The sequence below is a fragment of the Natrix helvetica genome (assembly GCF_964273705.1).
Source record: "Natrix helvetica genome assembly, chromosome: 1".
Classification (NCBI taxonomy): Eukaryota; Metazoa; Chordata; class Lepidosauria; order Squamata; family Natricidae; genus Natrix; species Natrix helvetica.
Window position 1 is genome coordinate 250,345,782 of NC_138548.1, and position 72,089 is coordinate 250,417,870.

Consider the following 72,089-nt stretch of genomic DNA (forward strand, 5'->3'; position numbering starts at 1 on the left):
CTTAGCGATAGATTATGTACTTAGTATGGAGAAAATTCCTGGAGAAATCCTTGGCATTTTACTCTTCTCCCCACACCTCAAATTCTGGTAAGCTATTGGGGGTTAACATAGTAAATCATGCTGCACTCCTGCTCTGATTGGTGTAATTCTGCTTCCATTCTAAGGTTCTAAAAGTTCCTGTCCATTTAATGGGCAGTATTTATTTTGCAGCAAGGGTGTGTGTGTGTCCGTGGTGCTGTCTGGGCTTGCTTGTTTTCTTGCAGACATATTTTAAAGTAGCGACCACATGCAATAGCCACTTTGTCAATTCCCCAACTCTTGCCAGCTACATAGATTGGGAATAGGGCAGACAAACACCATGCCTTAAAAATATTGGTTTGATTCAAAAGGCCCTTTATATGGGTCAAAAGCAACCTTGCGTATGAAAGGGAGGATACTCTGGAGGACTCACTTCTCCTTCCCATCATAGTTGTGCTGTCTGTAAAGATAGCATTGTGTGTATGGAACATTCACAGAACCAGTTTGATACTTAATCCTCTTGCTTTAAAATTATCCATCAAGACTTGACTTCAGAATTTAAGCATACCAATGTTCTAACCTAAATAAATGAATGTCTTTGATGAGATTTTGTCTAATTTATGCACAGGTCCATGATAATCTGCTTTTAACGATTGTCATTTGATAGGCTACTAGATTAAGCTCCGTTTTGTTTTCCAGCTTGCTTCATTGATCTTGTGATGTTAGATGTTGGCACTCAATTCTGTATGTATACAGAAACCTTGGCACAAAATGCCTTGGAGGAGAGTGGTGGCATACAAAACCTACTGCAAATTTCCATGAATCATGTTTGGTTTTCAGGCAGGCACCACCAGTGTTATTCTGCATACATCTTAGGCAATGATGCAGCGAAGGTCAACTTTTTGAGCTAATACTCCACTTTGAACTTCCTGGTTATTTATTTTAAAAGAATATGCAAGTGATGACTATGTAAAAGCAGGGAGAAAGAGAAAAAACATACCCAGTATTATAGATTGATACCAAAGACTAAAAATATAAACAAATGGCACCATTTAAATCCTTGATATCACCCACATTTGGAATGTTATGGGCACTCTCTGTGTCCAATCTCAAAGAGTCCCTGGAGAAAGAAAGAGAAAATGGCAACTCAAACCATCAAGACATTGAAGCAAGTATTTCTGATGGTGTTAGTGGAATCTTAGTTGGGAAGGGAAGAGAAAAAGTAAAAACAGTGATGCAGATCTTATAAATAATATAAAAATATTCATAACTGTCTTTCCTAGATGCCTCCTGAGGAGAGGGTGTAGTGTGGAGTAAATGAAAGGTGGCATACAGATCCCATAACTCAGGGGTGTCCAAACTTGGCAACTTTAAGACTTGTGGACTTCAACTCCCAGAATTCCCCAGTCAGCAGAGCTGGCTGGGGAATTCTGGGAGTTGAAGTCCACAAGTCTTAAAGTTGCCAAGTTTGGACACCCCTGCCATAACTTGTGCCAAATCATGTTACCTTTCAGGAATTCCAAAAAAGAGATCTTGGTAGGAAGGAGCAAGAATAAATTCTTTAGGGTTTTTTTTTAACAGTAAAAGACATTGGCAGCAACTTAAAATAAAAATTAATTTATAACAGCTTTTAAGCATTGCGGCACGTTTCTACTTATGTCCATTCACTGGAAGTCTAAAAAGGCCATTAGGAATCAGCCTTATCGTAGTTTCCCAAGAAATGAAGGTCAACAGTCCACCGTTTCTCTCAAATGACTTCCTTTGGAAAGTCCATTCCTAAAAAGTCAATATTTGTATTTATTTACAAACGTACAGCTTGAACATTGCAAAGCGGGTAAGATGAAACGGAAACAACCGTCACTACATTCACATCAGGTTTTTCTTAGAAGTCAGGCAGAGTACAGAAGTACAGAAGTACAGAAGTCTCAGAGTACTTTTATGATGTCCAATTTGTTTTCTTTTCAAATCTATCTCTGCTTTCGCATATTGGATCCCACACCTTTCTTGATAACTCACAAGAATCCAAATATTTTGGAGACCATATTTTGATTTTTTAAAAATTTGACTATAATAGATAATTGACATTCACTATCTGAAGATTTATCTGCTAGAAGAAATTTTATTGGGATTTTGTTGTTGTTGTTAATACTAGTGCAGGATTTTGGTCCTCATGATAGAGACGGTTGCAGGTTTCTGGGTTGCATTTCCCTCTGGGATGCAGAGGGAAAGTGCAAGTAGTTTTTCCATTTTTGTATGAAGAACAAGCGCCCATGGGGAGTGTGACAGAGGCGGGTTGCTGCCGGTTTGGCCCAGTTCGGCCAAACCGGTAGTGGAATTCAGGCTTGGGTGGCAGAACCAGCAGCGACCAGGGCCTGACACGCCCCCGAACTTGTTCCCTCGCTGCCGCTTGGCTGCCACCATTTTGAATTTTGGTGACTGCGCGTTGGCAGTTTACTGTAAATTGTTCTGTGCATGCATGCAGAATAATTTGCATTGAACAGCTCACACACGCGTACGTTGCGCATGGGTTGCAAACCGGCAGTAACGCCGGCAGCAACCTACCCCTGGAGTGTGATTGGAGAAATTTGCCATACTGGGCAGTGAAGTTTGTATCAGGAGTCCCATTTCTTTGCAGGTTGCCCAATTAGAAAACAGTAATCAGAGAAGCTGTGAGAAGGATAAGAAAGAAATTGATAGCATGCCGAAGGCATGAGAAGGATAGAATGAGGAAGTGAGTGGATGCAAGCTAGAGGGAGAAAAAAATAAAACATCCTATTTGTTAGATTCGGGCAACGAGAGAACAGACTGCGGACACGTAGTGACTTATCAGCTCTTTATTAGTAGTAGTAGTGATCCAGCTTGCTCTGTGGCCAGAGGGTTCCCCTTTTATAGGAATCGGGTACGCCTCTCGACCAATCAGAACGATACCCGTTTCCCGCCATAGCGGCGGACCAGAGAGGAGACCTGCTGCGATATATGCTAATATCTAACACCCCTCCCCTCTTAGACGGCGCATTCCGGTTGGTTACATAGTCCTTAAGATACGTTGGTGTTTGCCTTACACGGGTAGAACGTCGCAGTTCTGGTTGGTCTGGAGTGGTTTCAGGATCGGTTGCTTTCTCTGCTTCGCGTTCGGGGGTCTGCAGACTTTCGTTGCTTTGGCGTTGTTCGGTTTCCCTTTCGACCTCTTGTTCTACCCTGGGCTCGTAGGTTTCGTGGTTCTCTGTGTTGGGACTCTCGAGTGGCTGACTTTGTGCTGGCAGATAGTTTTCATCGTCAGCCCGCAGGTCTGAGTGTGCCAGGCGACCCCGTAGTTGATCGATGTGCTTTTTCCAATTTCGTCCATCTTCAAGCTCTAGCAGATACGATCGTGGACCCGTGATGCCAATGACCCATCCACAATGTTCCCCCTGCATAGTTGTGGGCGTATACTGAATCCCCTATGCTAAAACTCCGAATTTTGCTTGTAGAGTCTGGGGGTGCTGTGGCAGAGTAATTTGGGTGAAGACGGTCCAGGTGAGACTGTAGACTGCGGCCCATGAGTAGTTCAGCGGGGCTCCTACCCATCGTTGCGCTGGGGGTGATATGTTGAATTAGTAGGTAATGGTCAATGCGTGTTTGCCAATCACCTGGACCCATCCTAGCGAGGGCCTCTTTTGCGGATCGCACCATTCTCTCCGCCTGTCCATTTGATGCCGGATGGAATGGCGCGACGAGGGCATGCCGAATTCCCTGACCTGCTAAGTACGTTTCAAATTGCATGGCCGTGAACTGGGGCCCATTATCGGAGACCAGGAGGTCGGGCAGGCCATGAGTGGCGAAAAGTCGCCGTAGAACCTTAATGACTGCCTCTGCCGTGGTTGAAGTCATTAGGACTACTTCTAGCCATTTGGAGTATGCATCCACAACTATAAGGAAAGTCTGACCTTGGACTGGCCCTGCAAAATCAATGTGTATTCGTGACCAGGGTGCTTTAGGCTTCTCCCATTCTGTGGCGGGCGCTTCCGGGGGTGCTGGTCTCGATTCCTGGCATGGATCGCAAGTGGCCACCCATTCCTCTATTTCTTTGTCCATGTTGGGCCACCAAACGTAACTTCTTGCTAACGCCTTCATTCTAATGATCCTCGGATGCCCCACATGTAATGCCTCTAATACATTTCTACGTAACGCATACGGAATAACAACTCGATCCCCCCACAATAAACAACCTTGCAACACTGAAAGCTCATCACGTTTCCCCCAAAATAACTTGAATTCCGGGCCCACGTTTCCCTTCGGCCACCCCCTCCAAACCCAGGTTTGAACTTGCTTTATTATGTTGTCCCTAGCAGAGAATCTGGCAACGTCGCAGGAAGAAACCGGTCCTGAGTACAAACAGTCAATTAACAACACCGGTACCTCGGGAGTGGGGTCTGGCAAGAGATCCGGAAGTGGGCAACGGCTGAGTGCGTCTGCATGTCCTAGAGTGGAGCCCGGTCGATGAATTAGCTTGTATGAGTACGCGGCCAGGAAAATAGTCCACCTGGTCATGCGTGGAGAAAGGGAGACTGGTGTGGGGCGGTTTCCCGCCAAAAGTCCCAACAGCGGTTTATGATCTGTAATCAGTTCAAAATCGTGGCCGTAGAGGTATTCGTGGAAGCGTTTTACTCCAGCTACAGCAGCTAACGCTTCCCTGTCCATCTGGCTGTAATTCCTCTCGGCCGATGAAAGAGTCCTGGAGTAGAAGGCGATGGGTGCTTCGTTCCCGTTTGGCATCCTGTGGCTAAGGACTGCGCCGACTCCAAATGGTGATGCGTCGCAGGTCAATACCAGCGGTAGCGTCTGGCTGTATTGTACTAGCAGCGAGTCAGTGGTGAGCAGGCGCTTTACTGCGGCAAAAGCTGCTGCTTCGGATCGTCCCCATCTCCATGTTGCGTTCCTCTGGAGTAGTCGATGTAATGGCTCAGCAACGGTCGCCTTCTGTCTCAGAAAAACGCTGTAGAAGTTAAGTAGTCCGAGGAAGGCCTGCAACTCGGTCTGATTTCGTGGTGTGGGGGCATCCTGGATCGCTTAATTTTCTTTGAAGTGGGGTGTATTCCCTGACCATCGATTCTATATCCCAGGAATTCTACGCTAGGCACGTTAATTTGGCATTTCTCCTTTTTGAGGCGGAGGCCTTTTTCTCTGATTCTGGCCAAAACAGTTCTGACTCTTTTTAATAGTTGCTCCTCGTTTGCAGCGAACACAAAGATGTCGTCGAAATAGGGGACGACTCCCGGTATCCCTTGCAAAAGCCGTTCCATGACGCTCTGGAACAGACCTGGAGCAATACTCACACCGAATTGTAGCCGGTTGCATTTGAATGCTCCTCTGTGCGTCACTATAGTTTGGGCCTCCGCTGTGGCGCTATCCACGGGCAACTGCTGGTAAGCTTGTGCCATGTCTAATTTAGCAAATATCTTTCCTGGCCCCAACGAGTGCAATAAGTGTTGTACTACTGGCACAGGATATGCGCTTTGTTGTAGCGCGACATTAATTGTGCATTTATAGTCCGCGCAGATGCGGACTGACCCGTCTGGTTTAACTGGGGTCACAATGGGAGTTTCCCAGCGCGCATGATCCACCGGCTCAAGGATTCCTTGCTCTACTAACTTATCGATCTCTTTATCTATTTTTGGGCGGAGTGCAAAAGGCACTCGTCTCGGTTTAAGTCGGATTGGCGCCACTTTGGGGTCTAAATTGAATGAAATTGGTTTACCCACATACTTACCGAGACCGGGGCTGAACACATCCTCGAACTCCTTAAAAATCTGTTCAGCGCTGCTGTTCTCCACGGCGTTGATCCCGGTGACTTCTAACCCCAAGGCTTCAAACCAATCTAGTCCTAGAAGGTTCTGTAACGGAGCGCTGGCGATGGTCACGGGCAGCTGGGCTACGATGTCCTTGAAGCTAATTTGGAACGTGCCTTGGCCCACGATGGGGACTCGGTTCCCCTGGTAGTCTCATAGCAGGATGTCTGGTGCGCGTAGTTGGCTCTTTTTGAGGCTAGGGATAGCCTTTTTCATGGAGGCCCATGAAATGATCGTCAAGGATGATCCTGTGTCAACTTCCAGCTCGCAAGGAGAGCCCTCCAAGAGGACTGTGACTTTCAGCTTTTTAGGCCGCTTGGTGCGGACCTGACTTATTGTGGTGAGATACGTTCGCAATTCCTCTCTCTGGGTCAACTCTATCTCAGCATCTGTATCCTGAAAATACTCTCGTTGAGCGTCTTGGTAGAACGCTCTCTCAGCTCTTTGTGTATAATCTCTCTGGGAATACGCCCTTTCAGCTCTTTGGGAATTGTCTCTCTGGGTAAACACTTGTGGATTTCTCTCTGGGCGCCCCTTTTGATTTCGCCAAGCCCCTGGGTTGGGCTTCTGTTGGCGGTATGTAGGCGGCTGCCGTGAGGCAGGGACTTCGCTCCGGCACACTCGTGCGATGTGCCCAAGTTTGTTGCAGTGTGAACAAACAACGTTCCTGAACCGACAGGTAGACCGGGGGTGATTCCCTCCGCAGCTTGCGCAGGGCGGCAAACGGAATCCGGGTCTCCCCACAGGCCTCATGTGACTGCTCCGCATCAGGTGACTGTCCTCGAACTCGGGATCCTCGTAGTCGGGGTTGGTGTCCTCGTAGTGGACTCTGGTGTGTCTGGGTGCTGGCTGGCTTACGTTGAATCCGCGTTGTATGGATTCCGATGATCTTTCCGCTGACTCGGATGCCCTTGCTTCGTTTAGCGCTATTTGTAGGGTTAAATTTGGGTTTGCCAACAGCCTTTTTTGTAGCGAAATGTCCCTTAACCCACAAACAAATCTTGCCAGGATATGCTCGTCCAGATCCCTGAACTCGCAGTGAGTTGCTGCTTTACGTAGGGCTGCAACATATTGGTTGATTGATTCTCCCGCCTTCTGGTTCCGCGTGTTGAATTCCTGGCGGCAAACGTGGCGGGAAGGTTTTGGCGCGTAATGAGTCTGTAGAGTCTGTTGCAACGCCGTCCATGATACCGCTTGTATCGGAGTAGGCGCGGTGAGGTCTCTGGCCGTGTTGAAGACTTCTCGCCCACAGTAGCCGAGGAAAATGTTTTTCTTTCGGGCATCTGTTATCCCTGTGTATTCGTTCGCTTCGAGAAAACACTCGAAGCGAATCATGAAAGCCTCCCATTCGTCGTTCGTTGGGTCGAATGGAGCGGGTGGAGTGTGCATCACCATCTTCTCTTCGTTTGAATTTGCGCGCTGCGGTGTCCTGAGATGGCTGCCGGAATTTCTGCCGAATTCCTGGGCTGGATCGAATCCTGAAATTCTGAAGTAGCTCTCTTCGTCCTATCTGTCTCCAGATCCCATCCTCGTCGCCAATGTTAGATTCGGGCAACGAGAGAACAGACTGCGGACACGTAGTGACTTATCAGCTCTTTATTAGTAGTAGTAGTGATCCAGCTTGCTCTGTGGCCGGAGGGTTCCCCTTTTATAGGAATTGGGTACGCCTCTCGACCAATCAGAACGATACCTGTTTCCCGCCGTAGCGGCGGACCAGAGAGGAGACCTGCTGCGATATATGCTAATATCTAACACTATTGAATCCTGCGATATTGAATGGAAACAGAGGGATTGGATGGTAAATACGAAAATAGACATGTTAGAAGAACAGTAAAGGCAAAGGATCTTAGATTTGGAAAGCTGGAATGGAATATGTTGGAAAATAGAAGAGGAAAGACTGGAGTGGATTCCTAGTGAAGAAGAAAGGACAGCTACTGCACAAAGAAGAAACACCGTACCATGGTTATATTGATTGGATGTGAGGAACTGAGATAGAGGTCACTGTTGTCCCCTTGCAGCCATAATCATCACCCATGAAGCCATAATGGATAGTACATTAGAAGGGACTTCAAATCATGAACCCCAGACTTTCAGTCTGTGTATAAGTAAAAGGCTCAAAGCATTACAAGGCACCCTTGTGGGGCTGCCACTATAGATTTCACTAGCCTTGCCAGGGCGAGGCAATGGAAGGATTAATTTGGAAACTCTGTAGGACACTGAAGGAGTAAATGCCACTCCGTTATTTTCCCTAGCAGGTCTTAGTAAGGTTTAAGGATTTGCTTGGCGAAAATAGTGGTCTGGGAACATTGCCCTTGAGTGGGAGTTTATGGAAATTTTAATGAATTTGAAGGACATCACGCTTGAGGAAGCTTCTCTGCTGAATGATGCAAAGCAGTGCTCTGGCAATCAAAAATTGCTGATGAGAAGAAACGCCCATTTCAGAAAACGTGATCTACTTATAGGGAGTGACAACTTCATGCGAATCTTGGCTTGCAACATGAACTTCGTAACACAGTACAACTATCTAAACTAAACATGTTTTACAAAATAGTGAAGTTTTGAAATGATTAATTATTAAGGGGGACAAGGAAGTTTCCCTAACTGAAATGTAAAATTTGAGTATTTGTTAATTCTTTAATTTGTTAAAGCTTTTTCTTTAATTGCACTAATAATCAAATGTGATAGAGGTCAGATGGTAGTTATTTACACTAGATAATAAATGTGGTATTTTTTAAGTTTATGAAAATGTTATGTGGAACTATATTGTTTTCTGACCCTGTCTGTATCTGCCTTCAGAAACTGGCCTTTTGAACATGTCACATTCACTTAGTAATTACTAATTACTTATATAACATTTAAATGCTACTGTGACCAGAGATGTTGTCATATTTATTTATCTGTCAAATTTATATAGCTATCCATTTCACAAGTGACTCTGGATGGTACACAAGAAAGTGAAATACAGTGAATTAATAAATATTAATCAATTATTATTAATTAATTATTCAAACAAGACAAAAAAGGAATATTGTGTTTATAATACAGGTGGTCCTCCACTATTTGAGGCAAAAAAAATATAATTAAGTGAGACATTTGTTAAATGAATTTTGCCATATTTTACGACCTTTCTTGCCACAGTTATAAAGTGAATCACTGCAGCTGATAAGTTAGTCACTTGGTTGTTAAGTGAATCTAGCTCCCCCATTGACTTTGCTTGCCAGAAGGTTGCAAAAGGGGATCACATAAGCTTGAGGCACAGCACCAGTCATAAGTAGGAACCAGTTGCCAAGCATCTGAATTTTGATCACATGATCGTGGGGATGCTTCAAAGGCCGTAAGTCACTTTTTTCAGTGCTGTTGTAACTTTGAACGGTCAGTAAATGAACTGTTGTAAGTTGAGGACTACCTGTACTGGAATCATATTAGTATTTTACCAGTGCTCTGGGACCCCAGGCCTGATGGCCCAACCAGATTTGGGAGACCTTCAGATGCATTTATAGCATAGGGAGTCCTTGACATGACCATAATTGAGACTGGAGCTTCCATCGTTAAGTGTCATACTCGATTTATGACTTTTTCCCATGGTCATTAAGCAAATCATAGTCATTAAGTGAATATGGTTCCCCTATTGACTTTTCTTGTTTGAAATCCCCTGGAAAAGACATAAATGGCAATCACCTGACCCCATTGTAAATCATAAATACATGCCAGTTGCCAAGTGATCTGAATTTGATCACATGATTTTAGTGATGGTCTGATTAAGTACAAAGACCAGTCATAGATCACTTTTTTCAGCATCGTAAGTTTGGTCATTAACTGAAGGGTCACAAGTCAAGGGCTACCTGCAAAAAATACTCCTGACAACCATTCACATTGTGTCTTAACGAAGTTCTATCACGTAATTTACAAGTGAAATATCTCTTGGCCTTTGTTGTTTTAGGAGCACAGATCAGTGGCAACCCTGCTTTGTTTTCTTCCTCCTGCTTACTTTTCTGAGTCTCTAATTTACAATGAGCTCATGTTGCATAAACCTTCTGATATTCAACAACCTGACCCACACATTCTTGTAAAGTGTCACGGTTTTGATCAAATACAGCAACTTCCTTTTGAGTGATCTGCTGACAGTTCTTGACTAGTTTATCTATCTTTTCATGTGAAGCTCCTTGGTTACAATCACAGATTGTCCTTTTTATTCTGTATCATACAAAGCAACTCCTCCTGGTTTATCATCTTTACATTTTTTAGCCCAGAGATGCATCGTACAGTACTCACATCAATATAGTCATCACCATAAACAGCCTGCCTATGGTTCAGTAATGAATTTCAATTGGATTCCTTTGACAGTCAAAAATTCAATCACGGCCCTTTGTTTAAAGTGCACGCTTGAGTATTCACTGCAGACTTCCATTTCATGAACAATAGCAATACAACCTTTTCCCACGGCAATTTCATGGCAACTAAAATAAAAGAACAGATGTTATTGAATACGTAAGAAGTTCCAATACATCAGTATTGCCATTTGTTAGTGACCTATACCAGTGGAGGCATTTCTTCTTATTCAAACCTCACACTAAATCCATCTTTATTAATCATAATGCTGCAGCAGTGCTTTATGCTATGGTGATATATAAAAGGAAGTACTTTTTTACCAATGTAATTATTTAACACTTGCGACCATCACAGCATCAAAATCCAGATGCTAGGCAACTGGCATGTATTTATGATGGTTACGGTGTCTTGGGATCATGTGATCACCTTTTGAGACCTGGCAAGGAAACTTTAACAAGAGTTAAAGTGCAGTGGTTAGAGTGCAGTATGCAGGCTACTTCAGCTGACTGCTAGCTCAGTTCAGCAGTTTGAATCTCACCAGGCTCAAGGTTGACTCAGTCTTCAATCCTTCCGAGGTGGGTAAAATGAGGACCCAAGTTGTTGGGGGCAATAGGCTGACTCTGTAAACTGTTTAGAGGGGGCTATAAAAGCACAATGAAGCAGTATATGTCTAAGTGCTATTGCTATTTACGTTGCTAAGTGAGGCAGTTAAGTGAGGTTTGCCCCATTTTACGACTTTCCTTGCCACACTTGTCAAGTAAATCACCACAGTTGTTAAGTTTGTAACACAGTTGTAAAGTGAATCTGGATTCCCCATTAACTTTGCTTGTCAAAAGATCCAAAAAGGTCACCTGAAACCATCATAAATATGAGCCAATTGCCAAATGTCTGAAATTTGATCACCTGACCATGGGGGTGTTGCAATGTCATAAGTGTGAAAAACCATCATGTCACTTTTTCAGTTTCTCTGTAACTTTGGTCAGTAAATGAATCGTTGTAAGTCAAGGACTACCTGTATACGACAGACAGAATGTCTCCACAAGCTGCTCCTAAAGTTATTTCAGAGAAATAGATCAAAGTGGTATCTTTCCTGAGCAAACTTCTCTTGCATTCATATCTGTTAAACTCCTCTATAATCTAGTTTATAAACCAGAACACTTCCAATTATTATTTCTCTTCTTCCTTTGTAGGAAAACATTCAGTACAGCAAACAAACTATCTTTTATCCTTTAATCCATCATCCTTTTAAAGCCTGCAATTATGCAAGTCCTCGTGGACGCCCAATTATTTCCAGGCAGTCCTAAAATGCAATATTCTGTATGAGCTACTTCCACAAAAACTACGTCAAAGTTGCGGAGTTATTTTTTTTTCTCCTTAGAGTCACAGAAGCAGATGATTGAATGACTAAGCAGTGGGTTCCTGGAAAGTTTATTTTTATTATTAAGGTTTGTGAAATAAGCATGGATACTTTTCCCCCCTTATTTGTTTGCTTGGGCTGACAATCCAAATAATCGCTCATCTAAGCAAAGGGCTAAACCTATCCTAACTTCCTTAACCTATCACGTCACCCACTTTGTCAAAAATACAAAGAACACGTGAACCCTTCCTATATAAACCAATATTTCACCCCAACATGAAAAATTATTCCTCCTCTTTAAAGAAGAGGGGGAAAAATTGAGAGAAAACGTAGCATGGAAAAATACATTTTTTTTCCACGCACCCCCGCTCCAGCTTTTGCGCAGAAGCGGGTTTACGGAGAGCATGCGCAGAAAGAGCTCCTTCCCTGCGGTGGGGGTGGGGTTGGCTGCTTAGGCGTTCTTTAGAGTGCGCGGGCGCACAAGCGGCCGGGTGACAGGGCCCCTCCTCCTCCTCCTCTGGTTCGCCACTGGGTAACATCGCCGGCCCGTTGTCGCTCGGCTTCCTCCTCCTCCTCTTTGTCGCCTTCCCGGAACCGGCGGGGGTGGGAGGCAGCAGCACCACTCAGGAGGGGCCCTTTCCATCGCCAGCGGCATCACAAGGACGGGGAGCCGACATGAAGCAGGAGAGCTGCCGGCCTTGGCGATAAAGAAGGTGGGTTTCCGCCTCGCCCACCTGGATGGGCTGATTCTTCCTTCCTCTCCCCCCCCCCCGGCTCTTCCCACCACCTTCTCCTCCCCCCCCGCCTTCCTTCCATCTTGTGCCCTCCTGTCTCTGTCTCCCAGGTGGGACCCCCAGCCCCGCGTCTGCGTTTTGAATGGGGACTTCGCATCTGGCGTCTCTGGGACCTGCTTGGTTGTGGGCGGTTGGGAGCAGTCGGGGAAGGATCCTCGCCCGCTTCTCCTGCCTTGCTTTCCCTTCCGTCCCTCTTCCTTCGCCTCCCACCGGATGGTGGTCTATGGCTGCCTTTATTCGCCTTCTCTGCTCTGACCTTGCCTTGGGAATGTGTGAGCCCCCTACCCACCCCGGGGTCCTTTTGGAGTCCTTTTTCAGACTCCCCCTTTTTCCCATTATTCTTGCACCATTAAACTGGAAGAAGCCTCTGCTCTCTGAATCTGTCCTGGCCCTCCTGCCCAAACCCAATCACCTAAAATCCATCTACTTGGCATCAACAGAACAGAACATGGGGAACTATATAGTCTACCAGATATTGCAGATGGTCAGTTTCATCTTAACAGAATAACAGAGTTGGAAGGGACCTTGGAGGTCTTCTAGTCCAACCCCCTGCTCGGGCAAGAAACATTCTATTATTTCAGACATTGTCCCAATCTCTTCTTACACAGTTCCTCTGTATCCTTATTCTCTGGCTTCTTTCCTGCTGAACTCTACTCACCCTTACCCTGGAATGCACCTCTCTCTTCCCTTTTTTCCTTCTTATAACACAAACTCAAGCAACTTATTTTCACACCCTTGCTTTAGCTCAGAATTCTCATTTTATCCCCCTTTTTAATTCCCTCTCTAAACTGCTTCTGTATGCTTGTTTTCCTTGCTTTGGATTTAGCATTTATTTTCTACCCTGGTCACTGAAATTCTTAGCTGTTTTGCAGCCAGGCATCTCAGCTTGGCATGATGTCTAGCTTCCTTTTCCATGTTAAACTTTTTCCATGCGATATTCACAAGTACTGGGGAGGAGGGCTGAGTCCGGGTGTCCAGCTCAAAATTCATCTTGTCATCTATCTTTGTCAAATTGATGCATAGTAAATAGATTCCATGTTTTATTTGCTTTTTAATAATAGAGGAGCAGTAATAAACAATTGTCTCCTGTGCTATTTTGTAGTTTTGCATAAAAAGTCAGGAACAGTTGCTTTTCAAGAATGAGCTTATGATTTGGTCTGATAGTTCTGCTTAGATATCTGATGATAAATAGTTTGTTTATGGCTGGCTTACAAGTAGTTGATTGTGGTTTTGCTTTGAAAGGAGCTCACTTTTCTTCAGTGTTCTTCTCCTTAGTTTATAGAAGTCTTCATTAGCTTCAGCTTGCCAATGGGTTTAAAGATGTAGTCATTTGGTTAAAGAGAGTTCCCATTGCAGCTGCAGAAAGTGTTCCTTATTAATTTCTCTGATTTTTTTTGTAAATTTGTACCGTGTTTCCCCGAAAATACGACGGGGTCTTATTTTCTTTTTACTTACAAAATATGGCCTTGGGCTTATTATAGGGGAGGGCTTATTGTTTTGGGGTTGCCGGGCGGCTGCTCCCTTACAAATTGGCTCCTGAAGAGCTGGCCACAGCCTCACAGGCGAAGCAATCATGAGGTGACCAAGCTCACGAGCAACCGCCCGACACACCCCCTCTCTAGCTGGGCAGAGCGCCATTCACTGACCTAGGGGGTTATCCCTAAGGCGCCAAGCCACGTGGCGCTCTGCCCACTCCCCAGCTCCCGCAGCTTGGCACATTCGGGCTACCCCCTAAGTCAGTGCAAGGAGCTCTGCCCGGCTGGAGAAGGGGGTTGCGCAAGCGCCTGTTCCATCCCCAGCAGGCATGCCTCCTAGCCTCAACATGTCTAGCTCTCCCTGCAGCAGCAGCGCCGCCGCCGGGCTCCGAGCATAACGTCTTCTCCGGTTACAAACTCCCAAACTCGGCTGTTGAGTCTTCCAGCAGCAGCCGCTCTAGGAGTGCGCTCTGTGTTCTGGGCTGGCTACTGGAAGACTCTCTTACAGAGAGTTCCAGCAGCCAGCCCACAGCTATAAAGCGCACTCCTAGAGCGGCTGCTGCTGGAAGACTCGGCAGCCGAATTTGGGAGTTTGCAACCGGAGAAGACGTTATGCTCAGAGCGGGGCGGCTGCCGCTGCAAGGAGAGCTGGGCCCAGACATCTTGAGGCAAGGGAGAGTTGCCCGGCAACTGCCCCCTCTGGCCAGGCAGAACGCCACTCCCCAACCTAGCAGTATCCCAAAAGCACCAAGCAATGAGAGCACCTTTCTCCCCCCCCCCCCACTCCTGCGGCTTGGCGCCTTCAGGATACCGCTATGTCTGTGAGCAGTGCTCTGCCTGGCTGGAGGGGGTTTTGTCCAGGGGGTTTATTTTTGGGGGTGGGTTTATATTTTTGCCCACGCGAAAAATGTGGCAAGGCTTTAGTTTCAGGACAGGTTGTATTTTCGGGGAAACACGGTATTGTTTTAAAATGTTTGTTTGCCCTTTGAATTAATGTAGGAAGTTAGTTATAATTATATATTCTTTGAAGAACAAATGTATGACTTTCATTCCTGAAAAACCTATATGCCAATACGCAGTAATAATTCAGTTCTGCACATTCCTTAAGGATGGTGTGCTGTGTGATAGTTATTTTTAGTATCTGCTTTCTCTGTGTGTTTATCAACACTGAAACGGATCCATGAAAATGCCTTGAAACACACAACAAAATGTATGGAGGAGAGCTATTGTGTTACATTCTCTTTATTGTGTTCATAGGGTTTTTAAAAATATTTTAATGACTTTAAAATAAACTTCTTTATTAAAATGATTGTTACCAATCTTGAGTCCCAGCAGAGAATGAACCAGAAATTTAATAATTAGTGTCTACTGTTTAAGTCACAAAATTAGCTATTTGGTTTAGAGCAGTGGTTCTCAACCTGTGGGTCGGGACCCCTTTGGGGGTCGAACGACCCTTTCACAGGGGTCGCCTAAGACCATCAGAAAGCACACATTTTCAATGGTCTTAGGAACCGAGACACCAATTTTATGGTTGGGGGTTACCACAACATGAGGAACTGTATTAAAAGGTCGCGGCATTGGGAAGGTTGAGAACCACTGGTTTAGAGAATAGTTCACTTTAAATATCTTTTTTACTAATGTCTTCAAACTTCTACTCAGAATTCCAAGGGGTTATATAAGTATCTTGGTCAGAATCACTTTAAAATTTTTTGACAAACATTAGAGACTAAGAAGAGTCTTAAATATTCCCTCTCCCATCTTATTTAATAATAATCTTGTTCTGATTTTGTAAATAAACCTAATCATTTTATTTCTCAACTGAAATTGAGTCTATGACTATATTAGCATTAATGTAAAAGCATTGCTTGTTTTAGAGTGGATAATAGTAATTTTCTTTTTATTTGAAACAATTGTCTCAAGAGTTCATAGTTTGGATGTCTTCTTAAATACTGAGGGCTATATCTCTTACTATCTAACATCTGTTCTCCTTGTTTGTACAAAACATTATCCTTCTTAATTGCAAGCAGCAAAACTAGCTAAGAAATTACAATTCACTAGCGTCCCATTTACATGAACCGGGAAACTAGTGATTTTCAGTTTTTAAGATCTGTTTGCTTAGATCAGTGGAACAAGAAACTAGGCTGCTAACTACATGATCTACAGTCTTGGTGAGTATTATTGTTTCATCTGCAATATACCTATAATTGTTTTTATTTTATTTTTAGATCTGTATAGCACAAATTATTGGTAACCATGGTGCAGAAATACCAGTCTCCCGTGCGGGTGTATAAACACCCCTTTGAGCTAATTATGGCTGTAAGTATCTGTTTTAGTAATATAATGTATTGACTCTGCTTATTGCTTGATTGATTAATTAAGAAAAGATTAACAAATCTAATTGGCTTTGAATATAGTTACTCTAACGAAGTTGGTGTTTATAACTAGTTCCAGTTATATATATTCAAAATGGCACATTTATTTCTGTTCTTTGACATAAATATATGACTTAAAACAATATCAGGAAAAAGATTGGAATAATATACATGACTATTGAGGACATTGATTAAGTTATGTTATAGAAATGCATTTGTAAGAAAATTAACTTGGTTTGGCATAATATCTTAATTATATTACTTTCGACTGCTTGGCTTTAAACAGATTGCTATCTGCTGATGAAATAAAAAACAGACAGGGTGCTGTAAAATCATAATTTTCTCTAATTATTTGGGAAAGTAATTTTTATTTCCTTTTTATTATGTTGCTGTATTTTTTTAGAATCCAAAGATACGTTCTGCATATTACAGTTTTACATTGTAAAAATATTTGGTGTACAATGGTTAAGTGATGTCTGAAATAGCTATTCTGGAGCATCTAGTTCTGAGATTGTAATATTGTTTGCTGTTTTCTTGCTTTACTTTGGAATGCTTGTCCCTCCTCTCTGGTAGGAGAGGGGGGGGGGAAATTCTTGTATCCTTTAAAAAAAATTTGCTCCGAAACCAGCAATATTATTGGCAGAATTGTTGTAGGAAGAAAAGCACATCTGAAGGCGTTGGCAATAGCAAATAGGCACAATGTGCTATGTAAAACAGCTGCTTTGTGCTAAGAAATACTGATAAAATAATATAAGTATTTGATGTGTTATATGTTAAATGCTTTTTAATATATTATTGGCTACAGAACCTTCAAAATTATATTTTAGCAACAGAAAGAAGAACTTAAAGATGTTATTAAAATACTGTGTGTAGATTAACTTGGATCTTCACTCAGAATTGATTTTATTATTAATCTATTATTGAGAGGGGACTAGTACTGCTGGCCTTACAGTTATTCAAAGCATCCCTCACCATTTGCCATATTGGAGGATCTCATTAGGCCCTGCAATGGCTTTCTCATGTTGTCCTCAAGCATGCCCTCCCCAAACCAACAGAATTTAATCAGTTCAATTTTGACTCTCAGCGCTCAGTTTTTCTTGAGGACCGGGGTGGCCAGAAACCCTTTTAAACTTTTGTTGTTGTTGTATCTTGTGAATTTCTCCTATTTACATGATCAGCTTCCTATGAACAAAAAATAAATGACAGTATTTCAATGTTCTTGGACTCATGGTTTTTAAAAACTTAACCAGATCTCAATTTCTGTATTTTTTAGCCATTTTCACAATCATTACTATACTATCCTTACAAAAGCTATTCAGAAAACAAATACAGTAGATTTGCTAACCAGTCAAAAAGACAATCTAGAGGGACAACAGCTGAAAAATTACATTCAACACGTACTAGCAGCAGATATTATTATCTATGCTTCCTGGACATTTATTGCTACCTCTTTATTCTGTCTTTTATCACAACTGCTTCTTCCTGCATCCTATCCACTGTTGTTTTCTCAGTGCAGGACCTTAAATGTAATACACTTTTGTTGCTTTAGGGTGGCCATCCCTGAGGTAGTCCAGGGATTATTTGTGTTTGCAAGGCACTGTTTTTTGATGTCCTCTAACTGCTTGACTAATTCTAGAATTATGTAGTAATTCTAGGGACTGTTACGCTAAATAACTCTTTGGCACCATCGCCTTCCACTATGGCCACTAACTCAACCATGAGATGTTTGATTTGATTAACTTTGAATTGAATTGAACACTTTATTTGGCCAAGTGTGATTAGTCACACAATGAGTTTGTCTCTAGTACATATCTAGTGCTAGAGTTTGTCTCTACTACAGATTTGCCCTCCAAGAGATTCTCATTGAAATACTCAAGTATATCACTATCAAAAAGTTGAACATTGGGTCAAATGTAGTGAAATGATATTTCTGTGACAAGTGTAAAGTCATACATTTGGCTGGAAAAATAAGGTGCAGGACAGGAGAAATCTGGTTTAGGGAGCATTGCATGTGAGAAGTTTCTAGGAATACTAGTGGACTTTTAGATGAACACAAACTACCCAATATGATGCAGTGGATAAAAAAGGGTTCCATACAGATGACAGAAGAGGATAGTTTTGTTGTAATCTATACGAGTTAGACCAGGGTTGTCAAACTCGCGTCATCATGTGAAGTATTGGGACCTTTTCCCCCTTCGCTAAACTGGGTGGGGGCGAGGCCAGCATGTGATGCATCCAGCCTGCGAGCGATGAGTTAGACCATATTTAAAGTACTATATTCAGTTCTGAGTATAATGTGAAAGGAAAATGAAACAGATGGAACACAAGTTATGGTGATAAGGATTCTGAAAACCAAGACCTACCGTATATAAATTACCTAAAAGACCTGGGCATGTTTAGCTTTCAAAAAAATAATAAAAGGAAGAAAAAAAAACCAAGGAGCTACATAATAACAATCTACAGATATTGAAAAGACTATCATGTGGGAGAGGTATCTATTCTCTATTGAAACCAAGAGCAGGACAAGGACTAGTGGACTAAATTAAAAGAAAGATTTAAACCCTGGGGGGGGGGGGGGCGAAATTCTTGACAATAAAGGTTGCTTTTCCTTGCAGTGAAACCTTTAAAACCTCAATTTGAAAGTGGAGCTTTATGCTGGAAGTGGTTTAGTGGATTCTTGTATTAACGATGGGCCAAGATTAGATGATGTTCCATCCAGCTCCTATATTCAATGATTCTGTATAAACTACAGTCTCTCTTGTTTCTGGTACGATTTGTCTCTGCATGCAAATGGACTGTGTTGTATTCTTCATTACTAGCAACTGTTCAATAACCTTTCTGTTATCTCAAATACATATCCTTCAGGGATTGCTCTGATCAGTGGTTTTGTTACATTTCCACAGTACATATGAATAGAACTCAGAAAAAGACACTATGTGTATCAAAGGAATTAATTCAACACTTTCCTGAGTGTTGAAATGTCCCCCTCCCCAAACCCAACAGTTTGCAGATGGCTTTAAAACTTTGTAAGAATATCTTCATTCATAGTTTTTGTGCGCCAAATGTCATACGCTAATGGCGAAATAGATTTTTCAAAGATGTTTAAGTAGTTTTTTATACAAATAATGCAATGGGGCTTTTTTTAGTCTTGGAATATAAAGCATACAGAGTTCTGCTTAGTGGATACATCTGGGGAAATACTTTTTTTTTTTATTTAAAGCATCCAACAAAAACGGATAAAATAATTCTGTAAAATATATCTAGGACTTCTAAATATTGAATTGTGGGATCCTTGAGATCTGTTCTAAAACTATGTATTAACTCCATTTTGGATATTAAAACTTTAAAGCATCTTAATCCATACCTAAGGATTTATAGTCAGAATTGGTCGGGAATAAGTATATAAGTAAGCATGAAACAGGAAAAAAAATATGAAAAGAATAAAATTTATCTGAACTGTTATTTTTAATAAAGCATATATATTTAGTAAAATGGAATTTCAGAAAAAAATGCATTTAATTTTGATGAGTTACAAGTTGGCAATATTAATTGTGTTGATTTTGATTTCTAGCATTGTTAAATACACCCAGAGCAGAAAAAAGTAGACCAGGATTAATCATAATTATTATTTGCAACTGAAAATAGCAATAGCACTTAGACTTATATACTGCTTCATAGTGCTTTTACAGCCCTCTCTAAGTGGTTTACAGAGGCAGCCTACTGCCCAAAAAATCTGGGTCCTCATTTTACTGACCTCGGAAAGATGGAAGGCTGAGTCAACCTTGAGCCAAACAAGATCGAACTGCAGCTAGCAGTCAGCTGAAGTAGCCTGCAGTGCTGCATTCTAACTACTACTTGATATTTACTTGTCAATGATTGCTTAAAGTATATTGGTCTGTGATTAAACAAACATTTTCTTTCTTTCTTAGACAAGTGAAGTCTTCACTTGACTGCTGTAGCCTGAAATATATAGATCATAGTTATTGTTGCCTTAAGTTATAGCTTAGATATTTTTATGTTTGAAGCATTCTAATTGAAATTCTTATTTAATATTCCTTCACTTGCAGTTTCAGGCACAATCTGGAATGGAATAAGAAGTTGAATCCCATTAATTGAAAGTGCTTAGACTTAAATGCCTATAGATCATAATCAACTGTGTGATTCTAAAAATGATTCATTCATTCATTCATTCATTCATTTAGTTTATATAGCTGGCCAACTAGCACATGAATGGCTAACAGATTAAAAGCATCAGACAAAAATATCAGAGTAAAAACTAAAAAATATTAGCCACCCTTTTATAATTATCTCTGTATGTATCATTAGATGAGCCCCTTAAAGTAGGGCCATGTAATGCCTAAGGCAACGATGGCGAACCTTCTTTGGCTTGTGTGCCACATGTGTGGGGAGCGCAGGGGGGTCGTGTGCAGGCGTGCCGCACCCATAATGCAATGTACATCCCCCAGTGCGCATGCGCGCACAACAGGAGCTTCCCCCCATTTTACATGCTTTTTTCGCCCTTCCCAGGCTCCAGAGGCTTTATAGGAGCCTGGGGAGGGCGAAAAGTGCCTCCCCCGTCCCCCCAGAGGCCCTCCGGAGGCTTCAGGGATCGTCCGGAGGCTTCCCTGAAGCCTTCGGAACGCTTAAAATGACCCTCCGAACAAACCGAAAGTGACTTCCGGTTTGCTCAGAGAGTCGTTTTGAGTGCTCCGAAGGCGTCAGGAAAGCCTCCGGACGGTCCCTGAAGCCTCCGGGGGGGGCTCTTTTCGCCCTCCCCAGGCGCCTATAAAGCCTCTGGAGCCTGGGGAGGGCGAAAAATGGCTTTTTAAAATGGTGAACTCAGCTGGCCAGCGCGCGCATGTGCGCTGGCCAGCTGACATGGCAGTGCCTCGCGTGCCCTGACAAATGGCTCCGCATGCCATGTGTGGCACACGTGCCATAGGTTCGCCATCACTGGCCTAAGGGAAAAACCAAATTTGTGACATCTTGCAGAAAGTGGCAGGCTTGGAGGCTCCTGGATTGTGTGTTGGGTCCTTAATGAATTGGGTTAAGTTCATTGTAGCCATAAACGCACAAAGCCACTGACTCCACACCCAGTGAAGGTAATTTGAAGTCCCTCATGACTGTAAGCCTTAGGAACCTCACCAACAACCCAGCCTCAAGCTCTAGCATTTCAGCCGTGAAAGTCACTATGTTAGAGGAAGGCTGGCATAGCAGCAGCAATCCCATCTGGTCCAAGAAGGCTTTGCACATATGATTTCCCTTCTGCTATCTGTAGAGCAGTACCTTTGTACAAAAATGTACAAAACCATTCTACTTCTCCTGCACAAGGTTGTGGCTTGAAAGCCAATGGATAGTTCCCCTACAACTACCCAGCAATGTGGGCCACTGAAGGATCCGGTGATAGAATATTTGGGCAGAATTAGTTTTAAGTATCAAGACTGCCTTTTCAAGAGCTTCCTGCCCCGTTATACCACTTCCGCTGCCCATCACTTCCATGATATTATTGTCTACTCCTTTGTTCCTGGCACATCTCTCCATCTTCTGGAATCCCTCTCCCAGGTCAAAGTACCCCAGATAACACTCAGTTGAGACAGCCATCTTAACCAGTTGGCTGATCTGGTTCTCCAACTATCTTGTCCCAGTCACTCAGCAATAACAACCCCCCCCCCCAAGACACAGACATACCTGTACCACATTCCTGGTTCATGGGATAGCTGAAGGTATAAGCAACAAGATCTTCACTGCCATCTCTCTTCGGAAGGAGAGTAAACCTCTCTATCTTAGCCACTTCCAGTCCATCAGCACCATCTGTCAAAATCGACTGAGCTGTTTGAAAGTTTGTTTTCTCCTGCAAACAAAATTAGAAGAAACTGCCTCTGATGATACCCCACTGAAAGTCATCCCCAACTCATAAGTCTATAATGCTGTCTGAACTCTTATTATATATATATATATATATATATATATATATATATATATATATATATATATATATATATATATATATATATATATATATATATATATATATATATATATATATATATATATATATATATATATATATATATATATATATATATATATATATATATATATATATATATATATATATATATATATATATATATATATATATATATATATATATATATATATATTTAAAAGGAGGTCATTGTGGCATTGTACTCAAGGCTTAAACTGTAATTTAACTTTTAACTGGTTTATTTTTTTTTAAGTGTCTGTGGATGCATCTATGCATTATCATTAACTATGTCAAAATGTTTTAATATGCAGACAAGGAAAGGAACTTAGACGGGTTTTTATTCCTCCTGGGTTTAGTGCTGATATTTAGTATTCTGTAGGCCTTCCAATTAAGACATGTATACAACTGATGGTAGTAAATTGGTTTAATTGTTTTTTATGAATTTGAACTGTTTGTTAATTTGTCCTGAATGTCAAGTGGAAAAACAGGCAGGATAGCAATTAATTTATACATGCATATTATGCTGAAAGGAGGCCATAGTAACCAAGCCTTTAGTGAGGGGAAATATTCACCTATGCTTCCTGGCAATTATATTGTCATTATTCAATTCCAGAATAGAGCCTCAGGTCTTAAATGTCTCTCTGGTGACGTTTATGAATAATGTAGTGCCCTTGTGTAGTGAATTTTTCTACTAAATACAAGTAACTTTGCAATATTGCAATGTCTTGTCTATTGTTAAAACATCTTTCATCTAGCTATTCCAATAGATAAAAGAGAAAGCAGACAAAAAGCTGGATGCTCTTTTGTCTACAACAGGAGTGTCAAACTGGTGGCCCATGGGCCAGATGTGTCACCTGTAAGCCATGCCCACCCCAGCTCTGCGAATGGGAATAACATCGCGAAATGTCACATGACGGCAATGTGATGCAGCGAGTTTGACACCCATGATCTACAATATCTTCGTGTTCCACCTTTTGATATCTATTTCTTTCAGGCAGCTACTGCAAAATTCATACTTGTAGTTGTAGCCATTTGAGTGCCCCCCCCCCCCCCGCAGACATGTCCTCATGATTCAAGCACTTTGCAACCAATTCGCAGTTACAACGTTGCAGCATCCCACAGCCATGTGATTGCCATTTGCAGCCTTCATTACTGGTTTCTGGAATAAGGTTATAAATGTCTCATCAAGACTTACTGGTCCCAAATACTACCTGCATTATGTAAGCAACATCTTCAATTAATGCCCAATTCATGATGATTTACATGGAACACTTTAATACAACTTTCTTAGCAATAAGGTGGAAATATTTTCTCATTGCTTTCTCTTTTTCAGCTTCCTAATCTAACCTGGGCTTTCTGGATGGTTCCCCATCCAAATATTAAGCAGGGTTCATTTTATTAGATGTATAGATCTGTTAAAATAATTAATGAACTGAAAGAAGAGAGCATTTATTTCTCAGATCATGGAACTGACGTAGGAATCTATTCCCATTGAATTTGTTCTTCTGTACATTTTAGAGCTTCTTTATTTTTGCCATCTTGCAGGGCACTTTTGTTCTAATTTGTTAAAATGTCATGTCACTGATTAATATTCATTAAGCCATAATTTGAAGATCTCTAAGCAGTAGTACAATAAAGAAATATTACCTTATAGTAATTGAATGTAGGAAACGTAGTAACATTTACATTCTTTGATTAATGGATGAAAATATCCTGGGAAATAATGGGAGCGGCAATTAACTGTATGGGTTATGAGTTTATGGGATATCAGCTGTGTTACAAAGATGTCTTCATCTGCAGCTGTGGGTAAAACATTTTTAGAAGAATTAACAGTATTGATGTGGCACACCTATTAGGACTAACATGTTTGACCGCCTCCTGCTAGAAAATATTCACCATCATATCAAATGTGAAAAGGAGAAATGTTTCATACAAGGAAGCAACTGAGAGTTTTGAGAATCCAAATCCCAAATCTCAGAACTTTCACATAGATTGTAAGCAGGTTATAGAAGCAGATGAATTAATGAGGCAACCATTTTCAAGCTGTCTTAAACATCATGGCCCTTCTTGATGCAAATTGTGATTTGACTGCAACAACAGGCAGAGGTGTTATCATGCTCTTGCTGTAGTAATACTGGAGTATATGTGAGCCCTGAATGATTAAAAGGATCTGTTTGCCATATTCTTAAATTTCCTGAATCTCGCAAGACGGGAATAAGTGTCAGAGCATTTAGAGATGTTTGAGCCACAATATCACAATAAGTAATGAGCTTCCTGGTGGAATTATTTTCTTTTCCAAAACGTATTGTGTTTCTCTATGTGATAGGAAATGTGAGTGACATCAATCTTGGACTAACTTCAAGAACGTATGTAGCTCTGCTAGTACATTTTCTTCCTTCAGTCCCAAGAGTGAATTTTGAATTGTTCATTTAGTATGTTTTATTTTATTACTTACATAGTTTTGCTTGACAATCTTGAAGTTAGATTGTCTAGTTTAGAGTACTATTTGTGTTTTGGTTATACATTTCTCAAGTTTGTAAAATGTTCCTTTTTGTTGAAAGGAGTAGAACGGAGTGTGAATGGTCCCCCCCCCCCCCCCGATTTTTTTCATTTGTTAATACAGTACTTCCAGGCTTTTGGAATGGGTTACCCAAAGAATGGTAGCATGAGAAGATATTTATGCACATTTCATAAGGAAATATGTGTGAAGTATTCAGCATTGGTTTATTTTTACATGAATCTCTTTAGTTAATTTTGTTACCAGCCTCTTACAGGAAATGCCATATATTTTGATGTCTTAAGCCAGTCTACTTCACCAAAAATATTTAAGAATATTTTCTAACAAAATTTCTTTGTAAGCCATTATGCAGTTTTCGATTGGCCATTTATAACTTAGTTATCTGCACAAGACTCCTGTTGTGATGATGCTGTATGAGAGGAGTCCAATTTAACTTTTAATGTTCTTATCCATACTGCAACCAAGATTATATGCAATTTTGAATTGGATTCAAGGTGTGAACTACTCTTATGATGATGCATTTTGCTACTAGGAGCTACAATCATGATTTTCTAGTAGTTTTAAGTGGTTGCCAACAGTATAAACGACAGATACTTGTATGCTCTTGAACAAGATCTGAAAACCTTGTCTTAAAAATAGCAGTTATTTGTAATCAATATTGTAGGCAAAACATAACAATAACACAACAGTGGATCAATTGATAATTTGAATTGTGAGGAAGAAAAGTTGAGGGAGGGAAAAGACGTCTAGGATTAATTAAGATTGGTTTTTCTAAGTAGTAGCTGTAATAAAGACAAGATACTTATCTTCCTGAATCATGAATGGTGCTCTGTTCACATTGGAGGCATAAGTTAGATCAGTGGTTCTCAAACTCTTCTTCACCCTGAATCCCCTTTGAAAAAAATTTGCGGCCTCGGACCATGACCAACGGACCCTCCAAGATGTAATTCAAGGTTTAAATCATTTTCAAGTCTTCATGGACCACCTGTAATGACGTTGCAGGTTGAGAACAACTGAGATAATTAGGTGAAGGGATAGACATTATTGTAATGAGGCAAGTGTGGAACTAGTCAATATGCTTCCAGAGTCAAAAGAGTTAATTTCTGCATTTAGTGGAGTGCTTAATTTATAAAACAGGAATTTAACTTATCTAGAAGGAAGAAAAGCTATCAAGGAGGAAGATATATTTTTATTTAAAAATAGCATTATATTTTAGATTGCCAAACCCTTTTGATACACTTCTGATAATGTCAGTATGCCCATAATATTTGTATATTTCTAATATGATTACTGTGGTTCATAGAATATGATATGGAAATGGTACAACCATATCCCTGGGCGTTTTATAGGATTTCTGCTATTCATTTGTCAGAGGAAATTCTTGGTAACTTTAAACTGGTCTGCATAATTAATGGATACAACCTTTTGTGGCCAAGAAGTACAATATTGATATATTAATTGTCTTGGAGTACCTATATTGTCAAATAAAAATAATTGACACTACTCTCCTGTGAGTGGCACTTAGCAATATTTATATGTGTTCAAGCTCCCATGTGGTTTCTGGGCAGACATCTGTTTTAAAGGAGAGAGCAGGTGGCTTTCATATCCTGTAGTATTTTTAGAAAGCTGTAGCGCCAGCATAACGGAAGAGAGCACCATTAACACTATCTTTTTGATCGCTTTAACATTTCCCAATATAGCATCGATTTTATAAAACTGATCTTTGAAATACTCCTCTCATGCTGACATTAGCACTGCTTTGGCTGTTAGCACACTGTTTAGGTTGCTCTGGCTGTGTGATGGATAATCACTTATTCTTTTAATACATCTAGAGCAGTGGTCGGCAAGCCGCGGCTCGCGAGCCACATGCGGCTCTTTACACACTTTAATGTGGCTCTTCTGTGTGCCGGGCGCCCGCTCCCCTCCCTCCTCTAGGGCACTTCAAAACAAGCGCCTCTTTCCCTTTTTTCTTTTCGACCCACAATGATTAGGGAGGATCCTGAAGTCAGGCGGGGACGAGAAGCGAGGAGGCAGAAAAAGAAACGGAGGCTAAGGAGCTTCCCCCCGCCTCCTCCCAGCAAAAATCTAACCGGGGAGCCAGGCGGGCAGTAGCAAATTAGCCGATCACGCGGCGTGATCGGCTAATTTGCTACTGCCCGCCCGGCTCCCCGGTTAGATTTTTGCGGGGGGGGGGGAGAAGCTCCTTGCCTCCGTCTCTTTTTCTCCCTCCTCGCTTCTTGGGGCTCCACCAATGGGGGAGCAAGGCTCGCCCAGCGCCAGGCTTTGGGCTAACACAGAGGTCTGCAAAGGTGGCTGTTTTAAGACTGGTGAACTTCAATTCTAAGAATTCTGGGAGTTGAAGTCCACCAGTCTTAAGAGCCAATTTTGCAGATCCCTGCCTGGGCTAATATGATTGATGCCCTTGGTAGACTTCAATTCTCAGAATTCTGGGAGTTGAAGTCCACAAGTCTTCAAGCTGTCAGGTTTGAAGACCCCTTGGGGTTTTTTTCCTAAAGGGTTAGGGATGCAAGGATCTTGTAACTTGACAGCTTTAAGACTTGCGTGCTTCAAATGCCAGAGTTTATTGAAACTAAAAACAGTGTACCATCCTATGTATTTTCGGTTTTAAAAGTGTGGCTCTCAAAATAAATTTCAATCGTGGTTTTGGCGAGATTTGGCTCGGTTGAAAAAAAAGGTTGCCCACCACTGATCTAGAGTAATTTATGCAGGCACACTTTGGGATATCACTAGAATCTTATATAAAATCTTTAAAATTAATGCAAATGTATCATGAAATGTCACAGGGAAGGAAACTGAATGCTTAAATCTCTGGCTGAAAAAAATAGCTTATTGCAAATCTTGTGGTTGCTAAGCAACTGCATACTTATGGTTTGAGTTAAGATTTGTAAGCTGGTATGTGGGAAATAATATCTGAAGGCTTTGTTCAGTTGCAGCTGATGCCAGACTTTGTCATACACATAATGCCAGAAAACTGTTCTTGGAAAATAAAATGCCACTGCAGCTGGCTTCACGCAACTCTGTTGAAGATGCATACGTGCTGAGCATTTTAAAATTAAATTAAAAGTACCTGCCTAGTTATCTTCTTTATGAAAGCATTCGAAACATGGCTGGTTGCACAGGGTATTAACACACTGCATTTTTAAAGGTTTAATAACAATGAAGGTTAAACCTACCTATAAAAGACCTACATTGCAGAATTTGGTGTTAAGCAAACAGACACCTTCAAATGTTGTCCATCCATCCATCCATCCATCCATCATCAAATTTAGATGACTGCCCCAACTCCCTAAGTCAGCCCAAAAAGATACTATGGTTGATGGTATCGAAAGCCACCAAGAAGTCAAAAAAAAAAAAAAAAAAAGCAAGGATAGATGCACTTGGTGGGGCAGATTTTGTGAATTTGGGATGAATTTTTACATTAGTTTTTGTTTTCCTGCGCAGGGTGTATATTTTGGGGAGGGTATAAGGGATGTTCAAGATTCTCAGTTACTATAATAGCTGAAATCAGTTAAACAAAAAACCTAGGTGTCTACAGTTTCTTTCATGGGTCAGATGTTTCTGAATTTATTTCTCAGTTTCCCTATTATTTCTAAGCCATTAGCAAAAATGGCTACTTCAGATTTATGTTGAATTCTAAAACCACATACTACTATTCATATATTCCACCTTGGAGGTACCTTTCTAATCTTTAGCACTAGAGGTGGATTTCTAAAGTTTGATTCACTATTGTGCCTGAATGGATTCTTAGAATTCATATTTATGTACACCATATTTTCTTAGGGTGTTAAATCTACATTCAAGGTAAAAGACTGTGTTCCTTCACACTGAAACTAAAATGTTTAGAGGCAGAAAAGGAAATAACCTTTTATTAATGTCCAGCTTTCTGTCAGAAGAAAAGAATATTAGTTTGATAATTTTCGTACAGTGGAGGAATAACTTCAAAAGGCTATAAAAAACTGAGTCCCTGGCCGACTTTTATAGGTTTTCAGGGGATGCGAAGATTTGCCAGGAATCTTACAATTTTATTCACAGCAGAAAAGCTCCTGAATGCCCCCTGAGAGATGGAGAAATTACAAATTCATAGCCTAGGAATAAGTGAATGTGTTGGAAAGTATCTGGATAATTTGATACAATAAATTGAAAACTTTTTCCCCTGAAAATAGTGATATAAGTTATGCTGGAATATCTTAAAGTTTACTCTGAAACTGGATTGAATCATGATCTTACAATTATCAGCATATCATGTCAATATTAACAACTCAAGTTTATGCCCCTATAGTAAATAAAAATGAGGGCATAATAGAGAAATTCTAAGAAGTTAAAAGCATGATACAATTAATACATGCATATGCACAGACAGATCATCTTAATGGGTGGTTTCAGTGTCAAATGTGTGGGAATCGGTAAATGCAAGGATCTCATACAAGAATCTGATTTGATACAAGAAAGTGGTTTATGAATGAATATGCTCACACAAACCCTCTCATACACCCTCCCCAACTTCTCTCATATAACCTTTTGCATCCAACCCATACCTCACCCTCGTTCCCCCCCACCCCTGTAGCATGCCTCACGCACATCTGGCAGCAGCCACTTGCCAGCCTGGAACTTGCAACTTTTATCAGCTTCCCCAGTAACTTTGACTGCAGGAAGCTGTCTTACCTAATAACCATGTTAATGATGGCAACCAGGACTGCAGGGATTGCTGTCACTGAGGTCCCAATTGTCGTCATAAGTGGAGGACTACTCCACTAAGTATGTACTTTGGCATGAATACAGGCTGGGAAATGGTCCCAGATCTCAGTTGAATTTGTATAGATATGCTTGGGGACAACCAGTATGGAAAGAATGAGCTTTTGGTATCTTTATTAGGCTTGGCGGAAGTAATTTGGAAAGACGAAAGATGCTCCTCCAGTGCCACACACTGCTCTTGTTAGATATCATATTTTTCGGAGCATAAGATGTACCTTTTTCCCTCAAAAAAGATGCTGAAAATCTGAGTGCGTCTTATACACTGAAAACAGCATTTTTTGCCTCCCAAAACCCTGCCCCCCCTTGCAAAATGGTCGTGCAGAGCCTGTGAAAGGCTTTCAGAGAGCTCCTGGGGGCCGAGGAAGGCAGAAATGAGTGAAAAACTGGTGGTTTTTGCTCAATTTTGCCCCCCTCCCCCTGGAGTACTCTATAAGCCTCCTAAAGGCTATGCATGCAATTTTTTTTGGCAAAAATTAGGCCCGTTTTTGCTCATGTTCAGGGGTCCCAACCCCCCAGGGAGCACTCTGCAAGCCCCCTAAAGGCTATTCATGCCTTTTTGGGAGGGGAAACTGGCCCATTTTTGCGAAAAACGGGGCATTTTGGGGAAGTTTGCAGAGTGCAAAAACTTTTAAAAATTTGCCTCTTCAAAACCTTGGTGCTTCTTATACTCCGGTGTGTCTTATACTCTGAAAAATACAGTATGTGAGAAATACAAGCTAGCATTTTAGTGTATAATAGAATTCAGCCATATATTAAAATGAAGAGGACATCTGTGATTAGTTAACAAGTATGTGAAATGCTGCCTTGAGAGTCTTGTGACAGAGGTTGATGTTTATATTCTCCTTTTCTTACAGGCGTATGAGAAAAGGTTTCCCACTTGCCCTCTCATCCCCATGTTTGTAGGCAGTGATATCGCGAGTGAATTCAAGAGTGACGACCGGGCAATCCATGTGACTGAAAGACGTTGTAAATTGGATGTGGATGCTCCACGGCTCCTGAAAAAGGTAACACCTCGTCAGGTTCTTTGTCCAAATCACCGTCTCTTGGGCTGCTTCTTAAATTCATCTCTGTTCTCCTTCTCAGATTGCAGGGGTAGATTATATTTACTTTGTCCAAAAGAACTCCTTGAATAGAAGAGACCGCACTTTACACATAGAGGCCTACAACGAAACTTTCTCAAACAGAGTTGTCATTAATGAAAAATGCTCATATACGGTGAGTAAGGGTAGGCTTCAATTTTACATTACGGTCTTTCTAAGAACTGGGCATTTCTAGCTAAGCATTCTTCGTTATTTATGGTTTCAATTATTTATGGTTCTGTTTTTCCTGTCTAGGGTGCCAAGGGCACAAAATTAGAAACAATTAAAAGCACAGTTAACCCAAATAGCATTGTTATTGATTTGACTTTGCAGACTTATTTGAAGAGATGTTCTTGCTTACTTTTCTGAAAGCATAGTGATGAGAACGTAGTTCCTGAGTGGAGTTTAGGAACAAGAAGAATACACCCAACACATTTTCCTGATCACTTTAAAACAAGTTGTGATGTAAATGGTTCTGTGATACTCAGAATGTGTCATTTTGGTTGGCAATTCTCATTTGAGGAAAACACAATTCACAAGATTTGAATTTGTAGGTTTTCTCCAAATTATTGGATCCAATAATTTACATTCAAAGAAATTATTGGCTCCACAATTTTTAAGATTTAAGAGAAGAATATTTTTCAAACAACATATTTAGTAAAAGAATTCCGTAGGTACACAAATATTAGGCTTATTGGGCATTCTTTAATGTTGGTGAGAAAAAAGTTGTAAGTGAAGAAAAGGAAAATGCACTGTCCAATTCTTAACAAATAATTGCCCTGTGCTACTGGATTAAGGTTTTCTTACACCTTGTGGCTATTTTTATTTCTTAAATCTCCAGGTGCACCCAGACAATGAAGACTGGACATGTTTTGAGCAGTCTGCAAGTCTTGATATTAAATCTTTCTTTGGCTTTGAAAGCACAGTAGAAAAGATTGCTATGAAGCAATACACTAGCAATATTAAAAAGGTAATCTTTTAAGTTTTATATGCAAATAATGCTGTGGTTTCCTGAAGGCTGGGAACAATTTTCAGCTCCTTACTGATCTTGTATGACTTCATAGTCTGTGTTTGCTCCCATCTTCTATTAGAGGCATGTTTTACTCTATTATATTGGCAAGAGAGGAACTTGCGTATGGCGGACTCTGGTCATCCAGAAGTATCATCATCAGTTCCTACTGTTTGATCTTGTCAGAGATAATTGTCCAATAACAGGAATGAATGAATACAAAAATATTGGCGATCATGTTCTGCTGAAATATAAACCAATTTAGAAGAAGTTGGTCCTTCAACACTAAGCCACTAAAAATAGTATTCTTTACGATTTATATTTAGAAGGATTGAAGTTACCCATGACCTGGAATGATCTTCAGGATTCAAAAGATAGTTATGTCTGTTTTTGAACAAAAAGATCTAGAGGACATATTTTTCATTTCTTCTTTTTGTATTGAAAGTCATGGGAATATAATTGTTTTTCTCGTCTTGAGTTCCTACTTGAGGCTTTGTAATGCTGAACTGAAGTCTCCAACATAACACGAAGTTCCTGCAATTGCAGCAGATTTCTTTTTCTTCAATCAGGAACTAATTATGTGGGTTCTTCTTTCTCTGTCTGTCTGCCTGTCTCTCTCTCTCTCACGCACACACACCAGCCATGTGTGCCTACAATGCATTGATTTAAGGACTGTCTTGTTTTGAAAGGGCAAAGAGATAATAGAGTACTACTTGAAGCAGCTAGAAGAAGAAGGTGTAACATTTATTCCTCGTTGGACTCCCCCTGCTAAGTTTGCATTTGAACACGGCACAGCTCACTTTAGACGGTCGCTATCCCCTCCAGTCAACATACCAGAAACTGCTGTCAAAGAAGGACTGAACACCAAGGAAATCAACACGTGCAACAATGCATCAGAACTTGCGGCTGGAACCCCTGATGGTATGTGGTTTCTCCCATCCTCTTTTATAACTATTTTATGATTGTCATCATAATCTCAGCTGGATTTTAAGGATACAAGGAAAAAAATCAAATTAATTAATTTATCCAGGACAAAAAATGCAAGCGAGCAGTTGTACAGTTATATCTTTTTTCAAGAATATCAAGTAGATACATAGTTGTGGGATTTTTTTTAATCAACTTGGGATTCTGATGGTAGGTGTTGAAGGTAGTTAGCAGTGCAGAGGTTACAAGGAACTGTAGAACTGTTGAAAATATCTATCAGAACTACTACCGGCTAACTTATGTAAATAATTGAACATTTCAAACAGTTTGGTTTGCAAATGAGGGTTTCCACTGGAAGTATGGACAATGAAAATAATTTTATTTACATTTTCCAGACAAATTGGATGCAGATTATATCAAGAGGTATCTGGGCGACTTGACCCCACTTCAGGAAAGCTGCCTCATCAGACTTCGGCAGTGGCTCCAGGAAACACACAAAGGCAAAGTAAGAGGATGTGTCTCTCTTTTGCTTCCTGTCCATCCAAAAAGTGCATGATGTACAAGAATGTCAGTGTCGAGAGGAAGGAAAACAAAGTGCAAAATTGTTTATGTATTTATTTATAGAGTAGAAAATTCTAATCTTTAGTTTCCCATGGTGCAGAATTTAGATTCCTAAATCTATTTCAGAACTGGTGATTCTCCCTTCTCCAAGACCACCTCCTTGTGATGTTTTTATGATCTTCTAGTACTACGGTAGAAAAATTCCTGGACTATGTTCTTATATTTCCTGTCCAACCTTCTCCATTCTGCTGCAAGGCATCTTTTCGTCCGTGGATTTCTAGGTTCCCCCCCCCCTAAATAAGGACATACAAAACATTCTGTTCATGAACTGTTGTGTATGGATCAATTTCAAATGATTTGTGCAAGACCAAAACTTAACATTTTTTTTAGGATGAACCTAAAACGTGTTCTCTTTTGGTGTGGGGCAGAAATTAGACAACATTATTGGCAGAGGGTTAGAGAAGGTTGGGAGGGGAAGGACCAAATGGGCTGTTAACACTATAAATTTAAGCATTGCAATTTGAGTGGATCTCTGCCCACCCTAACCTCTATAACTGTGATGGCTAACATAGGTGGCACGTGGAGCCATTTGTTAGAGCACGGAAGGTGTTGCCCTGTCAGCTCCAGTGTGCATATACGCACTTGCCAGCTGACTGTCCTTCATTTTTGGGAAGCCTCCTAAAGGCGAAAAACAGCCCTACAAGCAAACCTAAAATCCCTTCCCAAGCTTCCGGGTTGCCTGTAGTGTTATTTTTCACCCTCTGGAGGGCTTCCGGGGGCGGGGGGGGGGTTCACCCTCCCCAGGCTCCTAGAAAGCCTCTGGAGCCTGGGGAGGGTGAAAAAAAGGTCCATCGTGGGCCGAAGGTAGGGGTCGCGCACATAGAATTAGGGGGGTGGGCAGGCCCGCGCACAACCCTCCTGCGCTCCCCCCGCTTTTGCCACGCGATGGGAAAAAGGTTTAACCATCACTGCCCTATAATATCCCAACCCTGACAGTGTTGTGTTTGAATTTAAAAGCAGCAGCATGTCGTTCCTGTTAAAGGGAGAGGGGTAAGAGAGCCACTGGGGAATTTTTTAGCATACGTCAGCCATAGAGCACATCAGGAACCGACTGTTAGAAAAGGCTAGTTAGACTGAACAAAAATTATGCCATATTTATATTATCATTTATTAACTCCAGTTACTTGGTTTTTCCTTCTTCGATGCTATGCTTTATCAAATAATTATTTAAGTTATAGGATAGACTCTTACTGTATTATTACTAAAATATATAGGCATTGTTCAAGGCACGAGGCTGAAGAGCAGGAGACCACTGAGTTCAAGTGCCATCTTAGCCATGAAAGTCATCTTGGGCTAGTCACACTATCTCACAGAGTTATTGTTATGGGGAAAATAGGAGGAGGTGTGTTAGATATGTTTGTCACCATGAGTTTTTTTTGTAAATATAGTCAAGGTGGGTTATAAATAAATATTACTTTGTATGTAAGCTTGAGGGACGCGGTGGCACAGTGGCTCTCAACTTTCCCAATGCGGCGACCCTTTAATACAGTTCCTCATGTTGTGGTGACCCCCAACCATAAAATTGGTGTCTCGGTTCCTAAGACCATCGAAAATATGTGTTTTCCTTTGGTCTTAGGCGACCCCTGTGAAAGGGTCGTTCGACCCCCAAAGGGGTCCCGACCCACAGTTTGAGAACCACTGGGCTAAGATGCTGAGCTTGTCGATCAGAAAGGTCGGCAGTTCGATGGTTCAAATCCCTAGCGCTGCGTAATGGAATGAGTTCCCGTTACTTGTCCCAACTTCTGCTAACCTAGCAGTTCGAAAGCATGTAAAAATGCAAGTAGAAAAATAGGAACCATCTTTGGTGGGAAGGTAACAGCATTCCATGCGCCTTTGGCTTTTAGTCATGCTGGCCACATGACCAAGGAGACGTCTTCAGACAGCACTGGCTCTTCAGCTTTGAAACGGAGATGAGCACCACCCCCTAGAGTGGGGAACAACTAGCACATATGTGTGAGGGGAGCCTTTACCTTTTTTATGTAGTCTTGATTTGATTTTATATGTGTGTAATATCACAGTTTACTTCTGTTCTCTATATTCCTCATCAAAGCTTTTAGGTGTTCTCCAAATATTCTTTTAAATTTCTTGTCTGATTGTTCTATTTTTCTGTGGAATTAATGAATGAAAGAAATGGCAGCTTTCTTATGGAGAAGGGATAGGGCTTAAGTACAGAAAGGGACTATGACGTTATTATATATACTTTTGAAAATTCTTATTGATTGCTACATTTATAGATCCCCAAAGATGAACACATCTTAAGATTCTTGCGTGCCAGAGATTTCAACATTGATAAGGCCAGAGAAATCATGTGCCAGTCTTTAACATGGCGCAAACAGCATCAGGTGGACTACATCCTGGAGACCTGGAACCCTCCTCAAGTACTGCAGGATTATTATGCAGGTGGTTGGCACCATCATGACAAAGGTACAGTAACAGCAATGCAAACGTTTTATAGGGGGAAGTCTTGGGTCTTCTGAAATGCTGTCAGCGTGGTCTGCTAAAGAGCGTCAAATGAGACTTGCTTAAAGTACGTAAAACTGATTGTCAAAGTGTTTACGATACTTTTTTGGAGTAGAAGGTAACACATAAAGATAAAGGTATCTAGGCAGTGGAAGGCATCCAATTAGAAAGTGAGAAGTCTTGGCTTTATTCATTTGGCATGTAAGCTCTTTCGGTTGTTGCCAACTCTTAAGTGGTAAATGCAAGGTAATATAAAATATACATAGACAATAGATACATAAATATACATAGACAAAATAGACAAAACAGACAATATAAAAAATACATTAACAATCTGCAACTTCAGATTTCTGCTGGGTTTTCAATCATGCACCATTTGGGAATTTAATGAACACAGCCTATAGCAGTGGCTGGCCAAAATGCTGCCTTGGGATCAAATCAAATTGTACCTTTGAAGGCCATTCAAACCTGGTCCAGAGTTCAGCTGCATAGGCTGTAATGGGTATCTCATGTTACTGCCATGTGTCATCGCTGTTTTACAATCTGTATTAGTTGCCAGTTGATGTCTGGATGTCATTCAAGATGCTGGCCATGACTTCTATAGCCTTTCTGGGCATAGGGTCTGGTTATTTGAGGGACTGCATGTTCCCAGTAGTTTCTGCCCATTCACTATGATCCGGCAGAGTGGGTACGCTCCAGGTTCCTTCAGTTAATTGAAGCATACATTCTCTGGAACAGCATCCCCATACTATGTCTATGGAAGTTACCAGTCGTCCGGGTCATGGTTGTCCAAAAGGTGCTGTCCAAATTGGACTTTGATTTTCCATGAAGACATTTTGCTTCTCATCCAAGAAGCTTCTTCAATTCTGCGGTGAACTGAAAAGCTTCGTGGATGAGAAACAAAACATCTTCAAGAAAAAACAAAGTCCAGTTGCCTTTTGAAAAAAGCACCTTTGGGTTCCCCATATTATGATTCCTGTCCTTCCAGAAGCCTCTGAAAATCCTCTGTTCCCAGGCTTCGGGTTGGGGACTCCCTGCTGATTGGTGGGTGGGGGGTATATTATTTTTATGTGGCTTTGTTTGGGCACTAATTTATTTTCCTTTATATCATGATTAGTTTTAAAATGTTAAGCCACGCAAAATCATTTTGGAATCAAGGGGCCTCAAATTCTAACAAAAATAAATACCCATTGGGAAGGTGTCCTGGCACGACTGTGAAGAGTCACTATAGTTAGGCCAGTATCTTCTAACTTTCATTGATAACATCTCAGTCTGTCTTTGACTCATGGTTGTCCTGTTCATCTAGGGGGAAATAATCTTTATCATAATGGGGTTTTTTTTTTCATTCCCATTGGCTCTTCTGATTATAATACTTACAATAATACAATAAAGTTGATGAGTGATATGTAAGTGGGCGGCCATAGAAATTGAAATAATGAAATAAAAAGGAAAATAATATTAAGAATGTTTTCAAGCCAGCAGTTCCTATATAGGCAATCCTTAACTTATGACCAGAATTGGCTTTCTGGCAGAGAAGATTGCAAACGGTGATCACATGATCATGGGTAAATTGGTAACCAGTTGTAAATGCAAGCTAGTTGCCAAGCATCCAAAATGCAGTCATGTGACCATGGGGGCGGTATGACATTTTATAGTGGCTGGAAGTGCTGTATGAGCTGTAAAGCGCCCTTTCTGAGGCCCTCATAACTTTGAACAGCTATTAAACAAGGGGTCAAAAGTCATTGGCCATTTATTTAATGACAGTTAAATCTTTATCATCATCTTTATTTCTGTATCATCTTTATTTATGCAGCCTAAATGTTTGTTGGAAATTAGATTAATAAGCAAGTATTGATCATTCCAGTTTATACAGAATCCAATACAGAAGGCTTCTAACCATTTCTTGGTTTATCAGAAGATAACTTGGATGTCACCATTATTATTCTTTTGCTTCAGATGGACGTCCGCTGTATGTGTTGAGGCTAGGCCAGATGGATACCAAAGGTTTGGTGCGAGCTCTTGGAGAAGAAGCCCTGCTTCGCTATGTAAGTGCCTCAGATACAATTTGCAGATGATTTCTCTAGGGAATGTTACATCCCCATTTCACTTACCCTGTATCAATTAGCATAACTGGATGTTCCTCACTTAGGTTTCTCCTATTAACCATGTCCAAAATATCTGCAGGGTATTGTCAGCTGGGAAAAGTTACATTACAGCGGGGAGCACTCTAGAACGCCATTGACAATCTGTTCATTTTGATATCTCTTTTAGTAGAATAGCAACATGCTTTTTCTGTCTGTTGTGCAAAGAACAAACATATGGGCAGCTTTTTGCTCTTGAGGTATGGCATCTCTCACTATTGGCCAGCTAAGCTGGGGCTACTACAGATTACTCACTTCTGAATAGGAGAATGAAGTGTTAATCCTCAGATATCAGGACAGAGCCTCCCTGCCTCTGAATATAAGTAAGAGAGAAGTTGTTTTTCCAATTTCATAAAAATTACCACTTTTTCCAAGATCCGGCCTTCAAAGTGCCAAGCTCTCAATGAGATAACAAATGCTAATATTTCTTCCCAAAATTGACTTAACATATATAGTAATTTGAAATCCAAACAAAGCTGTAGATGAACAAGACCAGATTGTATGAACTTTCACATTTCTTACGTCATCAGCATAAATCATATTAATTTCTTTTTAAACATTCTTTGAAGGGCTCAGTAAATATAAAGTAATGCCTTTTGATATATGCAATTCATTTTTAAATTGTAAGAGGTATAATTTTACATTTTAAAATGTATGCACATATTGATTCCTCAAAACTAGATATTCAAATTACTTCATAGTTCAGATACTACGCACAAAAAATGCTGACTTTCATTTTATTTTATTTTTAAATTTCTTAACAAAAATCAAAATTGAACCCAAAGTAACTCTGTGTCTGAAATTTTATACATGGTCATTTTAAAGCAACGTAATTCAACATTCCCATCTTTCTTTTTTTAATTAATGTGCAGGTTTTATCTATAAATGAAGAAGGACTGAGGAGGTGTAAAGAAAATACAAAAGTATTTGGAAGGCCTATTAGGTAAAGAAACTTTCTTGAAGTCCCATGAGTCTGTTTCACTAAACTTACATGTTTATGCTAATTGAAATGAAGTTTTGCTGTACAGTGTTTTGATCAAGTCCTAGATTAACAAATGGAACACTTCGGCACAATTCCAGTAGTCATGTATGTAATATGACACAGATAGCCAGACTTGATTCTGCAAGATTCTGGCATCCCACCCTCTCTGCTGAAGTTTAATCATTAAACAATAGTGTCAGATACTTCAGAATAAAAGCTAAGAATAGATCCAGATAAATGCAGGTGGGAATGGGAAGTGATGGTAATCCCCAAAGCAGTAAGAAAATAGATACCATCTACTGTAGCTCAACTAATTATATTGAACCAGTGTGAAGAGAAGGCTGTTTGGGAATTCCATATATACAATATTTTAAAACCAGGATGGATGAAAAAAAATGGGATGGGCTGTAAACAAATCAATAAAAATATTGAAAGGCCAAAAAGGTGGATCAGTGAAATTGGGAATGCTTGCTTTTCATGAGTGAACAATGCAATTAAAGACAAAAATTGAAAGAGTTGGAAGGATTGAAGGAATTATAAGCATCTGGATTTGAAAGAGGGGGGGAGGGTAAATTCTCTTTCTCTCTCACTAACAAATATTTCAGGTATTACGGTTATGATTTAAAACTTTTCGACCTACCAGAATTTTAAGTGAGGAGTAAAAACATCTGATATAGTATGGTATATTTGCATTATGTCACAATCAAATAATTGCTTGATTGATTTAAGTTGAACATGCTGATTATGTTTCATTTTGGGAAAACACAGCTCTTGGACTTGCTTGGTGGATCTGGAGGGCTTGAACATGCGCCACCTATGGAGACCTGGTGTCAAGGCCTTGCTGAGGATCATTGAGGTGGTAGAAGCTAATTATCCAGAAACGCTAGGACGTCTTCTAATTCTCCGAGCTCCCAGAGTGTTTCCAGTCCTTTGGACACTGGTAGGTTCTTAAGTTGGTTCTCTGGGAATTGGTGTTTTGTAAATTGGGGTCAGTGTGTACTTTGGAATAGGCAAGATTGGAAAGCTTGATATTTATAGTTGCTTGATTTTTGGAGCCATAAGTAGAAATCCAGCTAGAGCATAGACCTAAGTGGCCATTGGAATAATGTGTTTCTCTTGAGTTCATCTGATGTCTTGGGAATGTTACTACTTTAGTATTTTGTTTGTAGGTTAGCCCTTTCATTGATGACAACACTCGAAAGAAATTCCTGATTTATGCTGGCAATGATTACCAGGGTCCTGGTGGGCTGTTGGATTACATTGACAAAGAAATTATTCCCGATTTTCTTGGTGGAGAATGTATGGTAGGTAGAAAAGTCACTTTGTTTGACAATCAAGCTCAATGACCTGTAATAATTTGTTCTCTGTGCTAGTGCAAAACCCAGGATTAGGCCTGTGCAAAGAGTCCTAGATTCATTTCAAAGAAGCCATTTGAGACACAATTCTCTAGAAGCCATAAGTGGCACAATTTGCTGAAGGGATCATCCCATTCAACTTAGCAAAGCAATTTGGGTGGGTTTGAATCCCTTTGGATTCAAGTGAAGTCAAGTGTTTCTAGGCTGGGACATTTTGGAATTTCTCAAAGGCTTTTGTGGAAGCCACCCAGCTTAACGGTCCTTTGGCACACACCTCTGCTCTGGGGCCCTTCAGCACGTATTGTAGGCAGTCTCATAGCTTTTACTCGAGTTAATTAACCCCAAGGGACTTCATATGGAGAAGACTCTTCTCAGTGTTTTTCCAGATCACTCCCAAAGGTTTTCTGGGCCTCCAGCAAGATTCATGTTTTTGTGCCACTAAGTCCCTTTAATGAATCAAGGAATTGGGATGAGGAAAGCAGCATGAGAAAATGCATTCTTGTGTAATGCTTTCCTCTGTCAGGTACTAGGAATCAGGGAGGGCCAAGTGACACAACAAGAATTTTTCTGAAGAGAATTTTTTCTCTCTCAGCTGTTGGCAAGCACTGGGACAGTTGAGTGGTGTGAAACATTCTTTGCCATGCCACTTGTTTTTCTGAGGTGCTGTCTAGAAAGGGCTTCAGGTTAGCCTGGAGCTGTTTACTCTTGGAGACAACTTCAGGATGGCTGCCTACAAAGTCTGTTGTCACATTGTCCACACAACCTCAAAACCTCACACTCAGTGCTTCAAGAAAATGTTTTGCTTTGTTTTAATATAGTCCCCATCTTATTTACATGAATAAAAAAATCAATCAATCAATCAAAATCACAATAAATCAAAAGTGTAAAAGCATAGGAGAGTGGCAATTACCACTCACAGATAATATAGCCATCTACACATTTGGATACCCCCACATCTGCAGGATCCCCAGACCCTATGATAGAACCATGCCATTTATCTTTAAAATATATGCTGTAATATATACCATTGATAATAATGAATCCTGCCATGTACAGTATTCATTTGTGTATAACAACATAAATGCTGTTCTTTTACTGCTGAAAAGCTAGTTTTTGAATTCATCTTGTCTTACAGTGAAGACAGTTTCAGACCAATTAACCCTCAGTCTGTCCCTCACCCGTGTCTGTCTTGAGAAGTATGTTGTGAGGGCAGACATAAACTACAGTGAGAAAAATGGGGTCATTTCCAGTCACACACAGTGGTTTTATTCATTAATCTGTTTACCTCTCACTATTTCAAGTTGGCTGTGGAATGTTCTTTCTGAGATGTTTTCAGTTGGAGCAGAAACAGATCCATTTTACTAACTCTTTTCTCTCCACACTTTATTTAAATTTCTTTAGTGTGAAGTTCCAGAAGGTGGGCTGGTTCCCAAATCTTTGTACCGGACAGCAGAAGAACTGGAAAACGAAGACATAAAATTGTGGACAGAAACTATTTATCAGTCTGCAAGTATCTTCAAAGGAGCTCCCCATGAGGTGAATCATTTATTTTTCTCCTTTCCCTGTAGTGTTTGCTAAAAATAATCTTCAAATAGAAGTCAATTCCTCATGGCTTCATGAATAAGTCCAAGTTGTTTTCTTAGAAATGTTAAGGAAATGGTTTACCATGGATATTTTCAGGCACTTTTTTTAACTTCCTAGTCTAGCCCCTAGTTTTTCTGTTTTCGGGTAGGCTGTCCCCTGAGTACTAACCAGGTTCAGCTTTCCTTAGGGCCTACTATCTAGCTGGGCAGCCTATGGCAAAGATAATCAAACAGGTATGTGGAGAGGATTTTTGGAAGCAATTTTTATTTTGAGAACTAATTCAAGTGATATTCTTGATTTCAAAACTGAAATGCTACGGGTGAAACTCGAAAAATTAGAGTATCGTGCAAATGTTCATTTATCTCAGTCATGCAACTTAAAAGGTGAAACTAATATATGAGATAGACTCATTACATGCACAGCAAGATAGTTCAAGCCGTGATTTGTCATAATTGTGATGATTATGGCTTACAGCTCATGAAAACCCCAAATCCACAATCTCAGAAAATTAGAATATTGTGAAAAGGTGCAATATTCTAGGCTCAAAGTGTCCCACTCTAATCAGCTAATTAAGCCATAACACCTGCAAAGGGTTCGTGTGACACAATTAATGGATGTTGTAGCTAGATGAATTCTTCAACTTGATTTCTGATAGATGGTACTGTAACTGTGGACAGACTTAACCATAGTTTCCATTGGAAACTCTGACCATCCTAAACCAAGCCAAGTCTAAAAACACCAGGGAATTTCAAGAAGCCTGGCACTCTGATAAATTAGCCACCAATAGACACATAGACATAAACAATATCTACATACTATGCAAAAGAGATAATTAACAAGCGATAATTAATTTAAAAAAGGGAACAAAAAGACCCAAGCACACTCCACCAGCACTCAGATAAGCATAGTTTAGCTCCAAGATTAACATCAGACCAACAATCAAATAAACAATAGCCCAGTCAAGGAATGTCAAATAAGCTAACAGTTGACCGCCCAACCATTCCCTATCAATACTGACAGAGCAAGCTGCTAGAATAGAAACAGAGCAAACCCCACTCCTTACAGCACTGATGATGTTACCTAGTTTGAGTAATGAAACGTTTGCAAAAGAACAAGCTCAGCACCAAGGACCCTTCATTTCAACCCTTAGCTACAAATATTCTCCTTTATTGGTACTGATACAAAGAGCAGGCTTCAAACCAGACACGGCACAATTCTTATTGAGAGAAGACTGAGAGGGGAGCCTTGGCCGGTAGAGATATCTGCCATGACTTGAGTTTCTAATATATCCACTTGCTCTTCTTTTCAGATTTACATTCAGATTGTGGAAGCTGCCTCTGTGATCACCTGGGATTTTGACGTTTGTAAAGGTGATATTGTTTTCAACATCTATCACTCCAAGAGAGCCCCTCAGCCTCCCAAAAAAGACTCTTTGGTAGGGGCACATAGTATTACCTCCCCTGGTGGCAATAATGTACAGTTGATAGATAAAGCCTGGCAGCTGGGGCGAGACTACAGTATGGTGGAATCACCGCTCATCTGCAAGGAAGGGGAAAGCGTGCAGGTGAGAACACGTCTCTAAACACAAGCTCCATTTTGATTCCTAGCTAAATGCTTTTAGGATTTATCAGGACAGGCTTTTTAATGCAAGCACGTTCTGAATACCCAAGACAGCATTCTTGTGTTGCTTCTTTGTGATTATGTCATTAGCCAGTCTTAATACAATTCCTCATGTATCATTGTAGCAGTGTGAAATCCTTAGAAAGTGAGGACTTGGTGTGTTTTCGCATCCAGAATGGGTTCCCTTAATATGGCTATAGGAGGAGAAGAGATCTTAAGTCCTTCTCAAGAGTCTTAAGTCCTTCTCAAATAGTTTGAGTTTGGTTTCTCCTACTAAACCTATTTTGCCTTCTGCTTCACACTAGAACATTTGGCCAATGACTCATTTCAGTGTTCTGTAAGCTAGGATGCTAATTCAACATTCAAATTAGAGGTCCTCACCAACTCAACCTTAAAGGAATTGCTCTTTCAGGGCAAGGGGAGAGTGATATTTTAATCAGACATGCACTTCACAAATCAATTGTAAAACAATAAGGAAACTCTGCGGGGGGATGCGCCTTTCAATCTTCTATCCCTCCTTAAAATTTTGCAACCTTCTTCTGGGATATAGCTGTTTTTTAAGGGAAATATCCACATTTTGGAATCCCTGAAAATTACTTCTCTGCATTTTAAAAGGGTGATATACAAATCATAGGATAGTAACAAATTAGTATGTTCAAAACCATGTATAACTCTATCTGCAGGATGGGGGGGCTACCTAATTCATTACAACTTTGTGATTCTATATGCACTGGTCTAAATATTGAGTCTTACCATCAAGTCAAGATGTGGTACTAGGTATTACGTATGCCGTACTTGCCAATTAATCCTTATTTTTATATATATATATATATATATCAATAACCATAAACTCAAGAAAACTGAATTGTGCTTAATGGAACTATGTTTCTTACGTTCTTACGTTTTTGCCTGCCAGCTTCTCTGAATTGATCAAGTCAGCTGAGCATGAAAGGAAGAGTCAACCTACAACTGCCGATTGATGAAGTGCGCTACATTATATCCAAATGGATGGTTATTAGCCCTGATTTTCCTCTGCTCTTGCTTTTTAAGGGGTCTCATGTGACCAGATGGCCTGGCTTCTACATTCTCCAGTGGAAGTTCCACAGTATGCCTGCCTGCGCTACCACCAGCCTGCCTCGTGTTGATGACGTACTGGCATCCCTACAAGTCTCATCTCACAAGTGCAAAGTGATGTACTACACAGAAGTCATTGGGTCAGAAGATTTCAGGTAAAGTTAACTGTAATGTTGCAAATGCCAGCCTTTAAAAATATATATGAGAAAATGTCTTCTGGCTTGCTAAGCCTTTAATGCAAGCAGTCAAAAACTACCCAGAGTAGTACAGGAACCGTAGCATTTCCATAACCTGGGTTTTCTAGAGACTTTAGAGTCATCAAGATGATACTTAAAGGTACTATGCCTGTGAGCTTTCAGACCCCACTTTTGGTTAAAAGCAATTCATCTGTTGTTTATGGCCCCTCTCTCTTATCTCCATTCTTCACATTGCTGGACTCCATAGCAAAAATGCATATTTTAAACTTTTCTTGCCTTGGTTGATTGGTTTCACAAAAAAATAGCATTTTATACGAAGTTGGAAAATGATTTTGACTGTTTTTGTCTTATAGGACAAATCGATCATCTCTAGGGGTAGCTAATATATTATTCACTGCCCTCTAAACAATAAGTACACTTGACTAATATTAACAAACATTGGTTTGATAGAGACAAAGGAAAAAAGTTAGATCGTCTTTTAGATGAGAGATAAGGGGCAAATTGTTATCATTAAAACTTATGTGCAGGTCTCAAAAACTACAATAATCATGGACTATGTAAATGGCTTTACTGATCTTTTTTAACATTTAAAAGATCAAACATTGCATGGTTCCAAAAAAATTTCTTAGACTGGCAAGTTGCATCAAACAATGGCAACCTTTGCTTATTGATTTGAAGAGAAAGAAAATAGCAAGCCAAATATTTTTATAAATGAATTTATGACAAATCTCTTTTTGATGCTATTCACTATAAAATGAGTGCAGGTATTGGTATTTTGTCTCTTCAAATCAGTTTGGTTTTTGGTTATAAGTGGTAATTGTACATGTGAACATTTTTTAGTATATAAAATCCATACGATTCCTTAAATTGACTCAGATTAATCATTTGTAATCTGAATCAATTTAAGGATTTTTTTCTGGATTCTATACACTACATATTTATTTGTTAGAGAAAACTTATTTTTTCTTAGTTTATTGAATAAGAAGTTGGAATTGGAAGATAATTACTCTTTTCTTCATTGTTAGTAGGGGGTCAGTCACTGCAGATGGTTCCTGAAGAACAATTTATTTTCTTACTGTAGGTTCTTAAACAAGATATTATGGAATAGTTTTTTTTCCCCCAGTGGTGTTAGCTATAAAGATACATGGCAACCTAGCACCTTTTATTCTTACAAAAAAAATCTGGCTGATTATTGTAATAGTTGGAAGTTGGTTTGGGAAGTATACATGGATGATTCGTTCTGGTTCCTTGGCTAACTGACTATATAAACCAGCCCTTCTCCAACTGCTGTATGCCATATGGTTCCTCAGGTTGGCCAGGAAGTTGTAGAAGCTAAAACTAATGGAAAAAAACCTCCATGATCCGTACTTATACATTCAGCCTATCACTGCCAATTCCATTTGGCATCTCTCCCCCCGCCCCCGCCCCCCTATTGCTTTTGCATACAGCTCATGAAGGTGTCCTATGCTTACCTTGAGCCCATCTTTCCACAGGGGATCGATGAGCAGCCTTGAATCAAGTCACAGTGGATTTTCTCAGCTCAGTGCTGCTACAACTTCCTCCGGGCAGTCTCAGTCCAGCTCCATGATTTCCAGGTAGTGCCGCTGCCTACGAAAGCCAGTTGATGAGACGGCTGGACCCTTGTCTATGGCAGTCCTCTGCAATACAGCATCCTCATCATCAGTGACACTTGCAAAAACAAACACACAAATGGAAGGTCTTTTTATAGATAGTAAAAGTAGCTGTGTGCATTTAAATATTCTGGTTTTGTTTTGAATTGGAACCGAAAGAGTGTGTCTAATCTTAATAGCCATAGTTTTTTATACATACGCTTGCACAGATCTTCACTTGGAAATGTAAAGGGCTGTTTTGCAAAGGAAGAATCAATCAGTGGTTGTATGGCTGAGAATTTATTTAACTTCCTGTTGATATATTTGTAATGCATTAGAAGTCTGTCCCAAAGCTTTTGCCAGTGAGATTTTCGCAAAGTTTAAGTACACCTCTACCCCCCCCACCCCTCTTCTGCTTCTGCTCTCCTGAGCCTTTCCTCCGTTACAGCCCAGCATTAAGGAAGGCCTAAGGAGTGCAGTGCAGTAGCTGGGTGCCTGACATTTCGTGAAAAGCCAGCTGGTGAACTGGCTGAACCCTTTTCCCTATCTTTTCTCAGCGAGAGGTGCTGCCCTGACAGAGGGAGGCAGCTATTTTAACATGAGTTCATTCTGCTAGCTCACATGGTTATGGACAGACTCCTCTTTTTTAGGGCATTGAAAGACATTAAGCTAGAACGTACACTTCTGAGCATCGAAGGTGGGAAGGAAGAGGGCAGAGCAGGCTCTCCTCAACTCAACCCAAAGGCTGGCCCTCCTTTGAGTCCTCAGGTTTGTTTCTCCCGGAGATGCACATGATTGCACCTCATTTGCTTCTTTTCATCCTCGACAAATATCTTTTGAAGAGTGGCATCTTTTCTGCCAAGAGCTTCCTGGAGAAGTGGCTACATCGGTCCTTTCCTTCCTGTGCTCTTCTCCACTGGTCTGCTCTATGAATGCCCAAGTGAAATCTTAGGCGTTACTGCAGCACAGACGGGGTGTTTACCCTCCTAACAGAGCACAGCCTGCTGTGGCAATAATTCATTGCAGACACATCCACATGTTTCCCTATTGGTAAATTTGCTAAAGGTTATTTAAACTCTCCAGCACTTGCTTCATTAGTATTTGAAGCATGCCTTTTGGAAGCCTTGAAACCTAAAACAGCCAGCTGCCAGACTAGTCTTGCTGATGCAAATGAGTACAATTCTACAAGAATTGCAAATCTGTTTGCGTAGCCAACAATAGCTGCTGAAATAGTATCTGTTGGATTCATTCATTCCCATTTAAAGCTCTAGTTACTCCCCCCCCCCCCCCACACACACCTCTGGTGTATAATTACAGCCTTGCTTAGAGAGGATTGTGTGCTTACTCTGTGCTTACATATCTTGTAGAATGTTAACATACGCTCTGGTTCAGAAAAAAGGAAAGTAATGATGAATGCAACCTGCAAACGTATTAATTAGAAAGCTAAAGGAATTTTGTTTTTAAGGTCAGAGTGTTTATATGCTAATTCAAAGGACTTGCCATATGAATTGTAAAATTAAAACCGGTGAGTGCTCGAAAGTATTAATCTAGATGACCATTCTGGATACTCGTTAAATGGAGTTGAAAGAGTATAGATTTGTTCCACAGACCCACACATGCTGTATTTCATGCAGCCGCTGCTTCTTTTGTGATTGTTCCTTAACTACTAAGAGCATTAGTATGGTAATTAACTTCAGTAGCAGTTTTAATTGTTGTTATGTAATCACGAACATGGTTCCCAGCCTCAGAAACATTGTGCCATGTTCATCCTCTTGTAATTAGTGTCCACCTTGCCTGGTTGCAAAATGGTACATTCTTCCCTCTCCAAAAACAGAGGCTCTCTATGAAAGATTTTGCTGGCAGCTGTGAAGATGTTTCATTCAATGGCTGCTATCAGCCCATGGATGTCTGATTTTGCAGAATGTTTAACAATTGGACCTCTGTTTTCTATCTTAAGATGTCTGTTTGCTCAGCAATGTCCCTTGGAGGGGCAACACATTGGACTTTGGGAGGAGAGTGCATTTCAGAGCTCAAAGCACACACACACTTGGAGTGGAAGAGTTGTTATTCCTCATAAAAAGCATGACATCCCACCTATGGCCCGATTAGCTCTTTGCTCTTCTCCTTGGTGTGTGATCTTACTATTATTCTGTCTCTGTTCTGCCAGAACTGGTAATCCTTCCTCCTGTTAACTTAATTTAGCAACTTTCTCCCCACCTTCTTGCCGTTCCTGAACTTCATATTGATTTCTGTAAATGTTTTCTAAACATATTACCTCAATCTTGGTAATAAGGTAACAGTCTTTTAAATTTTTTTTTATTTGTATCAGTAATAAATGTGATATGGGAAAAATGTCTGAATCCATTTCTTCTCAGCATGCTTCAGAAGTGGCGATTTTCTACAAGATACAACAAGAGTGCTGTGTGTAGTTGTATGGTTGTGTGGCTATTTCATTAAATGATTTTTATGTGCTGTATGAATCTCCCATAGGGTCCCCTTGTCACTGGTGTCACCACAGATTCCACAGGCACCCATTGCCCACCCAAAAGATACTTCTGAAGACCTCATTGAAATGTAATTGATACCGATCAAACTGGAGCTCACCAAACTATTTCTAATGGTTCCAGTCAGTTCTAATGTACAGTCAGACCTTGCAGATTTCTGGAGGAAAGTTTTATTGGCAGATGAGCCAAAAACGAAAGTCTTCAGGCTGTGGTGTTTGGGCTGGTAGAAACTCATAATTAGAACCTTGTATTAACTATCAAACATGAAGGCAGTATTGTTGTTTGGGAATCTTTTCCTACCGCAGGACCCAAATGGCTTTCCACCCCTTAAGGAAGCTTCAATATTGCTTTATAACAAACATTTACAAAAATATCCATCCACCTTCCTGTCAGCTGAAGCTGATCTTCCAGTGGGACGTGCAGAAGAACGACAATTCCAAACGTGAAAGCAAGTCTACAGGTTTCAGTGTTTTCCACAGCTGAGTTCATATCTTAACCAGAAATGATGTAGCCGAACCTGACATGAACTGTTCATGCTAAAAAAAAAAATCCTAAGATATTTCTGAGCTGAAGGTGTGAGACATGGGTCACTAATTATAACAGCATTTGGTTCAGTTATGGTAGTTGGAAAGAGCAGAGACATTTACGGAATTTAACTGGATGATTGCTTTCTCACCCAAGCATATTGTGACCTTTCTTTAATGGAATAAATGAAACAAGGATCAAAATTGGATAGCGCTGGTACTTTTGGACTCCCTTTATAACCGATATGAAGCTTTGATAGCATTTGGTATCAAAGAAAAGCAACCATTCAGAACGGAAACAAGGCAAATACTTCACAGAAATTGTACATACGTTGTACACTTAGGCTATAATCTTCCATATTCTTACAGGGTAACCCTATTTAAATTTGATGGCATTGACCTCCGAATAAGTAGGCTGTTCTACCAGATTCCCTTAGGGTTTTTTTGTTTTGTTTTATTGAGTGGTGGTAGCGTAGTGGCTAAAATGTAGCATTGCAGGCTAATTCTGCTGACCGCCAGCAGTTTGATTCTCACTGGCTCAAGGTTGACTCGGCCTTCCATCCTTCTGAGGTGGGTAAAATGAAGATTGTTGGGGGCAATGTGCTAACTCTCGAGTGCTTAGAACGGGCTGTAAAAGCACTGCACAGAGCTATTAATTGTGGTGGAGCAGATGATAAACACTCCTTTCAAATCGTCATCTTGCTAAATGAAGAGACTCTGAAATTATAAAATTATACTGTGAACATTGTGTGTGTGTTTGTGTGTGTGTGTATATATATATGTGTGTGTGTGTGTGTTTTCGTAGATTTTCACGGGTGTAGGTATGCTGGTCTTGTTGTATTCGGGTCTTTTCCCATGTAAGATTGATATTGTCTTGGCAATGTTTCGGCAAGGTCTCACTCGCCGTCTTCAGGCTGGAAACTCCAGCGCTGGTCATACTTTTAACACGATAATGTAGACTACATAAGTACTATTTACATGTTTTTCTACTATTTTATGTTCTTATCCATCTCCTTTCAATAACCTGCAGAAGAATAGCAATAGCACTTAGACTTACGTACAGCTCCATCGTGCTTTACGTCACTCTCTAGGGATTTTACATTATCAACATATTGCCCCGAACAATCTGGGTTCTCATTTTTATCAACTTCGGAAAGATGGAAGACTGAGTCAACACTGAGCCCTGTCAGAATCGAACAGTGGTCAGAGTTAGCCTATAGTTGCTACATTATTAGAATGTAGTTACTACATTCTAAGCCCTGTGCCATCAGGCCTCAGAATTGGAATGTCAATAAGAGGACTTTGAGCATTTGAACTAATATTTTAAATAAATAGATGTGGGTTTGTTTGTTTTTTCATTTTTGATGCCTTCATGTCAGTTGACTTGCGTCATTCTTAGCAAGATTTTGTAAGTGGTTTACCACTGTCTGCTCCCTAGGGCTGAATGAGAATGAGTGACTCAAACTCATTCAGCTGTCTTTGTGTCTAAGGTGGGACTAGAGCTCACAGTCTCTTGGTTTGTATGGTGCCTTTTGCCACTACACCAAACTGGCTAAATACTTACATTTTGTCCTTTCTAAAGGGATATAATGTGACCACAGGATTAACACACTCTCTTTGATTTGCCATATTGCATTTGTAAACAATCCTACCTATGTATTTTATAAAGTTGTTGATAAGAAATCTAACATGGTATCATAAAGATAGATGAAAGCTTTTGGGGAGGAGGTTTGCAGTCAGAGAAACTGCTTCGATGGAGAGAGATGCAATTTCTTACAGAGAAATCTCTAGAAATGTACAGAAGGCAAGCCTAAATTTGCCATTTTAAAAAGCATTCTCTTTCCCTTTTCTGAATATTTCTTTCCTAGTCTTGTGATTCAATAATATGAATATTTGACTATAAAACCACCCTGGGGAAAGCAATTTGCTTGTCTTATGACTCCAATCGGTTTTCCTGAAGTCTGGATGTATACACCTATGAGACTTCTTCAGACCGTTACTGACTCAATAATATTACTGATACAGATGGTGCAGCATCAGGAATGCCCACTAGATGATGCAAGTAATCTTTAGCAACTGACTGCTGCTCCTATTCTCCAGGTGAATATCTACCTGGAGGAAAGAGGAGAATGAGTTTCACCTTGACTGGCTGGCTGACTTCATGATCCGTTTCCGTAAGGCTGCATCTGGTCCATGAACTATTCTCTATTTTGCATTTTAGTCTTATTAAGCAAGCTTCAACCTGGTAGAAAAATAATAATACAGTTCTCTGTATGCCTGAAAAACTGCCCTTTTATCAAAATTAGCGGCAAGTGCCCATGGTGCATCCCTGGCTAGAGGTGGCTGAATTTTGCCAAATGCATCACCCCCTCACATTTGCAGACTAAGTGTACAATCAGGGAAATTTAAAAGAGCAAAAAAAGGCTTTGAATAAAACCAATCCACACACATTCTTCATGTACGTTACCCCTTAGCTGTCTTCTGGGTCTGTGGATGTGGCATGAAGATCCTTTGAGTGAACAGCCTGCCTCCATTTCACGATTTGTGAATACATATTTGTGAACTTGGGATTGTAGTTTCCACACTTCTGAGATAGGCATTCGCCATCTGATAACTTCCACACAAACTCTGCAAACTGGAATACGTAGACATGCAATACACAACTTGGTTCAGAGTCCAATCTCTGAAATTTCTACAGCTGCTCCTATAAGTATTCACTGCAAGACTGGAAAGTTTCATCCCTTCATCTCATTATTGATGTTTGTTAGGCGTGGGGCCAGTGGTGGGTTTCCCATTTTTTTTTACTATCGGTTCCCTCACTTGCTCACTCGTGCAACGCTTCTGTCTGGGTGGGTGGGCGGAGCCTCCCACTGCCGCCATTACTGGTTCATTAGATCCAGGCCCAACTGGCAGAAACCGGCCCCTCTGTGGGGCTTAGTGCTTCATGGTCAAATCTGGCACATTTGGCAGATGTGCTAATTTTAACACAAAAATCTTATTTTAAAACCGTTCGTGTTAAAAAAGAATAGTCTTTTCAAAATAATCATTATGTCTTTGAAAGTCCTAGCCTCTTCCATGTGTGGTACAGGGAGGTCATTCTGCAAATATAATACTTTAGCTTCTATGTATGAAGAGCAAGATGGCTGAGTTGGTCATAGTTACCTTTTATGAATGTATGGTGAAATTTAAATATGAAGTAAGTATAATGCATTGTTTTGATTGGAAGAATATGGCTTTAAAAGGGGTGAATTCAAATTCAGCCCACTAAATGTCAAATTATGCAAATCATCTCATTCATCATCAGATTGTTTCCTTAAACCCCCACCTCAAAAAGTTAATTCTGTAGTAGGCAGCACAGACAACATAAGTACATTTTGTATAATGTGAATCTTGCATGGAATAAATATACTGTAATAGTGTATGCCCACTCACTCCAGTGTATCAGTGAAATGGTGGCACTAAAATTTAATAAATAAACTAGGAAAAGCTCAGTGGGAAAGCACAGGACATTGTTTAACCAGTAACATTTCATTGTGAGTTTCAGGGTTGAGGGGTAGTCTTGCCTGGAATTGTAAAGAGCTTCCCCTAGTTAGTAGTTGATTCACAATACCAGATTGGATGAACCAAAGATCTGTCTCCATATCAGACAACTTTGTATCTTAAGGAAACATTCATTGACTTGTTTAACCTTTTCTGGAACAGAAAGAACTTAATTATGTTTTTCAATCCCTTTCTCAACCACTGTATCTTTTAAAACTAGAACTATAGCTGGTATTTTCAACAGGATGCACACTCACAGCTGGCCTATATACAGTGCATCGTGGCCCCGGATGTTTAGAGCATCTGTAGAAAACCTATGAAATAATTCCAAAATCTATAAACATTACCAAGAAAGAGAAGGTCACGGCAGCCACATCTTTCTTCTCAACCTAAGCCAAGTCCTGATAATGCCCAAGAGAAGCAAGTGGCTCAAGATGCATCGATCTCATGCTCCTATGAACATCGGGATGGATGTTGGCTGTGTGTGCTTGGTTGACCTTGACTGGAAATGAACAGATGCATTCAGTTGGTTCAACAATTCAAGCTCACACAGCTAGGAGATTAGGAGACAGTCTGGTGGATTCTGGATGAGTTCATAAGATGAAAAAAAGAAGTATCGCTCACATGCCTTTAGGTCTCCAAAACCTCATTGCAATTTTCAGTTGGGAAAAAAGAGCCAAAATTAACCAGGAGACTTTTGAGAGTTTTGAGAGAAGCTGAAGTATGTAACATAATCAGTCACTACCTTATCACAGTTAATGTTACAACAATAATCATAATAATTATCCAAGGATACAGATTATATTGAAAGATTACCATGATTTAAAATATGGACAGTGCCCCATATCAGCACCCTACCCTGAATGGCTCCTATACCTGCCATCTCTGTGAATAATTCAAATGTTGTTTAAACCCCAATGCTTTTAAAAGAAAAACTACTGAAATGCATTTGCAAGACTTGATCAGAAGACAGAAGAACACAATTATAAATATTTTTCACAGTTGTTCTACAAAGCAGATGATGACTCCTTTCTCAGTTTAATTTAGTGCAGGCAGTTTCTCCTCCTTATCCCCCCCCCCATCCCAAGTATTATAGTGAAACAGCCGTAGATTGTTTTAGCTGTGTATTTGGACACTGCAGACACCCATTGCAAACAAAACATTTTCATTTTTTGAAAAAAAATGCAATGTGAGTTGTTCAGTGGTTTTTTTTTTTTTTTTGCATGGCCACACTGCTCCAGTTTCCATTCTTTCTCATCTAACTTAAATGCTGAGCTTGCTAGGATGCAGCTAAACTGCCACAGACCATAGTTTCTACTTTGAACTTAGTTATACTCACCTCCCTAAAGCCTTCATTCCATTGTTGGAGGTCAAAGAAGTTACTCCTTGCAATGACTGAAGAAGATCAATATTAAGTGTAAAAGAAATGGTACCAAAATCCATTTCTTCCAGAGAACCATTGATTGCCAACACCAGGAAGGTATAAAAGTACAAAGACTCCATCTTCCTCTGAATTTATGTGTAAGGATAATTAAATGCCTTCCCTTGATCTGAATGTTATATGTTTAGAGCTATAAAATTTTGTCCTGTAGGACCAGCCAGCGTAATAAAACAGCATGCTATCCCACAGTAATAGAAGTTGATAATAGACATTGTAACTGAAATTAATAATCTCACAGAGTATGACAGAATACATTTTGGGCTGTTCTTAGCCTACTCTTTTTTTAAAAAAAGAAGAAGAAAGAAATGCATTTACAAAAGTTACAAGGCCATCCTAGGTGACTGCTATGATAGAAAACTCAGTCATTGGAGACCCCAAGGCATCCACCATTCCACTGGAGAATTTTGCAGAAAGGTTGGTAGAAATCTATTTGCAGCTCTTCTCTTCTAAATTTAAAGGATAGAAACTGGGCTTGGGTAGTCTAGTGAAGAGAAGGACCAGGGGAGACATGCTAGCAGTATTCCAATACTTGGGGGGCTGTCACAGAGAGGAAGGGGTGAAGCTATTTTTCAAAGCACCTGAAGGCCAGACAAGAAATAATGGATGGAAACTGATCAAGGAGAGATTCAACCTAGAAATAGGGATAACAATCAACCAATGGAACAGCTTCTCTTCAGAAGTTGTTGGAGCTTCATTATTGGAAGCTTTCAAGAAGAGACTGGTCTGCCATCTATCGGAAATGATGTAGGGTCTACTGCTTGGGTGGGGGATTGAACTAGATGAACTACAAGGTCCCTTCCCTGTTATTTTGTTATTTTCAGATGTAGATCCATGCCACCTCCAAGCATAGCCCCAGGTTCAACTTCAGCATGTTTCCTTCTAATTACTGTACTTCTATCCTTAGAACAGTGTTTTTCAACCTTTTTTGGGAAAAGGCACACTTGTTTCATGAAAAAAATCACGAGGCACACCACCATTAGAAAATGTTAAAAAATTTAACTCTGTGCCTATATTGACTATATATAAAGTAATTCTCTTGAATAGGAATCAAATAAACACAAAGAAAGTATTTTATAATTACTTTATTATGAAATAGTAAGTAAACAGAAATATGAAAAATTATAAAATACTTTATTCAGTGCGCAACCTGGGCCTGTTTGGCTGAACACAAAGCTGATATTCTGGCTGGAATCGAAGAAAGACACACACATAGCTCTTCGTCAACAGCTCTCAGTCTCTCTCTGTATTTAGTTTTTATAGTCCACCAAGGGCATCAATCATATTAGCCCAGGGATCTGCAAAATTGGCTCTTAAGACTGGTGGACTTCAACTCCCAGAATTCTGAGAATTGAAGTCCACCAGTCTTAAAACAGCCACCTTTGCAGACCTCTGTGTTAGCCCAAAGCCTGGCGCTGGGCGGGCCTTGCTCCCCCATTGGTGGAGCCCCAAGAAGCGAGGAGGGAGAAAAAGAGACGGAGGCAAGGAGCGTCTCCCCCCCCCCCACAAAAATCTTATCAGGGAGCTGGCGGGCAGTAGCAAATTAGCTGATCACGCGGCGTGATCGGCTAATTTGCTACTGCCCGCCCGGCTCCCCGGTTAGATTTTTGCTGGGAGGAGGTGGGGGGAAGCTCCTTAGCCTCCGTTTCTCGCTTCTCGTCCCCGCCAGGCGGATCTGATCGGAACGCCCGTGTGCAAGAGGGGAGCCCTTACTTTTATTATTACTTTTATATTTACTCCGTCTCCACCTGCTCCGGTCCTCCTGGTTTGTTTGTTTTTTAATCTTTCGAATTTTTCAATTTTTCCCACGGCACACCAGGCAACATCTCGCGGCACACTAGTGTGCCGCGGAACAGTGGTTGAAAAACACTGCCTTAGAATATAATAGGGGGTAGAGGATAAGAGAGGGCCACAATGGCTTCTATTGGTTCAGGAAGAGGTTTTTTTCCATTAGATTCCTCTCTCTCTGTTGGAGTTACCTATTCTGTCAAATGATGAAGTATGAAAAATCTTCTGACCCCTGAAATGACCTTCAAGAGATTGCAACCTTTCAATTTAGTCTTGGCTACCTGGATGTAAGCCCACAGAACAAGTAGTTCTGTATTAACTGATTTGGTTACTGAGAATAAGAGTTCTCATTTATTCTACCCCAACAGATGAAACCTGCATTTTGCTTAGCTCCTAAACGCTGATTGTAAATAAATCTGCAAAACACCATGTTTTGACATTGGAGAGCACTATATAAAACTACATAAAAAAGAAAGCAAAGGAATAGAGATATAAGAGAAAAGTCATCTTGGATTGTTTTGACAATGGGAAATTCTCTCTTTTATGTGCAATAATGATTACAAACTTCAACTTTTGGTTGAAATGTTTCAAAAACTGATAGCAAGTAGTATTCATATAGAAGACCTCCCAAAGGACTTCAGTCCAAAACTAATTCTGGAATCTGCATAGTAGCAATAAGGGGATTTATTTATTTATTCATATGCCTTCTTTATTATTTTTACAAATAACTCAAAGTGGCAAACATATCCAACACACCTTCCTCCTCCTATTTTTTCCACAACAACAACAACCCTATGAGGTAAGTAGAGCTGAGAGAGAATGACTGGCAAAAAGTCACCCAGCTGACTTTCATGGCTAAGGCAGAACTTGAACTCACCACCTCCTGTTTTCTAGCCTGGAATCTTAACCATTAGACCAAACTGGCTCTAATAACCCATCTGATAAGGGGATGACTCCCAGGTGGTATTGCATCGTAAGAGCAAGAGAGCACTGCAGTTTTTGGAGTTTTCCAATTGCAATCAAACAAAAAGCACTTCCATTAGAGACATTAATCACATGAGCAGTCCAGGGAAGTGTCAGTCCACGTCTGTTGCCGTCTGAGGGAAGAGGAAGCAACAGATGGAGCTCCCTGCCCTGGAGGTTGGACTCGCTCCGCTCCTTCAGATCCATTATGCAGGAACCACACCTGGTCAAGCACAGAGCCCAGCACCACCATCACGTGAGGTGATATTTTAGAGCTTTTGTGGTTTCCAGGGAAAGCAAGAGAAAGGCAATATTTAAACAAGGTAAGTTACAAAAGGAAAGGAGTGCAGAAACAAGGCTCCCCCCCCCCATTTCCTCTTCTATCTAGTAGGCCATAAGATAAAGGCTGCTAAAGTATTTGACCTCCTACGCCAGTGGTGGGCAACCTTTTTTTTCAACTGAGCCAAATCTCACCAAAACCATGATTGAAATTTACTTTGAGAGCCACATTTTTAAAACCGAAAATACATAGGATGGTACACTGTTTTTAGTTTCAATAAGTTTTTATTGAGAATATTCTGCATGCAAGTATCCACATAGGTCGGGAGGATACAAATAACACAACTAATAAAACAAACTTTAGAACGATATTATTTATCGATAATGTTAAATTCCGTAAAATTTGCCTTACAATGTAGAGAAAATTACATCCTGACATTGACTGACAAAGTCACAACCACTAATGTGAACATTGGCCTTGCATTTCCTTGGATAGTTTGAGTAAGTCAGGTTTGTATGTTGTTGTTTTTCATTTCATCTCTCTCTCCCACTTTCTTTTTTTTTTCTCTCTCTCTCTCTCTCTCTCGCTCTTTGTCTCTCTCTCCCTCCCTCCCCCATCTCTGTCACTCTGTGTGTGTGTGTGTGTGTGTCTGTCTCTCACTCACTCTGTGTGTGTGTCTGTCTGTCTCTGTCTCTCCCTCTGTCTCTCTCCCCTCCCTTTCTCTCTCTCTGTCACTCTGTGTATGTGGGTGTGTCTGTCTCTCACTCATTCACTTAATCACTCACTCTGTGTGTGTCTCTCTGTCTGTCTATCTTTCTCTCCCTCCCTCCCCCTCTCTGTCTCTCTGTGTGTGTGTGTGTGTGTGTGTCTGTCTGTCTGTCTGTCTGTCTGTCAGTCTCTCTCTGATTCCCTCCCTCACTCCCTCTCTCTGTTCCTCTCTCTGTCTGTCTTTCTCACTCACTCACACACACACACACACACACACTGTGGTCACCTTGTTGAGTGTTCCAATCACATTTGAAACACTCAACAACTGGCCTGCATTTATGGTATTTTGCAGCATTCTGCAGTCATAGGACCAAAATTGGTTGTCACTCGCCCGGGCTTTTGCAGAAGCTTCCCTCCGAAGCCCGAGAGGAGGGAGGGGAGCGGGCACCCGGCACACAGAAGAGCCGCATTAAAGGGTGTAAAGAGCCACATGTGGCTCCCGAGCCGCGGGTTGCCCACCACTGTCCTACGCCATGTGTAAATTGAATACCAATTATTAGCTTTAAGAGTAGCCTCAGACGTTTATTATCCCTTCCTGGGCCCCCAACTCAGTCTTTCCCATTCTGTTTCACAATTTCAGATTTTTAATAACACCTTGTTATAAAAGCATTATTGAATTCTCTGTTCTGTGAAAGATCAAACAGAGGCTAGCAATCCCCTAGAAAGCCTAGCTTTAAAGGAGCCCGTTTAAAGTTAAAATATTAAGATGATTGCTTTGGAAAAGAAACCTGTACAATTCAGAGTGGGTAACGGAGTTCAGTTCTTACAATTTAATATTTTGATTTAATTATTTGAGAAGATCTATCTGGGGAGAGCAGAACGACAGAAGCAACCTGGCCAAAAGAGGAGCACAATTATCAATGAACAAACAAACCCCGCCTCTTCCCACTCCTTCTAATGGTCTTGGAATTAATATTATCCAATGAAATGATTGACCAGACAGAATAGAAGTTCTGAAGTTTAAACATACCGTGTTTCCCTGAATACAAGACAGGGTCTTATTTTCTTTGATCTCCGAAATAAGCGCTTGGCCTTATTTTTGGGGAGGTTTTATTATTTTTGAGGTACAGGAGGCGGCAAGCGTGATCATCTCATGATGGCTGTTGTGTTGCAATATTTTTGGGGAGGGCTTATTTTCGGGGGAGGGCTTATTTTCAGAGAAATAGGGTATGTAATAGTCTATTTAATGGTGCAATGCATTTTAACCACAACTGAAAAATCAGAAATTAATATCAGTGCTTATATATACTCAGAAACCTTTTAAAAGAAAATTTGGCACCACCCTACAAAAGATTTTCTGCTATCTTCACATTCTTTTGCCATCTCTATTAGGGCCAATGAAGAACATAGAGACTGTGTTTGATACAGGGAGTTGTAGCTAGCTACCCTTTCCTTATGGCCTAAGCAGAAATATATGCCTCCATCATTTATAACTCTACTTTGGTATAGAAGAATATTCAACCTTGAAAATTTTCATAGAAATAGCCTAAACAGAAATTCAGCCCCCTTTTTTACTGCTTGTGATGTATGGAACTTACAAAACTATGAAATAACCTACCAGTAGTTAAATATATGTTTATTACGCTAGTGAAAGAAGGGAAAAGAAACTCCTAGGGGTGGCTGTCCTTTTTATTTGTTCAGGATATCATCTCCAAAGTAGCAGTAAAGTCCTCCTTTAAATAAAGAGATTAATTTAGGTGATAGCAGCAAGTAATTCATATGAATAATATTCTCAGGTTTCAGCTTTATATACAAACACAGGAGTTAGTAACTTTGCAGTGTCTTAATGCAGCTTTGAAACACTTACGTATACACAGTTTACTCAAAACAAAACATTCCCTAAGTGTAATAGTTTCAAATAACTACTTATTAATATGCTGGTATTGTGGGGTAACATACCACTGATCTAGCAACATTACATTCCAAGTGGATTTATATAGAAATGAATTGCGTAAATCTGGGTTCTGAAGCAAGATGTGGAGATCACACCACCCCCATAACATAAGAACTATGTTCTCTGAGTTTCAGTCTCTCCCCACTGACATGTGTTCTGCCAGTAGTTACAATTTGGGATGATATTCAGCAGCCTTATAAGGCTCTCAATAAGGATGATCAAAATAACATGTTAAATGCTTCGACTGATGTTATTATTCCATGGTGTAAAATTCATTGGAAGCGTGAAACTGCTGCAGTTATGGAGACAATATTAACCTGTTGATATTGGATTAAGTTGTTGGAATCCTAAGATTATCTGAACCCAGCCCTTTTTAAAAAAATAAATCCATGCTCTTTTAAGCCATTTCTCTCCCCACTTTCTATCCTAATCTTCAAACTGATCCAGGGGTGGGTTCCTGCCAGTTCTAACCTCTTCTATAGAAGAGGTTCCACAAATCTACAGTGCCGTTTAGAACCAGTTCCAGCTCCCTCCCCCCGTCCGTCCTCACATCATCAAGATGAAGAGCGAGAGGAGGAATTCTGGGATTGAAGTCCACAAGTCTTTAAGCTGTCAAGTTTGAACACTTCTGGGGTTTTTTTCCTAAAGGGTTAGGGGTCCAAGGGTCTTGTAACTTGACAGTTTTAAGATTTGCATGCTTCAAATGCCAGAGTTCCTGAGCCAACATTTTGGTTGCTAAGCAAGAGTGTTGTTAAGTGAGTTTCGCCACATTTTACAAGTTGGCCACACCCACCCAGTCACATGGCCAGCAAGCCACTCCCACAAATCAGGCCACACCTAAAGAAGAGATTCTAAAAATTTTTGAAACCCACCACTGAACTGATCCCTGATATAGCCCAGGCATTCTCTCTATCTCTTCCTCCCTCCGTCCCTGAATGACTCTCTAGTAATCTTGCCAACCAAAGGCAAGAGTTGGCTTGCCACCTGTTAACTGTTTCATGTCCCTAAAGAGAGGGGCCATTCTTTTCCCTGAGATGATCCAGGTTTGTGAATTTGTATTTGTATTTATTAGTTTGTCAAACATTTACAAGATAACAGGTATAAGTATAAACATGGACATGAACACAGGAAATGAATACAAAAAAATGGGGATAGTAGGACAGGGACGGTAGGCACGCTGGTACGCTTATGAATGCCCCCTTTATGGGCCTCTTAGGAATGGGGTGAGGAGGTCCACGGTAGACAATTTAAGGTTGAAGCTGCGGGGATTTGAGGATGTAACAACGGAGTCAGGTAGAGCATTTCAGGCATTGACCACTCTGTTGCTGAAGTTGTATTTTCTGCAATCGAGTTTGGAGCGGTTTACCTTGAATTTGTATCTATTGTTTGCCTTTGTGTTATTGAAGCTGAAGAAATCGTTGACAGGTAAGATATTGTAGCAGACAATTTTGTCTACTGTGTTTAGATCATACCGCAGCCGGTGCAGTTCCAGATTGTCCAAGCCCAAATTTTCAAGTCAATTGTACAGCTTATCTTATTCCAGTAGTTCAGTGGGGGCAATGAGGGGGGACAGCAAGCAAAAACTTACATAATCATATGATAAACTTCTGCATGTGGGAAAGGCTGAAAAGAAGAATGACTTAAGAACGAATTCTCATATTTTCTGACAGTTCTCACAGTTGTGGGTGGTTTATTCCTGTACTTTCAACAGAGCAGCCACTCCTTCCTGCTTTTGTATTTGATTATGTGGCATCAAGTCAGTGTCACTCTTAGCAACTACATAGACAGATTTTTTTTCCATGACAAATTATCCCTAAACTGCTGCTCTTTACTTTCACTTTTCCCAGCACTAGAGTCTTCTCCAGAGAGCTAAGTCTTCACATAATGTTTTTGAGCTGTCCACGGTATTCTCAGGCGTCTTCTCCAGCACCAAAGCCCGAAGAGTATCACTACTCTTTCTACCTTGCTTCTTCAAAATCCAATTTTCACTTTTACAGAGGGTCCCAAGAAAAACCATTGCTTTCAAGATTCCAATCTTCGTAGCTTTAGACATAATGTGGCATCTGAATATGTTCCCCAAGATCTTCATTGCCACCAGTCTGTGGCATATTTCTTAACAGGTGGTTCTATATTTACTAGGAGGAAATGGCCACTAAATGATTGAGAGTGGCACTGATAAGGGTGTTTGGGGGTTGTTGTTTTTTTGCATGTGTTAATGGCACCTAAAAAAATAAACAGAGAATTTGTCCAATTAACAATAATACTGGGCATTTTGTGATCGCTTTGTAAAATATTTCTGTAGAGAGTTTGAACCGAGTGAGTTTTTCATCATTCTGCCTCAGAAAAAGCCCTCAGCAGACTATAATTGCCCAGGCGTTTTCCCATGGACAGCCATCTATCTCTGAAATATGTTCTTTTCATACTGTGTTTATAGCATTTAAATATGAAGCCACTTTTAAATGCTTTAAAAATGAGCTTGCCTGTAGGCTTCTCCATAAAGCATTTAAATGGTTCAGTGATCATACTCTCCCTCCTCTATACAGAGGGAGAAAAATGAAATTATATGTTGGGACAATTAAGACATTTAGGTTAAAATTCTAAATTAGGCCTTTGATACTAATGGGAAAGGGTCCAAAGGAAAATGGATGGGGGAAAATATTTAAGCAGCAACTCAACAAAAAGGGGCACCTGTTCAACCTTATTTGGGCTCAATAATGGACAATATTTGTAACTCAGGGTTGAAATGAGAACTGCTAGTCACTGATGATGTTACCTAGTTTGGGTAATGAAATGTCTGCAAGAAAACAATCAAACTTAGAGTGTTCCAAGGACCTTGGTTTTCCCAGTTGCAATGTATGGCTGTGAAAGTTGGACCATAAGAAAGGCTGAGCACCAAAGAATTGAGGCCTTTGAACTGTGGTGCTGGAGAAGACTCCTGAGAGTCCCTTGGACTGCAAGGCAATCAAACCAGTCAGTCCTAGAGGAGATCAACCCTGACTGCTCTTTAGAAGGCCAGATCCTGAAGATGAAACTCAAGTACTTTGGCCATCTAATGAGAAAAAAAGGTCTGAATGGAGAAGAGCTTAATGCTGGGAAAGATTGAGGGCAAAAGAAGAAGGGGATGAGAGAGAATGAGGTGGCTGGTTGGAGTCACTGAAGCAGTAGGTGTGAGCTTAAATGGACTCCAGGGGATGGTAGAGGACAGAAAGGCCTGGAGGAACATTGTCCATGGGGTTGCGATAGGTCGGACATGACTTTGCAACTAACAACAAGAAGGATCTCTTCTTTGGGCGCCAGAACTAAATAGGTTTCATCCTGTTTAGGATTTGAATGGGAAACTGTTATATAATTCTGGAGCTGAAAAAAACATATTGGGATGAAAGTAGTGCCAAACTATTTGTTGTCAAAATAGTCTTGTGAATTTGTCTCTTAAATCACAGGACATGGTAACTTCTAAACAAAGTCTCTCTCTTTTGTTATTGTTATGATAATCATAATGTAACAGCTGTAGCCTCAGATCTCATCTTTGTACCTGCTTTCCCTTCTGGCTCTCTTAAAGTCACCACTCCTTCTGCACCTGGAAAATATTACATTGGGGAAGGAAGCTAGCATTAGGGAATTAGCTGTGTTTGATAAATGTAGATGGGGCTAACTGCTCCTCGTACTGACAAGGATGATCTTAAGACCACCAGAAATGGTCACCTCAGGAAACAGAACACCCATCGGGCCTATTGCCATTGAAATGCTGAGCATGGTTTTCTGGTTGCTATGGTGACACATTAAGTGCCTGTATTTAGCCAATAACTTTAATATCCAAGATGAAGGCTCTTGGTGGAGAGCTGTCATTACTACCTTGGACGCAGGAAGCCAGCATTTGCATCATCTGATAATAAGCTATAAAAACTTGAATTAGGGAATGGCAACCCTGGATGTTAATTGCTCCGTGTTAGCAACACAGCTATTTATCAATAACCACTTAAGAGCACAGCTTTCGGTTTAACTCAGACTATAGCTAATTGCCCCCTGTCTAAATGAGACTGCAAAACAAGAACAGCTTGTTATGGGAGGGCTGAGCAGAAACCAACATGAGAATTTGCATCTGCAATAAGGAAGGGAGAAAAGCTTCCCCCAATTTCAGACATTTTAGTTCCAAAGGTCTAAAGAGAGAGGCAAAAATCAAACTCTAGGTCAGAAATGAAAATGTTAGCAAACACAGCTTCCTGGGATGCAATAAAAAAAGAGAAGGAAATCACACTTGCCCCAAAATCCTTCTCTGCATAATACTTTCTTTAATGATTCTATTCCACAATTTCTTTGATACTAGTGTAACTCTTGTCCTGCAGTGAATTGTCCTGCAGCCAGTTGAAGATGGCAAGTTGGCCGTGGCGAGTTGGCGCAGCAAATTGTCCTAGACCCATCTAGACTGCCAGAATTGCTAGGGTAGCAGGGATGTCTCTCATCCTGATTGTTTCTGAGCTCTAGATTTGGGATGATTAGGGAGTAACTGTTCTACCCTCAAAATTATTATAATTGCTGTTTTCTCTGAACACAATGAAGCCTTCCCAATCAAACAGATTTCTTATCATTCCTCTGTATTACACATAATGTTAAGAATATATGTTACGGTGAAAGACCGAAATCTGGTGAATGTCGACATTCACCGGTGAAAGACCGAATATTTCATTACATTGTTTTGCATTCGGACCTTCACCGGTGAATGTCGACATTCACATAGTCGCTTGGTGTATGTCCGAAAATACCCTTATCCTCTCGACACCCTTACCCTAATCCCCTTACCCTAATACCTCGGCTCCTCGCTTCCTTTTAAGCGTCTTCTATTCGCGGAGTTTTTTTTTTTAAACCTGCGATCCTTAAGAAGACGCTTAAAAGGAAGCGAGGAGCCGAGGTATTAGGGTAAGGGGATTAGGGTAAGGGTGTCGAGAGGATAAGGGTATTTTCGGACATACACCAAGCGACTGTGTGAATGTCGACATTCACCGGTGAAGGTCCGAATGTAAAACAATGTAATGAAATATTCGGTCTTTCACCGGTGAATGTCGACATTCACCAGATTTCGGTCTTTCACCGTAACATATATAAACCATAAACAAAATATGTATCTTTTTATCCTCATAATCATCTTAAGCCACTTTCCTTGAAAAGGGTATTAATTCCATTCACAAAAGCCTTATGGGATAGCCAGCTTTTCCCTGCCTGTCAGCAGACAAATCACCAGACCATGAAATCAACTCCACAAGAAGGCTAAAACTATGTTCATTGAGATTGGGCTATAACAGGATCTTGCAAGTCTCATTGTTCTGTATCCCCCACCTCCCTCTTACAGTTCAACGAATTAGGAAGGAGTCGGCCTGAGCCTCTTCTGAACATCATCTGAATGTTCTGATTTTAAAAATGCTATAGTCTCTTTTGCCTAGGCAATTGAGCCTGCCTATCTTCAAGGTCATCTTTGTTATTCAAAACACCAGTCTCCAAAACACTAATAACGACGAATCAGCTTTATCACTTGGGGAAGGCAATTCCAGAGAAGGACTTATCCTTTGGTCCCTCATAATGACAGAGGTGGTTCCCATAATGTACCTTGTCTCCTGGATCACACTGAACAGACAGGCTCAAAGGAGATATACTTGAAGTACCCAGCCCTCTGCCATAAATGCCTTAAACATTCCTATCAGCACTTCAAAGCTTACCAGTCAGTTTGATACCAACCTTTTGTATCTGCAGAATTATTATGTGAACAATTGATTTATTTTGGCCTTTGTTCTAACCATCAAAAGAACACATGAAAGTGAAAATCAAGGAATTCCTTCCAGCTGCACACCTGTTTTTCTTTTTAATGTTCCACTCAATCTAGAGTGGAAAATTGCCTGTGGTATTCTTCTGTTAAAACTACACATAATATTGATAATAGCATTGAAGAAGTACCATATCAGTAGTAGTTCTGGGATAAGTTTAAAACTTTCCACCTTAGGTTTTATTCCTTTAAATTGAAGCTGAAAAGTATCTGAAATGATGAAATATTATTGCAATTGTTGTTATAATGTAATTGTTCGAAGTGACATAAAAGATGATTGAATATATTGTTGATATAATGCAAAACAAAAAGCTGCCAATGTTTACCTTTTAATTTTTGATCTTTACTTTTTTTTCTGTAAAAGTTGTGAGATTTGGGGGGATTTCTACCTTTCCCACGATGTAGCTGTCAAAATTTTGTATACCTACCTACCCCCTTCCTATAAATATTTGTAAAAACCAATAAAATTCTTTTTTAAAAAAGTATCTGAAATGTTCTTTATTTTCTCTCTGTCCGATTCTCTTCCAGGTTCTCAAACCATTTACATTTTAGAATTAAGGAAGAGAAAATTAAGCTCTGAAGTAGTTCAAGGCCCTCTCTAGCAAAGGACATAGTTAGAAACAACAACAACAAAAGACTGAAGGAGAAAACAAGATTTGTAGAAGGTATCTCACCATTTTAAATATCTACCTGTCTCTTCATATCAATATAATTTATGTCCTTGCCATAGAAGAAGAGCAAAGCAGCATCTCTTGCTTGCCTCTTCAGTTCAATCTTGAAATCATTAGGGAGTCTTAAATTTTGTTTCTTTCATGCAAGGTTGATCGCCGCATCTTATTTTGTCTCTAACAAAATGCTTCCATGTAGAATCCCAAGTTCAGTAAGTCACTACATGGATCAACTTCAAAGCTCAGAGGCAGAGTTTATCACAATCCCCAACCCCCCCACCACCACTGGCAGAAGTGTAGCAACAAGCCTTTCACCATTTGCACCCATAGCAGCTTTTGCTCTGTCAACCCCAATGTCCAGTCATGATTCAGGTTGTCTTCGGAGAAGTTGGAGCATGGGAGAAAAAAATGGCAAGGTGAGGGATGTTGCAGTGAGGCCTAGCTCCTACATGTGTCAAAAGCAAAGCCAAGGGTCCAAGATTTCTAGAAAACCAGCGAGATAGAATGGCTAGGATAGACTAGGAGGCTTTTTACATGTGATTTTCACATCTTTTCAAATATGCCTATCATATTTATAGTAGTTTCTGCTCACTCAGCTACTTAAGCTGACTCACCACCAGGACAATGGGCTGATATTTCATTTTGCAAATTTTGATCTGAAGAAGGTCAGGCTTATAGCAGCATACTGTATGGAGGTGGGGTTGTGGAGAAAGAGACATGGTACCCTTGTTGGTTGCCAAGGAAACTGTAGACTTGAAGTAACAGCTAAACTAAAATAGAAGAGGGGGAGTGTCTCCAAATATAAGATCCATTGGCTCACAGAGGTTTGCTAAGTTGCCTGATATCTTATATTGCAGAATCGAAAGAATTATATTAACAAAAAGAAATCTTGAGTGGTTCTAATCAGTATATCGAAATGCTTAAGGTGAGGCATTGGACCAGTAAGATCCAGGCTGAAGTACACATCAAGCAATTGGTCCAATATCTTACCTTGAACCCCCAGTGAAAAGGCAGGATATTAATTCAGTAAAGTAATAATTCAGTTAGATAGATAGATAGATGATAGATAGATAGATAGATAGATAGATAGATAGATAGATAGATAGATAGATAGATACATACATACATACATACATACATATATACATACATAATAAATTCAGTAAAGTAATAAATAATATATGACTTTGCCTTAAATTTGCATTACTAGAATTCTAGCTGCTGTCTTAGCATCTAAGTTCACGAATCTGAAACATAACATTTGTTGGTGGAAAGGAGAACGTTTTTTCTGTTTTACTCCTTTACAATATAGCTACTTAATGCTTTTGAACTATTTCCCCCTTTTCTAATTCAGCTTTCTTTTTAATTCCGGCCTCTGTAACATACTGATAGAAAAAGGGTCGATTCCAATCAATACTAGAGTTATATGGATTAGACTTAAGATGTCTCATTGCAAGCAATGAAAAAGGAAAGGAACCACATGTTTTGCAGCCACTAGCTCATCCCTGTCATCCTCCCACTGTTCCTGAATTCTCCTTCTGGGATCTACGGTTCAGCAACATCTGAACTACGGTTCAACCACATAGTCCCTACCTTCACCTGCACTGATTCCTGCTTTGAAATGATGGAGACAAACTTTGATGAGTGGCTTTTATGAATGCCACTGAAAGAAATCCCTATCATTTCAGCGTGGTATTAAAGATGTACACATATATATGTACAGACGTATCACTGCGATATTGACTTGCAATGTTATCAGAGAATTAAGTCTGGCATTATCCAGAATACCAGTCGGAAGTTGCATTCTTGCACAATGTTTCCCTATTTCTCTCATCCCTTTCCCAACAGCCCATCACCAATATGCTTCTCATTCAGTGTCAATGTTACCTACAGTGGTCCACTTTCAGTGCCTGGAGCCGAATAGGAAAAGAAGCCATCAGTACAATCAGCGCAGAGACTATGAGCAGATAAGTTGAAGCCCAAATTCAAACCTTCCCACTGATCCCAAAGCCACTACTAGAGGAGCCCACTTCTACCTGCCGTACTGGGCTGTGAAAGAAGAAGGAATTGGCTAAGGCAATCCATCAGAGGTTTCCATGCCTCAGGCGCCTCATTTGGAAGAGGAAATAGGATGTGCTGATATGACTCTGTAGTTGCCTCACGCTTGATTCAGGCAGGCATTTATAGAACCATACAATCATAGGAGGAGAGCAGCAAGACATCTTTTTGTCCTTTGAAAGGGGAGGGAAAAACCTTGACTTGGTTCTCTCTCTAGAGAACTAAAAGGAGAGGCAGCTGGAGATGTCCAGATTGAGATGCGGAAGAAAAATATTGCCATGCAGGAGCTGCTCCCCACTCAACAGCACTGACCCCCTGGGGAAACCCTTAGGAACAAATGTGCTGGCCAGTTTGTTCAGTTTCCTACGTATAGTTTTTGACTTATTGAGATCATGGACAGTTGTATTTATAGCATTAAAGAAGAGCACAAAACCTCTAACCCTTCATCTTCTGCTAAATCAATGGTAGTCCGTGCCCTTACAGACACATACATCTGCTTTATGATCTTACAGAAGAGCATTAAAAGTCCTTTGAAAATGGTCCCTTTTTTTGCATTTGAGATATTTAGCACTTTTTCTAAACGAGTTGCAAACTGTGGGGTGAAAAATATACATGGTGTTTCCGTGCTATCCTGAAACAGAAAGCAAGACGAAGATACATGAAAACTAATGAAGGGCTGCTTTAAAATGTCTATGGAGATTCTCAGTCATCCAGGTCACTGTGGCCCCAAAAGTGCTGTTCAAAAGGCAACTGTTTTTTTTTCTTTCTTATTTTTTTTCCTTGAAAATGTTTCGCTTTTCATCCAAGAAGCTTCTTCAATTTGGTTCAGTTCAGAACCGAAGAAGCTTCTAGGATGAGAAGCGAAATGTTTTCAAGGAAAAAACCCAAGAAAGTCCAGTTGCCTTTTTGAAAGGCATCTTTGGGGCTGTTTTTAAATTATAAGCTAAATCTGCAAACACAGAAAGCTAGTTCATTTTGCCTTAAGATTGGGAGTACTGCAGGCGTCGGTTGCTGCTGGTGTTGCTACCGGTATGCTTCGTATGCACTTCGCGGGTGCGTGCACAGATGACTATAAATGAAAAAAATTACTAAAAATCACTACAAAACACCTGGGAACTGGTTCAAGGGTGTGGCCAGCCTGGGTTGCTGCCGGTTCTGCAACCTAGGCCAAAATACCACTATCGGTTCACCCAAGCCAGTATGAACCGGTAGCAACCCATCTCTGGGGTACTAGTTGCATATCTAGCAAGCGCATAGACCAGAATCTTAGACACTGAAAGAATTCCATAATTTATATCTCAACTCAATGTATAATGCTATTCAGTAGGTTCAGTGCCAGGTAACTCTCATACTCTTTTTTAATATAACTGCAGATAAATATTTAGCGTACAGTGTTAAAAATAAAACCTGAAATTTTACATAAGGGTAGCTAAAATAAACTTCTGGATCCTGAACGAACTATGAAAATTTGCACGATTTGGAAACAAAAGCTGGACTTAATACTTTTTAAAGACGCAATTAAGATCTAACCAGAGAAGCAGTTCAAAGCCTCCAATTCAGAGCAGGATCTGAAGCATAGCCATAATCGCATAATTTTATTCCTGCAATTGATTCGATTGGAACTACCCTACAAGTGATATTTGCAGGGGGAGGAAACCCCCCCCCCCACTGGTATCAAGGTTAATAACAGATGTAAGGACCTAAGCTTTTTTTCCCTTTGGCAAGGGAAAAGATTAATGTCTCCTCTATGCTGGGGTTCCAACTCTCCTTGACCACAGGAATAGTGTCAAGTGAAACTGAGTTGTCAACAGGCAAAAGCAACCCTTTTCACACAAGACTCTGAGAGGGGGTTACACAAGGGTAAGGCAATAAAATGGCTAATTGTTGTAGTTTAGAGTGTGTTCTTGCCAGAATCAGAAACTTTGGATGTTAATTGCTGAGGAACAGCAGAGGAAGAGACAGTATAAGACTCAAAAGAAAACATTTTGTCAGAAAGATGACAGTGACAAAAACTAGTCAGGGGACACTTGTCCAAAACCCAAACTAGCAACTAAGCAGAATTCAAGAGTTTCCCCCAGGCACAGAAAGACCTTGCAAATAACAGTGTACTTCAGTTTATACAGTAAATCTGATCTATTGTGATTAGCATTCCATTTGTTTATAGACTGAAACCAATTTTTAAAGACATGACAATGGCATATCCAATACAAAACAGCAACCAACTTGTGTAGGAAGCCTGAAATGATTAGCAGTGACTTCTACAGGCCAGAAGTACTGCATTCTTCTGTTATTGTTATGATTACAAATCCTTTTTGGAAAGGGCTGAAGTTTGGTCTCATAGGAGGAAAGCAGTGTTCCTTCCTCAGAAGAACAATTAATATTTCTAACCATTGGTGGTATAAGTTTTATCCTCCGTGTTGTATATAATGAGTATTCTAATGTTATATGAGATACAGACTCAACTACTGAATAGGAACATATAGGGATGGTTTTCATAGGGATGTTGAGTATTTGGGTCAAATACAACTTGGGTCAAAATAAAAAAAAATCTATCTGAAATGTGTAAAATGTTTTTTAAAGTATCTGGGAATGGTTAAGGTGGGGGAGGGGGTAATTATTGAGGTACAATGCAAATACGAAACTCTTGTTCTGTTTTAAGATCTTGGTCCCAAATCCTCTGCTTGAGATCAGCTATGATTTTGTAAGAGGGCAACCAGTTATGGGAAAGAAAAACACACAATAAGCCAAACAAAGACTTATTTGTCTTAAGGGAGGTTCAGATATATCAAATAAGGTAAGCTAAACCAAGGCTATTTCCCTCAAAATTTATTTTAGCCAATATCTGAGGTAGCATAGCCTCAAATAGGCCTTACAAGAGATGCAGCTTAATTATAATGGAATAAGAGAGCTAAGTGGAACATAAGGAATTCAGATAATAGTCTTTAAGAATTTAGATAATTTCTAAAATGGAACTGTCCCAACAGATAGTATATATCTGCATTCCATATAGAACCAAACCCAAGATTTCAGCCTCAAATATTTTTAATAGCTGCGCTGGTCTATAATTTCTGCTATGTTAATGTTATTAATAATTGCAAATGATTCTTATAAGGAGCTTCTTTGCTTGCTTGATCTAGTAAGTAGAGGGTTGAAAATTAATTCCTAAATAATTAAAAATCATAATCCGCTTAATAGATCATCATCTTCCATTGATCTTCCAGCTAACTGGGACATGAAGCATTTTCTGGAATATTAGAACATTTGCTTTAGACTAATTAATCTTCAGATGTTCTTTAAGACAATAAGAAATTATTGGCAGAAGCTTTGCTAACCTCATCCCTGTATATAGTACCTTCTAATTTTCAAGAGGTATTTCACATGATTTCACATTATTTTTCTGGGCTAAATGCAACAAAAATATATAATTGAAACAATAGACTCTATTGACCTATTTAAAATACATGATGACTCAACTGTTTCACGTTTAATGCCTTGCAACTCACAAAAATGTGCAAAATGATCTCACTACTAATCAGACCAGACTAAGAAAGAGAATTTTCATCTGGGATGTAGATACAATAAGAAATTATGATCAGATCAGATCAAACTGTGGCTGGTAGTTTGCATAATAATGTATTTCCTATCTTTCCCTGTGCTTCCTATTGATTTGAGAAAAGGCGTGCATTGCAATGAATGTCATTGTCCAAGTATTAAGATTTCAGTTTAATATTATATTAATATGA

The 72,089-nt window shown here is 40.3% G+C and overlaps 1 protein-coding gene across 1 annotated transcript; it reads left to right on the forward strand.

Annotated features, from left to right (window-relative positions):
- The first annotated feature begins 12,024 nt into the window (after positions 1-12,024).
- On the forward strand, positions 12,025-48,461 carry SEC14L1 (SEC14 like lipid binding 1). The gene is made up of 16 exons (XM_081938036.1): positions 12,025-12,245; positions 16,027-16,117; positions 30,308-30,457; positions 30,537-30,668; positions 31,374-31,502; positions 32,231-32,462; positions 32,861-32,970; positions 35,321-35,510; positions 37,503-37,591; positions 38,560-38,630; positions 39,438-39,609; positions 39,839-39,973; positions 41,426-41,560; positions 42,918-43,172; positions 44,279-44,457; positions 45,993-48,461. Exons 2-16 carry the CDS (start codon positions 16,055-16,057, stop codon positions 46,096-46,098), a joined length of 2,148 nt encoding a protein of 715 aa, XP_081794162.1. The 5' UTR covers positions 12,025-12,245; positions 16,027-16,054; the 3' UTR covers positions 46,099-48,461.
- Positions 48,462-72,089: the final 23,628 nt, after the last annotated feature.

Bases quoted from the DNA above. Each gene is read 5' to 3' on its own strand.
- SEC14L1 (XM_081938036.1), top strand. From the start codon at position 16,055: ATGGTGCAGAAATACCAGTCTCCCGTGCGGGTGTATAAACACCCCTTT. The intron at 39,610-39,838 runs GTAGGTTCTTAA...TTTTGTTTGTAG, and splicing joins TTCCAGTCCTTTGGACACTG to GTTAGCCCTTTCATTGATGA. The intron at 43,173-44,278 runs GTGAGAACACGT...TTGCTTTTTAAG, and splicing joins AGGAAGGGGAAAGCGTGCAG to GGGTCTCATGTGACCAGATG.